At 39.9% G+C, this 72,089-nt stretch overlaps 1 protein-coding gene across 1 annotated transcript; it reads left to right on the top strand.

The window, feature by feature from the left end:
• The first annotated feature begins 43,513 nt into the window (after positions 1–43,513).
• On the top strand, positions 43,514–65,861 carry LOC110540686 (chitinase-like protein 3). The gene is made up of 12 exons (XM_060392923.1): positions 43,514–43,608; positions 44,976–45,005; positions 50,527–50,556; positions 51,102–51,300; positions 57,929–57,976; positions 58,877–59,030; positions 62,762–62,886; positions 63,064–63,181; positions 63,441–63,626; positions 64,434–64,553; positions 64,637–64,778; positions 65,529–65,861. The coding sequence occupies exons 1-12, from the start codon at positions 43,584–43,586 to the stop codon at positions 65,645–65,647; spliced, it is 1,296 nt and encodes a 431-aa protein (XP_060248906.1). The 5' UTR covers positions 43,514–43,583; the 3' UTR covers positions 65,648–65,861.
• The last annotated feature ends 6,228 nt before the right edge of the window (positions 65,862–72,089 follow it).

The following is a 72,089-nucleotide window of genomic DNA, read 5'->3' as shown; positions in this document are numbered from 1 at the left end:
AAAAGCTACAAACCAAGTAATCCAATTAAAAAATGGAGAACAGAGCTAAAAAGAGACTTCTCGATAGAGGAATATCGAATGGCAGAGAAACACTTAAAGAAATGCTCAACCTCATTAGCCATTAGGGAAATGCAAATCAAAACAACCCTGAGATTTTACCTTACACCCATCAGAAAGGCCAAGAAGAAAAACTCAAGTGACAACACATGCTGGAGAGTTTGTGGAGAAAGGGGAACCCTTCTCCACTGCTGGTGGGAATGTAAACTTGTACAACCACTTTGGAAGTCAATCTGGCACTTACTCAGACAATTAGGAATAATGCTTCCTCAAGATCCAGCTATAACACTGCTAGGTATATACCCAAAATTTGTTCAAGTACACAACAAGGACATTTGCTGAACCATGTTTGTAGCAGCTTTATTTGTAATAAGCCAGAACCTGGAAACAACCAAGATGTCCATCAACAGAGGAATGGATACAGAAATTGTGGTATTTTTACACAATGGAATACTACTCAGCAATCAAAAACAAGGAAATCATGAAATTTGCAGGCAATGGGTGGGATCTAGAAAGCTTATTCTGAGTGAAGTGTCCCAGAAGGAGAAAGACAAACATCGTATATACTTGTTTATATATACCTACAAGATATGATAAACATAAGAATTCTATACACCTAAAGAAGATAAACAAGAAAGCAGACACGAGGTAAGTTGACCAATCCTCACTTAGAAAGACAAATGGGATGCGCATTGGACATATGACAGGAGTCTACCACAGAAGGAGTCTGAAAGACTCTAAGTTACCTAGCAGCATTTCAAAACAGATACTAAGACCCATAACCAAACCTTCAGCAGAAGGGGAGTTAGTATGATGTGGAAAGGATAGGAACTCCACAAGGACCAAATATATCTGGCACAGGGGGTTTTTCTGACACTGTTTCTCCAACAAAGGACCATGTATGGATATAACCTAGAATATTTGCTCAGATGAAGCTAGTGGTAGCTCAGTAACCAATGGATTTCCCATAGTAAGGGGAACAGGGACTATTTCTGACAGGAACTCAATGGCAGGCTCTTTGACCTCCCCACCCCCCAAGGGAGGAGCAGTCCTGCTAGGCCACAGAGGAGGACTTTGCAGCCAGTCCTGAAGATACCTGATAAAACAGGGTCAGATGAAAGGGGAGGAGGTCCCCCCGTATGAGTGGACTTGGAAAGGGGCAGGGAGGAGATGAGGGAGGGAGGGTCGGGTTGGTAGGGAATAAAGGAACAGGATACAGCTGGGATACAGAATTAATAAAATTTAACTAATAACAATATTATTAACAATAATAAAGAAAAGAAAAAAAAGACATGCTGGAGAGATTGTGGAGAAAGGGGAACCCTCCTCCATTGCTGGTGGGAATGTGCGCTTGTACAACCACTCTGGAAATCAGTCTGGTGCTTTCTCAGACAACTAGGAATAGTCCTTCCTCAAAATCCAGCCATACCACTCCTAGGCATATATCCAAAAGAGGCTCAAGTACACAATAAGGACATTTTCTCAAACATGTTTGTAGCAGCTTTGTTTGTAATAGCCAGAAGCTGGAAACAGCCCAGATGCCCCTCAACTGAAGAATGGATGCAGAAATTGTGGTACATCTACACCATGGAATATTACTCAGCAATGAAAAATAAGGAAATCATGAAATTTGCAGGTAAATGGTGGGAACTGGAAAGGATCATCCTGAGTGAGCTGTCCCAGAAGCAGAAAGACACACACAGTATATACTCACTCATATAGACATATAACATAGGATAAACCTAATAAACTCTGTACATCTAAAGAAACTAATCAAGGAGAGGACCCTGACTAAAATGCTCAATCCCCATCCTGAGAGGCAAAGAGGATGGACATCAGAAGAAGAAGAAAACAGGAAACAACCTAGGAACCTGCCACAGAGGGCCTCTGAAAGATTCTGCCCTACAGACACTGAGACTTATGACCAACTGTTGGGCAGAGTGCATGGAATCTTATGTAAGAAGTGGGAAATCATAAGATCTGGATAGGACAGGAACTCCACAAGGAGAGCAACAGAACCAGAAAATTTGCACACAGAGGTCTTTCCAGAGACTCATACTCCAACCAAGTACCATGCATGGAGATAACCTAGAACCCCTGCACAGATGTAGCCCATGACAGTTTAGTGTCCAAGTGGGTTCCATAGTAATGGGAAGAGGGACTACCTCTGACATAAACTGATTGGCTTGCTCTTTAATCACCTCCCTCCAAGGGGGGAGCAGCCTTACCAGGCCACAGAAGATGACAATGCAGCCATTCCTGATGTGATCTGATAGATGAAGATCAGAAGGAAGGAGAGGAGGACCTCCCCTATCAGTGGACTTGGGGAGGGGCATTCGTGAAGAAGGGGAAGGGAGGGTGGGTCCAGGAGGGGAGGAGAGAGGTGCTTATGTGGGGATACAATGTGAATAAAGTGTAATTAATAAAATAAAATAAAATTTAAAAAATAAATAAAAAATAAAGACATTAATTGAGAATATTTTTAACCAGAAGTCAACTGTCTTCTAGTGAAATGCACTGAAATTTACACAAATTTATTTTTCTTGGTGGGATTCAACATTTAGGACTACCTAGCCTTCCAGAGCCAGGATGATCCCAGACTTCCAATACTAAAGGCAAACTGCAAAAACTAATACTGTATATAGATGGTTTTGGAGGCATTGTTGAAGATTCTTTTTCACAGATAATATGATGTGAGGTGCCACATACCTGTTCTGTCTGTGTGTGTTTTAATAGATTTTATCTATCTATCTGTCTATCTATCTATCTATCTATCTATCTATCTATCTATCTATCTATCTATTTCTCTCTGTGTGTCTGTCTGTTTGTCTGTCTATCTATCTAATCTATCATTGTTGCTGGTCAATATAGCAATCTCACTATGTGGCCCAGACTGACCTTCAACTGTGAACCTCCTAACTGTGCCTCCTGACAGATGAAATGGTAGGCCCCCACCATTACCAGGCTAATTGATCACATGTGCTCTAGCTCTAAATTACCTACAGGTACACTTATACTTTGAGCTTAGGGTCATTCTACTATAATCCGCATTTTGCCAAATTTGGTAATCATATGTTTAGAGCAACTGGCAGATTTTTAAGGACACGGCTTAAACAACTGCTGACTCAACCTCATTGAATGACTCAGTCCATTAGAGTGGCACTTTGATGTCACCAATGCCACAAAACAGTCAAGGACAAATGAGAAAAAAAATCTGCAAATTAAGTGGAAAGGAACATTTGAAAAGTTCTAGCTTTTCCCAATTATTTTCATGTCTGCACAGCTCTAGCTTCAAGACACTAACAGACACATAAACACAGTTCCAATTTCAGGCAGGAGGTAAACAAAGAGGAGCTGAGAGGATAGGTCGCTGCACAAAGTAGGAAAGAGTACAACAAGCATTGTGCATGAATGAGACTTTTCTCTAGGGCCACTGCTGGGACATCAAAGGACCAGAAGTACAACAACACATGGTGAAAAAAACATGAGAAATCAAGATTAAACGAGAAGAGAAAAGTTAATTCATTGAGGCAGAATGGAGCTGTAATCTGAAATCTGTTCCATGGTTGTCAGATCATGAGACAAAACAAAACCAAGCAAGACTGGGGCTTTACTTTATGTCTGATTACCAACTCACCTGTCGCAAGAATAAGCTTGTCCATGATGCCTTCAGGACTGCTTCTGAAGAGCAGAGCCCCACTGCCTTTTTATACATCTGAGACTCTGGTTATCATGAGGATTTCCAGACAGAAAGTAAACACTAAGGGGTTTCTATGTGGCTAATCAAAATATCCACAGAAGTATGTACAATATGACTCAGCTCTTTTAGTTCTGTGTTACCATCACCACCTTTCCACCTTTTATGGAAAAACAATGCCATATCTCCTAGCATTATGGTGACTACAACAGCCCTAAGATAACATTCATTCAACCAAAATCTTTAGGGCAGTGGTAAGCTTGTCCATGATGCCTTCAGGACTGCTTCTGAAGAGCAGAGCCTCCACTGCCTTTTTATACATCTGAGACTCTGGTTATCATAAGGATTTCCAGTCAGAAAGTAAAAACGTTGGGGATTTCTATGTGGCTAATGAGTATATCCACAGAAGTATGTACAATGTGACTCAGCTCCTTTAGTTCTGTTACCATCACCATCTTTTCTGCCTTTTTTGGAAAAACAATGCCATATCTCCTAGCATTATGCTATTTAAAAGCCCAGTATCCTTGGGGCGGCAGTCTGCCACGTAACACCTGCTTATGTTTTGTTGTGCAGATATTTCCTATCTGGCATCAAATAGCATTTGTATTGAAAAGCATACAAAACAATTCTGTGGAAGTTATCAGCTGTTTTCAACAATTTCTCTTCCTGGAACAATATCCATGGAATGCTTAAGTGTTTACTTTTCATAGCAGCAGACACTGTGGAACTCCTGAGAATCATAAGGACATACTTTAAAACACCAGCTCTCCACTAGGTTAGAAAATCTGAAAGATGTGGATAATTTTTTTGATAGACAGAACTTACCAATGTTAAATTAAGATCAGATACACATTTTAAACAAACCTATAACCCCTAGTGAAATTAAAGCAGTCATTAAATTTTTCTATTTATTTATTTATTTATTTATTTATTATTAGTTACATTTTATTAACTCTGAATCCCAGCTGTATCCCGTTCCCTCATTTCCTCCCAAACCCTCCCTATCGCCCTCATCTCCTCGCTTCCCCTTTCCAAGTCCACTGATAGGGGAAGACCTCCTCCCCTTTCATCTGACCCTGTTTTATCAGGTATCTTCAGGAACGAATGCAAAGTCCTCCTCTATGGCCTAGCAGGACTGCTCCTCCCTTGGGGGGTGGGGAGGTCAAAGAGCCAGCCATTGAGTTCCTGTTAGAAATAGTCCCTGTTCCCCTTGCTATGGGAAACCAATTGGTTACTGAGCTACCACAGGCTACATCTGAGTGGAGGTTTTAGGTTATATCCATACATGGTCCTTGGTGTCCTATCAGGCTCAGAAAAGACCCCTGTGCCCAGATATATTTGGTCCTTGTGGAGCTCCTATTCTTTCCATGTCATACAAACTCCCCATTTTTTCATATGGTTCCCTGCACTCTGCCGAAGGTTTGGTTATGAGTCTTAGTATCTGCTTTTATATACTGCTAGGTTGAGTCTTTCAGGGGCCCTCTGCTGTAGGCTCCTGTCATGCTACTTGTTTTCTCCTATGTCCAATGCACATCCCATTTTGTCTTTCTAAGTGAGGATTGATCATCTTAGCTTGGGTCCTCTTTCTTGTTTATCTTCTTTAGGTGTATAGATTTCATTATCTTTATCATACCTTATAGGACTATATGAGTGAGTATATACCATGTGTGTCTTTCTCCTTCTGGGATACCTCATTCAGAATGATCTTTTCTAGATCCCACCATTTGCCTGCAATTTTCATGATTTCCTTGTTTTTTATTCCATTGTGTAAAAATACCACAATTTCTGTATCCATTCCTTCGTTGATGGACATCTGGGTTGTTTCCAGGTTCTGGCTATTACAAATAAAGCTGCTACAAACATGGTTGAGCAAATGTCCTTGTTGTGTACTTGAGCAACTTTTGGATATATGCCTAGAAGTGGTATAGCTGGGTCTTGAGGAAGCACTATTCCTAATTGTCTGAGAAAGCACCAGATTGACTTCCAAAGTGGTTGTACCAGTTTACATTCCCACCAGCAATGGCAGAGGGTTCCCCTTTCTCCACAAACTCTCCAGCATGTGTTGTCACTTGAGTTATTCATCTTAGCCATTCTGATGGGTGTAAGGTGAAATCTCCGGATTGTTTTGATTTGCATCTCCCTGATGGCTAAGGATGTTGAGCATCTCTTTAAGTGTTTCTCTGCCATTCTATATTCCTCTACAGAGAATTCTCTGTTTAACTCCACACCCCATTTTTAATTGGATTACTTGATTTACTGCTATTTAACTTCTTTAGTTCTTTTTATATTCTTGATATCAGCCCTATGTCAGATATAGGGTTGGTGATGATCCTCTCCCAGTCTGTAGGCTGTTGTTCTGTTCTGTTCTGACCACAGTGTCTTTTGCTTTACAGAAGCTTTTTAGTTTCATGAGGTCCCATTTATTGATTGTTGCTCTTAGAGTCTGTGCTGTTGGTGTTCTGTTTAGGAAGTTATCTCCTGTGCCAATATGTTCTAGGATCTTCCCCCACTTTTTCTTCTAAACAATTAAGAGTATCTGGTTTTATGTTGAGGTCTTTGATTCACTTGGACTTTAGTTTTTTGCAGTGTGATAAATATGGATCTATTTTCATTTTGTGCATGTAGACATCCAGTTGGACTAGCACCATTTCTTGAATATGTTGTCTTTTTTCCATTGAATGGTTTTGGCTTTTTTGTCAAAGGTCAAATAAAACCATAAGTGTGGGTTTATTTCTGGGTCTTCTGTTCGGTTCCATTGATCTACCATTATGTTTCTATGCCAGTACCATGCAGTTTTTATTACTTCTGCACTATAGTAAAGCTTAAGATCAGGGATGGAGATGGTAGTAACAATGGTGGCTGTAGTTCCAAGATCCCTTTTCTGTCTGAAGAGAGTCATAGCGTGAGGGGCATCAATGGGCATAGGCACCCAGTGAGGCATGCGAGTAACCAGGGCATACCTAACTTTACTAGCATTGGGGTTTAAAAAAAAGCGAGTATCATTACCACAATTACTTGGCTCTATCTGGCTAATAATGAATAAAAATGGGGGATATAGACAAACAGGTGTGGGCTTATAGGAAATATTATGAGAAGCCTTAACCCCTCGTTGGAACATCCTGCGTCAGTTCTAGAACTAGCAGTGGTGGTGTCCGAGGTCTGAGTAGGTTCAGGAGACCATTGCCCCCAGGGGCGAGACGTGCTCCATGCCAATTGACTAACTCCATGTTTTCCTCCAATTTTGAAAGTCATTTAAGGTTCTTAAATTATTTTTTCCCTTTTTTTCTTAAATTTTTCATCAATTACACTTTATTCATTCTGCATCCCCCTATAAGCCCCTCCCTCCTCCCATCCCAATCCCACCCTCCCTCCTCCCTCTGCTTGCATGCCACTTACCACCAGGGCATTAGCCATGAGTCATACTGGGCAGACTGCTCAGACCCTGAATAATCATTTAGCCAATGTAGCTCATGCCTTAGTTGTACATAAAGGAATTAATGCTCAACTAAAAGGAAGCTTGATGGTGTTCAATCAGAGGATTGACCTCTTGCAGGAGCAAATTGATACCCTATGGCAAATCGCTCAACCTGGCTGTCAATGAAAGTATGCTGGACTTTGTGTCACTAGCATACAACATGAGAATTTTTCCTGCGCTGCAAATCTGTCTAAACAATTGTCGAGCTATATTTTAGGTAATTGGACTGGAGAATTCGATACTACGATGGAGCAGCTGAGAGTGGCCATTGTCACAGTAAATTCTACCGGAGTGGACGCAGGACTAGCCACAGGATTATCAACATGGATTGCTGCAGCCATGAATCATCTGAAGGAATGGGCGGGCATGGGAGTGTTAGCAGGCCTTCTGGTGTTGGTCTCCTTGGTTTGCCTGTGGTATATATGCAAGATTAGAGTCTCACAACAGTGTGATGCAGCCATGATCATTCAGGCCTTTACAGCCATTGAAGCAAGACATTCTCCCCAAGCATGGTTGGATACCATAAAAAGCTAAAATGATACGCTCAGGATGCGAGGCTAAGCACTGCACTCAGGGTCAGCCGCTTTGGACCCAGAGAAGAGCATGTCTGATTGCATGCGGGTTGATGCCCCAGGTCCCGCCTCTGAGAAAAAGGTATCGGACGGGTCCGATGCTCTTTGGGTGGATGACACCTAAATGAACATCTGTACAAAGTCCCAATTTATTTCTAATATCAGAGATCAGACTTCTACTCTTGCCTGATGCGTCTAAAACAAAAAGGGGGAACTGTAGAGAGCTGCAGAATGCTATGCCTTAAAGATGGAGCTGGTTTCCGCCCTCCACCTTCCCGATGGTGAGTGCTCTCTGTCAGGAACAACTCCACATTTGGCTAAGGCCGAGGATCTGGCTTGCTTCCATGTATGTGGACCTATCTGCATTGCCCCCGTGGCACGCCTGGGTTGGCTACCCAGAGGCTATTTAAGCTGTGGGCTGGCTTTCCCCGGGGTCCGAGGATTGTTCAATGTTCCTGAATAAACTGCATTGAAAAAAAAAAAAAAGTAATTGAATGGAGTTTGGTAGATATTTGGTAAAATTTAGGGAGTAAAAACAATAAGTAATTATTTCTCAAATAAACTCATGAAATTTAAAAAAAAAAAAAAAAAAAAAAAAAGATCAGGGATGGAGATACCTCCAGATGATCTGTTGTACGGGATCCTTTTGCAGATTCTGGGTTTTTGTTTCTGAAGCTGAAAAATCTTTCTTTCAAGGTCTGTAAAGAATTATTTTGGTATTTTGATTGGAATTGCATTGAATCTGTAGATTGCTTTTGGCAGGATGGCCATTTTCACTATGCTAATCCTACTGATCCATGAGCACAGAAGATCTTTCCATCTTCTGATATCTTCTTCAATTTCTTTCTTCAGAAACTTAAAGTTTTTTTTTTCAAACAGTTCTTTCACTTGCTTGGTTAGAGTCAGCCCAAGGTATTTTATATTATTAGTGGTTATTGTGAAGGGTGTAGTTTTCCTGATTTAGTTCTCAGTCCTTTTGTCTTTGGTATACAGGAGGGCTTCTGATTTTTTTTTTTTTTTGAGTTGATTTTGTATCCTGCCACTTTGCTGAATGTGTTTATCAGCTGAAGGAGTTCTCTGTTTGAATTTTTGGGGTCGCTTATGTATACTATCATATCATCTGCAAATAGTGATACTTTGACCTCTTCCTTTCCAATTTGTATCCCCTTGATCTCCTTTAGTTGTCTTATTGCTTTAGCTAGGACTTCAAGTACTATGTTGAAGAGATATGGAGAGAGTGGGCAGCCTTGCCTTATCCCTGATTTCAGTGGGATTGATTTAAGTTTTTCTCCATTGAATTTTATGTTGGCTATAGGCTTGCTGTATATTGCCCTTACTTTGTTTATGTATGTGCCTTGTATCCTTGATCTCTCTAAGACATTAAACATGAATGGGTGTTGGACTTTGTCAAATGATTTTTTGGCATCTAAGGAAATGATCATGTGGTTTTTCTCCTTTAGTTTGTTCATGTGGTGGGTTACATTGATGGATTTCTATATGTTGAACCACCCTTGCATGCCTGGGATGAAGCCTACTTGGTCATGTTGGATGATATCTTTTATGTGTTCTTGGATTCAGTTTGCAAGGATTTTCTTGAGTATTTTTGCATCAATATTCATAAGAGAGATAGGCCTGAAGTTCTGTTCTTTTGTTGGGTCTTTGTGTGGTTTAGGTATCAAGGTGACTGTGGCTCCATAGAATGAGTGTGGGAATGTTCTTTCTGTTTCTATTTTGCAGAATAGTTTGGAGAGAATTGTAGTTAGCACTTCTTTGAAGGTCTGGTAGGATTTTGCACTGAACCCATCTGGCCCAGGGCTTTTTTTATTTTTATTTTTTCTTTTTGGAAGGGAAACTGTTGATGACTACTTCTATTTTCTTGGGGGATATTGGACTATTCAATCTTTCTACCTGATCTTTACTTAATTTTGGTATATGGAATATATCAAGAAAGTTGTCCATTTCTTTTAGACTTTCGAATTTTGGGGCATATAGGCTTTTGTAGTATGACCTAATGATTGATTGGATTTCCTCAGTGTCTGTAGTTATGTCCCCCTTTTCATTTCTGATTTTGCTGATTTGGATAGTTTCTCGCTGCCTTTTAGTTGGTTTGGCCAAAGGTTTGTCTATCTTGTTGATTTTCACAGAGAATCAGATTTTGGTTTCATTGATTCTTTGAATAGTTTTATTTGTTTCTAATTGATTGATTTCTGCCCTGAGTTTCATTATTTTCAGCTGTCTGCTCCTCTTGGGTGTATTTGCTTCTTTTTTTATCTAGGGCTTTCAGTTGGGCCATTAAGTTGCTTGTATGAGATGTCACAAATTTCTTCTTGACCGCACTTAGTGCCATGAATTTTCCTCTGAGCACTGCTTTCATTGTGTCCCACAAATTAGGGTATGTTGCGCCTTCATTTTCATTTAACTCTAGGAAGTCTCTCATTTCTTTCTTTATTTCTTCCTTAACCCAGCTGTCATTGAGCAGCAAGTTGTTCAGGTTCCATGTGCTTTTAGGCTTTTTTCTAATTCCTTTGTTGTAGAGGTCCAGCTTTAGTCCATGGTGGTCAGATAGAATACAGATGATAATTTCAATCTTCTTGTACCTGTTGAGGCTTGCTTTGTGACCAACTGTATGGTCTATTTTGGAGAAGGTTCCATGAGGTGCTGAAAAGAAGGAATACTCCTTTGAGTTTGGTTGGAAAGTTCTGTAGACATCTGTTAGATCCATTTGATTTAGGTGCCCCTGTAACTGCCTTTATTTCCCTATTTAGCTTCTGTCTAGATGATATGTCCCTTGGTGATAGTGGGGTGTTGAAGTTTCCCACTATTAAGGTGTTGGGGTCAATGTGTAATTTCAGTTTTAATAATGTTTCATTTATGAATGTAGGCACTCTTGTATTTGAGGCATAGATGTTCAGAATTGTGATGTCCTCCTGGTGGATTTTTCCTTTGATGAGAATATAGTGTCCCTCCTCATCTTTTTTGATTAATTTTGGTTGAAAGTTTATTTTATTAGATAATAGGATAGCTACCCCAGCTTTTTTTCCTGGGTCCGTTTGTTTGTAAGACATTCTTCCAGCCCTTTACTCTGAGGTATTGTTTATCTTTGTTGCAGAGGTGCATTTCTTGGATGCAGCAGAATGTTGGATCCTGTTTCTGCACCCATTCTGTTAGTCTTTGTCTTTTTATTGCAGAGTTGAGGCCATTGATGTTGATAGATAATAGTGACCAATGAACGTTGGTTCCTTTTATTGTGGAGTTGGTGGTCTTACTGTGTTTCATTGCTTGTTTTCTTTTAATTTTTGTTGGAATATTATCTGTATGCTATGTTTTCTTGGGTGAAGTTGTTTTCATTGGATTGGAGTTTACCTTCTAGTATCTTCTGTAGGGCTGGTTTCCTGTGTAGATATTGCATAAATTTAGTTTTGTCATGGAATATTTTGTTTTCTCCATCTATGTTGATTGAAAGCTTTGCAGGGTATAGTAGTCTCGGTTGGCATCTGTGGTCTCTTAAAGTCTGCATGACACCTGCCCAGACCCTTCTGGCTTTCATAGTTTCTGATGAGAAGTACAGTGTGATTCTGATAGGTTTACTTTTACATGTTAGTTGGCCTTTTTCCCTTGCTGCTTTTAATATCTTTTTTTTCTGTAGATTTTGTGTTTTGACTGTGATATGATGTGATGTGTTTCTTTTATGGTCTAGTCTATTTGGTGTTCTGTAGGCCTCTTGTATATTTATGGACATCTCTTTCTTTAAATTGGGAAAATTTATTCTATGATTTTCTTGAAAATGTTTTCTGGACCTTGGAGCCTGGAATCTTCTTTTTCATTGATTCCTATTATTCTTACATTTCATCTTTTCATGGCATCCTTGATTTCTTGGATATTTTGTGTTTGGGACTTTTCTGATTTTACTTTTTCTTTGAGAGAATTATCAATTTCTGCAAGTATATCTTCAGCACCAGAGATTCTCTCTTCCATCTCTGCATTCTGTTGGTGATGCTTACCTTTGTGATTCCTTCTTTTTTCTCTAAGTTCTCCAGCTCCAACGTTTTCTCAGTTTGTGTTTTCTTTATTGATTCTAATTCTTTTTTCATGCCTTGCACCATTTCCTTCATTTGTTTGAATGTGGATTCCTGTCTCTCTACGATGGTTTCTATTTTTTGTTGTTGTTGTTGTTGTTCATTTCTTCTCTAAATGCCACTAATTGTATCCCCACTTGTGCCTCTATTTGTTTGGCTATATTTGCCTGTGTTTCTTTTATAATTTTGTTCATTTCCTCTTTCTTTGCCTCCAATTGACTGGCCAAATCTTTGACATATTTGTTCATTTCCTCTTTAACTCTCTGATTTTGCATGGCTATTACTCTGAGAGATTTGTTTGTTTCCTCTTTATCAGCCTCAAGTAATTGGTTAAGCATAGCTTTAAAGTAATTTTCCTGTGCATCCAATGAGTTGGAGTACCCATCAGTTTTGGGGATTGGTTGTGAAGCAAAGATGTCCTGAACTATGTTTGTTGTGTTCTTTTGCCTACCCCTGGCCATTGGCTTATCTGAAACCTTCCTTGTTTGTTTCTGGATTCTGCGGTTCAAACTGGTACTGCTTCTCTCCTGCATCTAGAAAGTTCTTCAGGAAGCTGAGAGTGGTCTGGTGGTCTCAGTGTGTGTGTGTGTGTGTGTGTGTGTGTGTGTGTGTGTGTAAGTGTGCCTCAAGGGACAGAGTGATAGAGAATATTGAATCCTTGAGTGTGTTGGAGGGACTCTGCCTTTCAGGCTTCTAGGGGGTTACTTGTGCATGCACTGTAGATGTAGCAGGTGCTGGTGATAGTCACAGCACAATTTCTGGCCTTATCCACCTCAACTCCTCAGTTGGACCTGCAGAGCAGGGGCTTCAATGTCTCAAGAGACCCTCTGTGTACCACAGTGGGTATGTGGGTGGGAGGGGTCTGATGCCTGGCTTCTAGTTTAGAAGAACCCTGGATCTGGGGCTCTGCAGACACTCAAGCATCCACTCACTGTCAAGCAGGGCACATTGGCAAGGATTGGGGTATCTGGGCTCTCTACTCTCAGGTTTAGCCCTGCTTGGTCTTATGCAGGAGGACTAGCCACCAGGTTAGGAAGTCCAGCTGCAGCTGGAGACTGGGACACTGATCAAGATGCCTTCTGGGAAGTCCTCGGGGCCCTCCACTGTGCTCTCCAGGCCTGGAGGCCTAGAGTCTGGTGTGCCTAGCTTGTATGGCGGGTCTGCTGGGCTTTGGTGGGTAAATAGCCTATTATCTGTCCCCGAGGGTTTGGGCAGGCCATACAGTCAGTGGCTGAGAGACCCTGTGGAGTCAATATGGCCACTAACAGACCTAGGACCCTGGGAGGATGGTGCTGTGGATATGGAACTCCAAGGCAGGTACAGCTGGCAGCTGCAGCTAAGGGGCTAGGAGCCCTGCTTCAGCCACTGCATTGAGCCACAGCCCAGGCAGTGAGCTCTGAGCTGAGAATCTTGGTGAGCCAGCTGTGCCGAGGAGGAGGGAGGTCCAAGAAAGGGGAGTGCTGGGAGATCAAAGGATTGATTCTCTCCTTCCCCAAACAAGTCCACGGGTGACCAAAGTTCTCACCTCATACAATGTTCCCTGCCATTTAGAAAGCCTCACTGTCATTTCCCTGGCTTCAGAACTTCTTCCACTCACCAACTCAGGTGTTCAGCTCCTCTACAACTCAGAAACTGTGCGTGCTAGTCGCCTGAATGTGGATTTTTTTAAACAAATTCTTTCTTTGTGTGTTTGTTAATTTTATGTATTAGGGTTACTAATTTTTTGAGCTAATTTGTATCCAGCTTCTATGCTGAAAGTCTTATCAACTATAGGAGATCCCCCTTGGAACACTTAGGGTCACTTGTGTATACTATTATATACCCCTTAAATAAAGATTAAATAAATAAAGATAAATAAAGATTCTTTGACTTCTTTTGCATTTAATAACCTGCTTGATCTTCTTTAGTTGTTTTATTGCTCTAGATTTCAAACGTTAAAAAGAATTGGCATTGAGAGAGTTGACAAACGTGTCTTATTCCTGATTTTAGTGGAATTGTTTCGAGTTTTTCTCCATGTATGTTGATGTTCACTATTGGCTTACTGTAAACTTCCTTTCTTATATTTAGCTATGCCTTTTTTATGTGCCTTATTCATCCAATACATTTATCGTTTAAGGGAGATGGATTTTGTAAAAGGCATATTCTGCATCTAAGGAGATGATCATGTGCTATTTATTTCTTTCATGATTTCCTGCAAATTTCATGATTGCCTAGGATCAGAGGGAAGGAGAAGAGAACCTCCCCTATCAGTGGACTGGGGAAGGGGCACAGGTGGGAAAGAGGGAGGGATAGTAGGATTGGGAGGGGAGGAGGTAGGGAGCTACAGGAGGGATACAAAGTGAATAAACTGTAATTAATAAAAATAAAAAATAAATTTAAGAATAAAAAAATAATTCTTCCAGCTCTTTATCAAAAGCACAAATGGCAGTTCCACATGTATGACAGAATATACCAAGTTAACATTCAAAGACACACATATTTTGGCAGCTCGTTATATTCTACAAGGTCGTATAGGATTAAGTTTTCCTTGGAGGTGAACACTAGAGACCCACAAGAGGCCTGGGAAATGGGTCAGGTTACGTTCAGCTGCTCAATCACATCTTGCATTGCACACAATTTCTTAGTCACAGTTCTTCTGGAATGTGATTCCTGTTACATAATGCCAAGAAGCCACTGCTGTCACTTATTGTGGGGGTAACACAGAATCAGCTGTCCCAGAGTAACAGTTCCAACTCATGAAGTCTGCTCTTAGAGCAGTAGCTACTGACGATACATCAGAACAAAGGCCCCGCAACCGGCAGACACACCACCATGAGCAGAGAAGTGAGCTTCTCGTGCCGGCAGCTTCTCTAGAGGTAAAGCAAGTGTGGTTGTGTTGTCCAAACGAGAAGCATTAGCTGCTCCTGGAAGAGTCCTTCAGATTAATGACTTCAGCTCTGAAGGTAACCCTCTTTTGGGTAGGCAGGAAGAAGTCAGAATAACATTACAATTCAGTAGATTTTTCAGTTAGGGCTAGTGTATTCCTCTTGGCATGAAATTCACACAGCACTGAGCATGCCGCCAGCCCACTGAAATCTAGGTGCGCAGAGGGCTCACACTTTATAGTGTAGAAGTTTCAACATTAAAAAAAAAAAAAAAACAACAACAAAATACCAAGTAGGAATGCAACACACAGAATGTGAGAAGATATCTTTTTAAAAATATTATTTATTATTTATTACAATTCGTTCACTTTGTATCCTGGTTGTGGCCCCTCCCTTGTCACCTCCCAATCCCACTTCCCCTCTCTCTTCTCCCCCTATGCCCCTCCCCTAGTCCACCGATAGGAGTGGTCCTACTCCCCTTCTATCTGATCCTCTCCTATCAGGAGTGAGAAGATATCTTAAACTCAGTTAACCTGGATAGGGATATAAATCCAGAATTTGTGAAAGCCTATAAAACAAAATGATATAACCAAAACAAGTGGGGCGAAGAAAATGAGAGAGGAATAAGAGTTTGGTAAAGGGGGGATAATACCAAAATCATGGGAGGTGATGAAAAGGCTCTGAGAGTTTAAAAGAGATGAAAAAAAAAAAAAACAAACCGGGTTTCACTGCTCAGCCAGACACGCAGCTTTCCATGTCTTGTTGTCTTGTAGTCACTGTGATGCCTGCCGGAGTGTGGTCTGAAACTAACAGATATGAACTCTTCAAATCACCTTTCCTTTCTGCACCAGCATCAACCATTTTCTCCCCACAGTCTCAACTATTATGCACATGGAGGTTGTGAGGTTCATGGCTCCACAATTTCTTAGCACATTGCCTTCTAATATTACAAAAAATAGAGACACAAAACTGCTATTTTTACTTGAACAAAATTTTTCCCCAACTCATACATGCACACATACACTCAAACCATGTATACACACTCACACAAACATACACACATACACACACACAGGGAGACTCATGTTTTGAATGCTGATTTTATTTTTAGTAATTTAGAGATGAACAGGGTAGCTTACAAGGAACAAGGGAGACTGTTCTGTTCACAGCTGTGAGAAAAGCTGAAAGATCAAGGTCTTTCCAAGTCCTCTCATCTCAAGGTCCACGTGGGGTTTGTGCAGGGATTAGATTGTATTCAGGCAATACAAGAAGGCATTTTTATTACTCTGTTGGCACAGGTGACAGATAATCCACTGTCACAGAATTGTTCTTCCACCTCCACTCAATCCCACTGTGTAGTGAAGGATTTATTTGATGAAGCTCTGAAACAGAGGATGCAAACTGAAAGACAAAGCACAAAGTTATGAGCACATCATGAGAAAAAAGGCCTTTCCTAGAAATCAAGTGTGGACATAGTAGCATGCATTGGAGAGAAGAGGGGCAATTATTTTCAGACATCCCTCAATTAGATCAGAAGATATATCCATACCCAGAAGTCAAACAAGGATGTCATATAGACATATGTTCTCAAATAATTGTTTTTCTTCTTTGTGACACTCTTTCAATTTAATATGCCTTGTCATATAGACCATTTTTTTTAGATTTTTTAATTTTTTTATTTAACTTTTATTAATTACACTTTATTCATTTTGTATCCCCCATGAGCTCCTCCCCCCCTTTCTGCATGCATGCCCCTCCCCAAGTTCACTGATAGGGGAGGTGCTCCTCTCCTTCTTTCTGATCTTAGTCTATCAGTTCTCATCAGAAGTGGCTGCATTGTCAGGGTTCTAGCTTATCTTCATGAATAGTCCTTGGTTGGGGTATGAGGCACTGGGAAGTTCCCTGTGTTCAAATTTTCTGGTTCTGTTGCTCTCTTTGTGGAGTGCCTGTCCTCTCCAGCTCTTACTATTTCCCACTTCTTACATAAACTCTACCTAGTGATGAAAGCCAAGTGTGTAAAAGCTTCCTATCCAAAAGTTCTTGTTATAAACAAAAAAGAAAGACATTTTGATAAAGGAACTGAGAGTATTAACTTATTCCTGTTGTGTTTTCTTAGGGAGACAGTGAGTCTGTAAGGATCTCATTTGTGGGAAGCAAATACCTACAGTGAAAGCCAGTGTAGTTTCTGAATGCTGTTACATACACATCCTGAATATAAGGAAACTGTGCATGCTCCCTTGTGCACTAAGGTCGTCCTGATTTTCTTTAGGAGCCCTTAATCTTAGCATGGAAGAAGTTCATGCACTGGAGAGAGTCAGTGTCTTTCTCCCACTTGGGGAAGAGCAATGGATTGAAATGGGAATATTCTCCCTGTGCAACAGTGATGGGCAAGTTAAGGGGACCTATGAGTCAGGGAAGGGACATTTATGTGCTACTCTAGACACAACCCTGGTGTCACTTACTTGCATTGACCCCTCCTAGGGATTTCTTTAGCCTAGAGGTCAGAGGAAACTTGCCCTGGTTACAGAAAGATCCAGTGAAGTCAACCATGCCAACCAAGGCCACAGATCCTGGTATCTCTGCCAGGAGGCTTGGTTAAGGAGGGAGGGCAGGATCATTTGGATTCCTGCCCCTCAGATGTGGTGCCTAAGTACATCTAAGTACATCTAAGTGACTGTACTCGTCATACCAAAACCATATGCATAGGGAACTTCCTGAGGACCATCCCAGACCTGATTAGCTCCATTTGCCAGGAAAGCACAAAACTTTAAAATGACAAAAGATCAACTTCTTAAACTATTAAGCCAGAAACAAAAAAATAGTGTTTTTATTTGATAATATATGTGCTTCATTTTAATGGATATTTGTTATTAAAAGACTTTGAGTTACATGTTTTAGTGGGGTTGAGCAAGAGTTCTCTGTTAAAAAAATCTCTACAAATAAAAAGTATTAAAGGTCAATTTCTTTCCTTTCTGTTGTTTTGCATTTGGTTTTTATCCCATTGTTTTGTTGTTTGTTTTTGGCAAGTCTAGGTGTAAACAGAATAAGTTTACCCTATTGTCTTTTCTGCATATGTGGACTGAAAGTTCTCTACAGGTATAAGGCATCATAGTTGCCCAAACTATTCAATCTTGATTTTCCCCAGGCCCTATTAGAGATTGGACCCACAGTCATTTTCATTAAGAAAAGAGCTGGGGCTCAGATGATGAATACCCAGCTATTGGTATTTTCATGTTTATCTAATTCCAGATCTCAACACTGGATTAACAGAATCCACAGCACTGTGATACTTTCTACCAATTTATTTTTCTATAGCAGGGAAAGAATATGATCAAATATATTATATGAAAAAAATTTTGCTTTGAAAACACTGCTAGTTAGAGTCTTTCAGATGCGCTCAGTAGACTCCTGTCATACGTTCAATGCACATGCCATCTGTCTTTCTAAACGAGGATTGATCATCTTACCCCATGTCCGCTCAATTGATTATCTTTTTTAGGTGTATAGATTTCATTATGTTTATCATATCTTATAGGTCTATATAAGTGAGTATATCCCATGTTTGTCTTTCTCCTTCTGGGATATTTCACTCAGAATGATCTTTTCTAGATCCCACCATTTGCCTGCAAATTTCATGTTTTCCTCCTTTTTGATTCATGACCAAACCTTTGGCAGAGTACAGGGAATCATAAGAAAGAAGGGGAGTTAGTCTGATGGGGAAAGGATAGGAGCTCCACAAGGACCAAATATATCTGGGCACAGGGTCTTTTCTCAGACTGACATTCAACCAAGGACCATGTATGGATATAACCTAGAACCTCTGCTCAGATGTAGCCTGTGGTAGCTCAGTAACCAATTGGTTTCCCAAAGTGAGGGGAACAAGGACTATTTCTAACAGGATCTCAATGACTGGCTCTTTGGTCTCCCCACCCCTGAAGGGAGGAGCAGTCCTGTTAGGCCACAGAGGAGGGCTTTGCAGCCAGTCCTGAAGATACCTGATAAAACAGGATCAGATGAATGGGGAGGAGGTCCCCCATATCAGTGGACTTGGAAAGGGGCACGGTGGAGATGAGGGAGTGAGGGAGGGACTGGGAGGAAATGAGGGAGCGGGACACGGCTGGGATACAGAGTTAATAAAATGTAACTGATAAAAAAATAATAATAAAATAAAAAAATAAATAAATAAATGCAAATATATTTGAAAGCAAAAAAATAAACAAATTTAAGATTCAAAAAAACCAAAAAAAGAAAAAAAATTTAATAAAAACATCAGCATAAAGAAACACATACCCCCAAGCAAGATATGCAATGCCTTGTTTTCTTGAAATATATTAGTATCACCAATGTACCAGGGATAAGAAAATTGTACTCATTCTGATGTATTTCATGACAATCATCGGACTGACAAAGAAAATCTTGCTCTAAATGTTCTGAAGGAACAAAATATAGGAACTTTTGTTCTTGAAACATTTTTTATGTTTAAGGACAGTCAATGGGATGTAGAAAGACATCTTATATAATTAGTACACCAGGATCTTGTTCTAAAACCCAGAGATGGCACATGCCAGTTTAGAACATAGGAAAGGTTACTATCATCTATATTGGAAACCTGATCCCAGAAAGGGAATGATAAAATAGATATTAGATGAAAACCTTTTCTTAGAAGATTTTGAATGAATATTAAAAAGGAAGTTTCATCACTTTACTTTTTTCTTAGGAAGCACAGGATAACAAAGAACTTGCCTAGTTACAATCAAAAGGCAGTATGAAGTTTAATTCGAGAACTTAGATACAATAAGCATTTCAGTAGTACTTTGGCTTTAAAGATCTGCTTTCCTCTATGAGGAAAAAAAAGTAATATAAGAAAGGAAACTGGAAGAACCATTGTATATGGTTGAAATTTATCCATCAGGTTGATAAACTGGTTTTGATGTGGTTCAGTGAACCATCAGTGCTAATCTGCACAGCTCTCAGTGCTCACATAGTACATCACTTCCAAGCTTTATTCTAGCCATCAAAACTTACCCACATTTTATTAGGCTGGTAGTCTTTTTTTTCATGGCCTTACCAAGCAGGGAACTGAAATGGAAGGAATTATGATATAAGGCTATTTATTACCTGCAGCTGTGTCTTTTGCCCGCAGAAAGCAGGAAGCATAGAACGACCACTTACATAGGTTTTATTGTGCAACTCATATTTGTCTTAGATAGTTGTTTGTGATTGTGTTTGATATAAAACTTTACTAATATCTAAGATGGAAATATTGTTAAAAATCAACAAGGCGGGACTGTCTCTGACATGAACTCAGTGGCTGGCTCTTTGACCTCCCCACCCCCGAAGAGCAGCCTTTCTAAGCCACAGAGGAGGACATTTCAGCTAGTCCTGAAGAGACTTGATAAGCTAAGGTCATATGGAAGGGGAGGAGGACCTCCCCTATCAGTGGACTTAAAGAGGGGCAGGGAGGACATGAGGGAGGGAGAGTGTGATAGGGAGGGAATGAGGGAGGAAACTACAGCTGGGATACAAAGTAAATAAACTGTTATTAATATAAAAAATAAATATTTAATGGAAAATTGAATTAGAAAAAAATCAGTAAGACAGGATACTCAGGCATACTTATACACAGCACGGGACACCATGATGCTCTGCTTTTCTTTTTTGAAGTGGTGTTATGCATGCCAAGTTGGCAACGAACTCAACATGTAACCAAAGATGGGCTTGAGTGTTTATACTCCTACCCCTATGTTCCAAGTCTTTCTATTTCTTCATTGATCATTAGAAGATAGCACCAATTTTGAAGGATATAATGTTGTTGCTTCCAGACTTAAGAGTTTTAGCTGAGTTGTCTCAGCTTTCAAAATTGAAAGTTTACAGCTTAGAATAAGGTAATTGATGCATTTGTTTAAAGTAAAACTACACAGGGCTATGCTAAGTTTTCAAATTGTAGAGACATAAAACAAATCTGCCTTAGAAGCACACACCTGTCTACTCCCATTTAAACAACACTGAGTTTTGAAGAAAAGTGAGTCTATAAGGCATTAGGAGAGCTACTATCCAGAGGTGAGTTTTGTCTCCAAACTTTTGTCAGAAGCTTTAATCCCAAACTCTATATTTTGGACTTGAAAATGAACAAAACTGCTCAAGAGGTAGGAAAAAAAAGATAGCATAACTCAATTGACTAATGATTTGAAAGAGGTTGGTCTCTTATCTCATTGGAGAGCTGCTCTGCTCTCATCTCCCTTGCTCATATTCATACTCTGCTTCCTCTCCCATGCCTGATCAGATTCTCTCTTAATTTGATTGCTTCAAAATGTTGATCTTGATGGCTCTTAGAAAGGTCCAGACTCCATGAGAAGTCAATATTGACAGAGAAATAATATTTTCTTTATTTGACAAGAAGAGATGCCTGGGGTCTAACCCACGAACCACACTGATAAATGCTTTCATAGACTAGCTTATAAACATAAAAGCATAGTGTCCTCCTGGAACCGCCACATGGCAGCTCAGTGTCTAACATGGTTCCCCAGTAATAGGAACAGGGACTGTCTCTGACATGAACTCATGGGCTGGCTCTTTGATCACCTCCACCTGAGGGGGGAGCAACCTTACGGGGCCACAGAAGTAGACAATGAAGCCAGTCCTAATGTGACCTGATAGACTAGGGTCAGATGGAAATGGAGGAGGATCTCCCGTGTCATTGGACTGGGTGAGGGGCATAGGATAAGAAGAAAGAGGGAGGGTGGTATTGGGAAGGTATGGGGAGGGAGCTACAGCTGGAATACAAAGTGAATAATCTGTAATTGATAAAAATGAAATAAAAAATTTAAAAGAGAAGTAAAGGCTGAAAGTTACTGACAATTTTATTATTACATGTACTTTTTATATAATTGACTGAGAAAGTCATCTTTCTTTAATTAAAGCCAATTCTGTGTTGATTAAAAAAAATTAAAGGCAACTTGTAAAGAGTGGACAGTCAGGTAGTGAATCAACAAACTGGTGATTTTTCTCCCTTGTTGTCACTCAGAAACAGTGAATGTCTTCACATTGATTCATTATTTTTGAAAACACTTATTTGCCCATTGTCAGAACCAAGTCCTTCCTTGACAGGCTCTCTATATCTCAAATTTTTATTTCCCCCTTTCTTTGATTAATTTTCCTACACCTTTTCTCCATTCTAGACTGTCCCCTTGCCAATTGTTCTACTTATTTCTTCACTCACTTGATGTTTTGGTATAATATATTCATGTTTGATGCTGGCCTCAGCATCAAACATAACACAAGTAGCTATCAGACTCAGAGCACATGAGAGCATTTGGAGTAGGAAGTATTTTCCTATAAATCACCCCTTCTTTCTCATATCCATGTCTCTCTTGATGACTTCACAGTCTTCTTGATGTTGAAAAGCTTCACCACAAATTTCTTCTAGACTCCTTTTCCTCCTGTCATCTCCACAACACATAATTCTCTGGTGTTACAGTGTTACTTTTATTCCAGGCTCTTCCAATAAAACATGTAGTGGTGCATGAATCTGATGACTGTATTAATAAAAGTCTGACAATTCTGAGGAGAGGCCATAGCCCTGAAACTGAGGGAGACACATAGAAGGCAGAATAGAGACTGTGATGTGAGTATAGTGAAAAAATGCCCTTCCCCATGCCCTCTGCTTCTCCCCTAGGTTACCTTTGCACCCACACCACCTGTCAGCCATGCTTAATCAGCATCCCTTTATTTTGTCAGTACCACTCAACTATTAACAAGTTGTCCATGGTTCTTTAATTGATGACCACCTTGGCTATAATATTCTGTCTTCAAACACACTTGAATTTAATATTTGCTCAAAGGAAATATCTTATGTATGAAGAGCCATTTTTCTATGTTTTGAAAAAATAGGCAGAAGCAATATATGACATTCCTCTGGCCTAGAAGACTTGAAATACTTCAAATAAAAACTCTTTGCAATCAGTAACTACACTTAGAGAATGGCAACCCGGAATACCAGACCAAATATGAACCACTAAAGCCACACCTGTACTTGCATGAAATAAATTCTGGTGAATGTGATTTTCTACTGAAATGATTTAGGCATTGACTTATTTATTCAACGGCTAGTGAAAATACTCTTTGTAAAGGAAGTAATGAGACCTGGATTGTGTTGGCCTAATCTACATATAATAGCAAAGATCAATAGGATCTTTGTTCAGAGGTTATAGGGCAGATCCAAAGTTACAGCCTCCAAATGGAAATGAGAGTTTTCAGCTCAATGTCCCTTTAAAATAAGAGAAAAAGAGAAATATCAAAATCCTTGGCCTCCTCCCCCCTTTTTTTTTTTCTTGAAAGAGCAGAGTGATTGATTTGTAATACTGTAAATCCCAGGACCACTAAGATTTCTACCAAATCTTCAAAGAAAAACCAATCCATATTAACCAAATAATTCCAGATAGTTTTCAAGGCATGCTTATAAACTTTTTTTAATGACTGTAGCATTACCCAGATTCTAAAACCTGGCAGAGTAAAAAAAGGAAAGACCACACAGGAGCACATAATTTATATGCCTATCTGGCACATTTTGCTTTACTACATCACGTTAATGTTATCCAGAAAGTTTTAACTATTCTGATTCATCACAAGACAAAAATCTTATTCTAATTGTTCTGAATCAATCAAGGATCTGAACTGTAGATTTTCCATCACTTTGTTGTAAGTTTTATTCACTCGATTGTTTGTGGGGAGTCAGGTAATATACTTAGTGACTCAGGTTCTTGTTGTGGAAATAAACAGTTTATTACATAGGAAATGAATAGTGTCATCAAGATTGAATACTTAGTCTAGTAAATGGGATAATAAAGTGGGATTTAGAAAGAAACTGTTCCTCAGAAATGAGTGAGTCAATCATGCAAAGTTCCTCTCTGGTCACTGATTTTATTTTTATTAAGCCCAAGTGTCCAAAATCTTGCCAGGTCACAAGCCAAAGGGCAGGGCAAGTGGTGTCTTCAGAGCAATAGGTATTTCAACATACTTAAAACTGGGAGGTACTTGGTTTTTAAAATTTGCTTAGTCATATTGTCCTTCTAAAGGAAAAAAAGAGAGAGAAAATTAATTTGATTAGTAGCCGTAATTAAATTATGAAGCTAGTACCATGATCTCTTGTGTTACAGTATCCATCCATGCTAATAGACACAGTTCCCAGTGCTCAACATGGTGTATCAGCACCAACCTTTCTTCTGAGAAACTAACGTGTCTCCACACCATGTTTTCCCACGTCATGAAAGGTAGGCTCTCCTGTTTTCCTCTCTTTACCTACTAGAAAACAGACATAGAAGGAAATGATGATGGAAGGATATTAAATCTGGAGTCCATTAATTTTATATTCAGAGAGAAATGAACTGCTCACTAAAAAGCCATGGCATCAATCTCTTTCATACGCTGTGTTCTGATGCTGGTTTTTTGACTTGAATTGCTGTTTCTGAATTGTGACTGACATGCAACCTCTGTCAATACTCAGAATGGTCTTTCTTTCTAAAAATCAGTAAGATGGTGGACTCAGGAATTCTTCTGCAGACCACAGGGCAACAAGTTAATGTTTCACCATGATTCTACTTTAAATTTTTTTTTCCTTTGGAAGCATATCATGTAGTCCAAGCTGGTAGCAAACCCAGCACAGACCCAAGAATGGTCTTCTTGAGCATCCATATTGTTTTAATTATTTTTATTTTTATTTTTATTAATTACAGTTCATTCACTTTGTATCCCCCTGTACCTTCCACCCTCCTCCCCTCACAATCCCACCCTCCCTCTTCCCCACTCGTGTCCTTCTCCCAGTCCACTGATAAGGGAGGTCCTCCTCCCCTTTACTCTGATCCTAGTTTATCAGGTCTCATTGTCATCTTCTGTGTCCTGGTAAGGCTGCTCCCCCCTCAGGGGGAGGTTATCAAAAAGCAGGCCAATCAGTTCCTGTCAGAGACAGTCCCTGTCCCCATTACTATGGAGGCCACTTGGATACTGAACTGCCATAGGCTACCTTTGTGCAGTGGTTCCAGGCCATCTCCATGAGTGGTCCTTGGCTGAAGTATCATTCTCAGAAAAGACCCCTGTGCTCAGACTTTTTGGATCTGTTTCTCTCCTTGTGGAGCTCCTGTCCTCTCAAAGTCTTATGATCTCCCACTTCTTTCATAAGATTCCCAGAACTCTGCCCAAAGTTTGGTTATGAGTTTCAGCATCTTCCTCAAAACCCTGCAGGGTAGAGCCTTTCAGAGGCCCTCTATGGTAAGCTCCTTTCCTGTTCTCTGATTTCTCCCTCCTCAGATGTCCATCCTCTTTGCCCTTCTGAATGGGGATTGAGCATCTTCGCCAGAGTCCTTCTTCCTGAATAGCTTCCTTAGGTGTACAGATTTTAATATGTTTATCCTATATTATATGTCTAATATCTACGTATGAGTGACTACATACCCTGTGTGTCTTTCTGGGTTTCTTGCTGTAAATTTAGTGAGCTACTACTGTAGTCTGGGTGCCCTATGGTTTAGTCAGTTTAGTTATGGATAACTGATTGCCCATTGGAGCAGTATCTGGGCGTTGATCTCAGGAATCCCAGGCTTCTAGAGGTCTGAGGTTGGAGCTCTGTGCCCAAGTACCCTTGTGGTAATCAGTGGCAGGTGAGCACAGCTCTCATGCATGTCACAGTGGGCTGGAGTCTGGAGCCTGTGGATAACCAGAAACTTTTCTAGAGCTAGGTGTCCAGAGGTAGGGCCAGATGTTTCCCCCACCCTGGGTTTTCCTCCCAACAGGAAGACCCATCTTTGATATTTGGGGTGGTGTGCTAGAATATGCAGGCGCTGGCAGGTGGTGGCTCCAAGCTGGTGACTGGGCAGGACCCTTAGAATTTTTCCCCTAGAACTTTCCCATGTGTGGTGGCAGTGGCGGGGGTGGGGGTGGGGGAAGGGGTAGGGAGGCAGAGTCCTCTGAGTGCTCTAAGCTGGAACCTGCTGTTTCCCTCCCTGTGGGATTTTCTCTGACTGGGAAACCTAGTCTCTGGTGCCCTGGGCCTCACAGCTCTATTTGTGATGGAGAGTCAGGTGTGCAGCAGGTCTCTGGGCTGGCAGCTGTCCACTGGTCTGTGGGATATTGTCAAGGGATAGACTGGGTGACCTGACGTCAGTCCTGTTTGCTTCCTTTCCTGTGGGGTTTTCTCCCGACAGGGAAACCCAGTCTCTGGTGCCCTGGGACGCACTGTTCTGTCTGTGACAGAGAGTCAGAATCACAGCAGGTCACTGTGCTCACAGCTGGAGCCCCACTCAGGGTGGTGCTGTGTGGCTCCCAGCCTGTGGGACATTTTCCAGGGATAAACTAGGTGACCTGAGGTCAGTCCTGTCTCCTTCCTTCCCTGCGTGGTTTTCTAGGAACTGGGACTCCCATTCTCTGGTGTTTTGGTGCCCACAGTTCAGCCTGGAAAGGTGATCAGGACACACATGCATGTGGCTCTGATCTGGCAACCAAGTGCCTGCTTGACTTGGGATCTCTTCCGGGTTCTGGCTGGGCGACCTGAGAGTGGACCCAACTGATTCTCACACCATGGAGTTTCCTCTCACCTGGGAAACATGGTTGCTGGTGTTTTAGGGCCCAGAGTTCAGTCTCTTGGTCGCTGTTCCTACATTGGTGTCTTGATCCTCAGACACAGTGTCCTCCCAGCACCGCCATCTTGGAATCCCCTGAGCTTCCATATTCTTACCTGTATATTCCAAGTGCACTTCACCTTATGATATCAAAATAGACAGCATATACATCATAGTAAGCCATGTCATAGTTTTTAGCAGTTGAGGTTTTAGCTCAGAGGTTCCAGCTTTTGAACTTAAATGCTTACAATATTAAAAACAATGAATAATATAATTTTTTGAAGTGGAAACATACACGGCTATGTTAAGATTTTCACTTATGGAAAAATATAATTGGACTGTCTTATAAAAACCCTTCTTTCCCCTCCCATTTACACACTACTGAGGTTTGGTAAAGAGTGAAGCTGCAAGGCAATAGAAGACCTGTGACTAAAAATTAGTACTGTCTCCAGGTTAAGTTAAAAGTTGTTATATCAGACTCTTGAGCTCATATTTGGTGAGCAACACAACTATTTCAGGGACAGAAAAAAATGGGGACTAGGTCTGATAATCAAATAATAAGATGGATATTAGGCAGTGATCAGGCAGAGCTTTGCCACTTGCTTTGACAGAGCTATTGTCCCCTTGTCTACATTCATACACTATCCCTCCTCTCCTCTCCCTGTGGGGATATTCCTCTTCCATAATTGCTCTGAAATGTTTACCTTCTAATTGTTCATAAGGATCCAGACACTTGGATACGTCAGTATTGACAGTGAAATGATCTTGTCTTGATTTAATATTCTTGGAAGGAAAATTAGGCCAAAGACAGAGAATCACACAGATAAACAATACTGTTTATATGGGCTTATAAATTAAAGGTACCACACAAACAGTGGCCAGTCAGAAAGTGAATCAACAAATTGACTGTTTTTCAGTCTTCATAACTCATGAACAGCAATCCTATTCACACTTATTCCTTCTCTGATGTCAGTTGTTAGAACACATTATAAGAAATGGGTCTTTCTTGCATGTTTTTCTTGATACCAAAATCTTTCTCCCTTTTCTTTGACTATTTTTCATATTTTTCTTGTCTGTTATAGATCATCACATTATACATGCTTTCCATGTTACCTCCATGCTCAGTGGACTATTCACCATAATATTTCTCAGAGTGATTCCTACCTCATCATTGAGCACCATACAAGCAGCCATCAGATCATGACCTCAACATTGAACATTGAACACTGTTAGCAATTAGACTCTAAGCATAGGGGGATGTGCAATGCAGGTTGGATATCTCTTTATGCTATACCCTCTTCCTCATTCCCACATCCTTTGAATTGCTCTAAACTCCACCTTCTCATTCAAGGTTTTTACCAGCATTTCTTCTGAACTCTTTTCTTTTCCATGATCTTCACAACATAGAAATCACTGGATTTGTACTCCCCATTCACTGATAATAGAATATGCCAGTCCTAACAGTCTTCTCTATTTTCTTGCCCATCACCACAGCTCTGAGAGTTAACAATGAGAGAGTTTGCTCCTGTTGCACCTTCAACTTCAAAATCTATTCTGTGTGTGGACAAAATGCCAAGAATGCAGATACATGTTTTTGTTTGTTTGTTTTGGGTTTTTTTTGTTTTGTTTTGTTTGTTTTTTTTTCATCACCTAATTTGGGGACTCCACAGTCTTCATTAGGCTTAAATATATGATTTCTCTGCTTTTGATCCATGGGTAGACTCTATGTAACAAGTAATATTCTATTAGCTGTGCCCAAGTCACTCTCTACTTTTTACTTCTATTGTGCTCATTTGCAATATAAACTATTCTCTTCCAAAGGGGCTTTCAGTCTACTGCTTAATTTCTTTCTCTTCTTCCCTTCCTAATATTGACAGGGGTCAAATTGAGACCCCTTTTCCCATTTCTTCTTCCCTGGCACTTTGTTAGTGCTTTTCAGATATCACAGAGTTTTATTTTGTGTAGTGGTGGAAACAATAGAGTGTATAGGGAATGGAAAGTTTAATACAGATAAAAACAAAACTTATTTCTACAAATAGAGTCAAAATTCAGTCCAACAGCAGTTAGGGTATGGAATGAAGAAAGTTTCATGGCCTTTACCCCCAACATTGTAAAATTAATATATAAATGCTACCATGGACTTGGTTCTGAGTATTTAGCAAAACCTGTCTGCTATCTTTAATATATATTTTTTATTTTTTCTGTGTGAATGACAGGTCTTTTAGAACTTTGCATAATTTCTCATGCTTATAATTCTATACCAATAGAGGCAGAAGAAGTAGGATTGACAAAAGTTCTAATTACACAAGTTAATAAGTAACAGATCTTCTAGGTATAGTTTAAAGCCCCTGTGTCTAAAAGAATATAATAATACACCCAGACCACATATATCAAGCAGGGAAAGAAATACATTACATGAAAAAATTTTAATAAAATTTACAGCATCAAGAAACATAAACCCTCATTCAAGATATGCAATGCCTTGTTTTCTTGAAATATGTTAGCATCACCCAAGTACCAGGGAGACAAAAATTGTACTTGTTCTGATGTAGTCCATGACTATCATCAGACTGACAAAGAAAATCTTGCTCTAAATGTTCTGAAGGAACAAAATATAGGAACTTTTTCCTTGCAACACTTGTGATATTTTAGGACACCCAGTGGGATGCAGAGAGCCATGTTATATAATTACTTTGCCAGAATCTTGTTCTAAAACACAGACATGGCAAATACCAGGGTTACTATCATCTAAATTGGAAACTACGTCCCAGAAAAGGAATGATAAAATAGATATTAAATGAAAACCTTCTCTTAGAAGATTTTTGAATGAATATTAAAAAGGAAGTTTCATCATTTTACTTTTTTCTAAGGAAGCACAAGATACCAAAAACTTGCCTAGTTACAACCAAAAGGCACTCTGAAGTTTAATTTGAGAACTTTATTGTTGTAATATAATAAACATTTCTTTTTCCCTTTTTGTTATTTATTTATTATTAATTACAGTTTATTCACTTTGTATACCTGCTGCAGCCCTCTCCCTTTTCTCCTTCCAATCCCTCTCTCCCTCCCTCACCTCCTCCCATGCCCCTACCCAAGTCTAATGATAGAGGAGGTCCTCTTCCTCTTCCCTCTGACCCTAGCCTATCAAGTCTCATCAGGACTGGCTGCATTGTTTTCCTGTGTCCTAGTAAGGCTGGACCACTGTCAGAGTGAGATGATTAAAGACCCAGTCTCTGAGTTCATGTAAGAGACAGTCCCCTGTTCCCCTTACTAGGGTACCTATGTACAGACTGAGCTGTAATGGGCTACATCTGTGCAGGGGTTCTAGAGTATTTCCATGCATATTCCTGGGTTGAAATATCAGTCTCAAAAAAGACCCCTGGGTCCATATTGTTTGGTTCTGTTGCTTTCCTTGTGCAGCTGCTGTCCCCTCTAGGTCTTTCTCTCTCACCCTTCTTTCATTAGATTTCCTGCACTCTGCCCAAAGTTTGGCTATGAGTCTCGGATTCTGCTTTGATACACTGCTGGGTAGAGTCTTTCAGAGGCCCTCTGTGGTATGCTCCTTTCCTTTTCCCTGTTTTCTCCCTCCTCTGATGTCCTTCCTGTTTGCCTTTCTGAGTGAGGATAGATCATCTTACTGAGGATCTTCCTTTCTGCTTAGCTTCTTTAGGTATACAGATTTTAGTATGTTTATCCTATATTACATATACAATGTCCATTTTAAGTGTGTGCCTTTCTGTTTCTGGGACATCTCACTCAGAATTGTCTTTTCTAGTTCCTACCATTTGCCTGCAAATTTCATGATTTCCTTGTTTTTAATTGCTGAGTAATATTCCATTGTGTAAAGGTACAACAATTTCTGTATCCATTCCTCAGTTCAGGGACATCTGGGTTGTTTCCATGTTCTGGTTATTACAAATAAAGCTGCTACGAACATGGTTGAGCAAATGTTCTTGATGTATACTTGAGTATATTTTGGATATATGCTTAGGCATATTTTGCATATGCCTGGATCTTGAAGTAGCACTATTCTTAGTTGTCTGAGAAAGCACCAGATTGATTTCCAAAGTGGTTGTACAAGTTTATGTTCCCACTAGGAATGGAAGAGTGTTCCCCTTTCTCCACACCCTCCAGCATGTGTTGTCACTTGAGTTTTGGATCTTAGCCATTATGGTGTGTGAGGAGAAATCTCAGGAGGCAAATCAATACAAAAAGTATTATATTGAGACTTTGGCTTTAAAGATCTTCTCGTTTCTTTACAAGAAACAAAAAACAAGGAAAAAAAACATTGAATATAAGAAAGGAAACTTTAAAAATCATCGTACAGGGCTGAAATTTGTCTATCAGTTTGATAAAATGTGGTTTTGATGTGGTTCAGTGAACCATCCATGCTAATCTGCACAGCCCTTAGTGTTTAAATAGTATATCATAACCAAACTTTATTCCAACCATCCAAATTTACCCACATCTTATTAAGTTGCTATTCTTCTTTTCATTGTCTTACTAACCAGGGAAAGGACTTGGAGTGAATTATGATATTTAGCTACTTAGTACCTGCAGCTATGTCTTTTACCCTCTGAAATGAGAAAGCAAAAAAAAAAAAAAAAAAAAACCCTACATTTGTTTTATTGTACAATTCATATTGGTCTTAGATAGCTGTTTCTGGTTGTGTTTGATATAAAACTTTACTAATATATAAGATGGAAATAATGTTAAAAATCAGTAAGATGGGATACTAAGGCATACTTATACACAGCACAGGACACCATAATGCTGTGCTTTTCTTTTTTGAAATGGTGTTATGCATGCCAAGTTCACAACAAACTTAACATGTAACCAAAGATGGACTTGAGTATCTATATTCCTACCCCAAGTCTTTCCACTTCTTCATTTATCACCATTAGAAGATAGCACCCATTTTTAAGGATATAATGTTGTTGCTTCCAGACTGAAGAGTTTTAAATGAGTTTGTCTCACCTTTCAAAGTTGAAAATGTACAGCAGGCACTTACCTACTTTGTGCTTGATGATGAATGGCAGGGATTTAGAGATTAATATCTTTCTTTCAGACTTATTTTCTGTTAAATGAAGATGTAGACACTATTATTTGAGTTTGACTAGAATGGAAAATATCTTTTCAGGGTTTATTAGCCTTCCAGCTGTGAATGTAATAAAACAACAGTTTGCAAATTAAAAAAAAAGAAAATGTACAGCTTAGAAAACAGTAGTTAATGCATTTGTTTAAAGTGAAAATACACAGGGCTATGCTAAGTTTTCAAATTATAGAGACATAAAACAAATCTGCCTTAGAAACACATTTCTACTCCTGTTTAAATACCACTGAGGTTTGATGAAAAGTGAGCCTATAAGGCTTCAGGAGACCTATTATCCAGAGTTAAGATTTGTCTCTAAACTTTTGTCAAAAGCTGTAATCCCAGACTCTATAGTTTGGACCTGAAAATGAAAAAGAAAAAAATGTAACAAGATAGGAGCCTACAACAGAGTACCTCTAAAAGACTCTACCCAGCAGTGTATTAAACCACATGTTGAGACTCATAACCAAACTTTGGGCAGAGTGCAGGGAATCTTATGAAAGAAGGGGGAGATAGGAATGCCTGGCGAGGACAGGAGCTCCTCAGGAGAGCAACAGAACCAAAATATCTGTGTTTAGGGGGTTTTTCTGAGACTGATACTCCAACCAACGACCATTCATGGATATGACCTAGAACCTCTGTTCAGATGTAGCCTATAGCATCTCAGTGTCCAAGTGGATTCCCTAGTAATAGGAACAGGGACTGTCCCTGACATGAACTCAGTGGCTAGCTCTTTGATTACCTTCCTCTGAAGGGGGAGCAGCCTTACCAGGCCACAGAGGAAGACAATGCACCAGTCCTGATGAGACCTGATAGGCCATGTTAAGATAGAAGGGGAGGAGGACCTCCCCTGTTAGTGAAATGGAGAGGGTCATGGGAGGAAATGAGGAAAGGAGGGTGGGCTCTGGAGGGAATGAGGAAGTGTGCTAAACTTGTGATACAAAGTGAATAAACTGTAATTAATATAAAAATAAAATTAAAAAAAGAAAATGAACAAAATTGTTCAAGGGACAGAAAAAATAGCATTACTCAATTGACTAGTGATTTGGAAGAGGTTGGTCTCTTGTCTCATTAAAGAGCTGCTCTGCTCTCCTCTCCCCTGCTCATATTCACACTCTGCTTCCTCTCCTATGCCTGATCAGATTCTCTCTTAATTTGATTGCTCTAAAATGTTGATCTTGATGGTTCTTAGAAAGGTCCAGACTCCTTGAGAAGGCAACATTGACAGGGAAATAATATTTTCTTTATTTGACAAGAAGGGAAGGCTGGGCTCCAACCCAGGAACAACACTGATAACTACTTTCATAGACCAGCTTACAAACATAAAGGTAAATTGTAAAGAGTAGACAGTCAAGTAGTGAATCAACAAACTTGTGATTTTTCCCCCTTGTCATCACTCAGGAACAGTGAATGTCTTCACATTGATTCATATTTTTAATTTAACTTTTTATTGATTCTTATTTAATTTGACATCACCCTAATCCCACTCATCTCCTCCTACCTTTGTACCTGCCCTCCACCCTTGTAGCTTTCTCCTGAAAAGGGCAATTTCATTATGGAATTTAAATATATGGCAGAGTGTCCACACATCTTTACTTGTAAATGTTAGTTACAATGAGTCATTGGTCTAGTTCAAGGATTCTGGCTCTTGCTACCCTAACAAAACTGAATCCCCATCAGGTCCCCTCTGGATTATCTTGTTTTTTGCCCTGTGTCACAGAGATCATGCAATTTTGGATATGTGGAGCCAGCAGTTCATAGGTTGGAAAGATGTTGGGTAGGCCAATCCCAACCCTGGATTTGGGTCTGGATAGTAGCTGAGTTGATCACCCCACCAGCTTTCACACACACACATACACACACACACACACACACACCACTAGGGAGTGCTCTCCAGCACTGCCCCTGGTAGTTGAACCAGCTACAGCCAGGAAGAGGCAGAGCCAGCTCTCCTGCTCTCATGACCCTGGAGCCAGCTCTTTCACCTGCCACAAGCTGTACAGGCTGTGCCCATGCCTCAGCTCAGCACACAAGTGGCAGGACCAGTTCTCTCATGCCTCCAGGATCAGCTTCACTGTGCAACCCAGGCAAGTCCAGGACATGCTTGCCTGCCTGCTGAAGGCAATAACAGGGAAGAGACAGTGGGGGCATTGGGGCATCTACATGGCAGACAAGTGGCAAGGCCAGCTCCCCAACACTCACTTGCAAACCTGCTTCCTAGGGCAGCTTTGCTGTGCTGGCCAGTGGAGGCCTGCTCTCCTGAGTGCGGCAGGCACCGGGGGGGGGGGGGGACACCATTCTGCAGCAACTGGCCAATAGAAAGATGAAATGGCCTGAAGACAGAGGTATAGTCCCAATTAGGTGGCAGCATGATGGAGGGCCAGGTCAGAGTACTTCACAAGGAGGTATATATTTTGAATCAACATCCAGTATATGTTATGATGCATTTTTTGAAGACTCTCATTTACTCATTGCCAGAACCTAGTCCTTTCTTGACATGCTCTCTAAATCTCAAAATTTTATTTTCCTTTTCTTTGATTATATTTCCTATAGCTCTTCGTCATTCTCCCCTGTTCCCTTGCCAATTGTTCTAATTTCATCTACACTCAGTTGATGCTTTGCTATGATATATCCATGTTTGTTGCTGGCCTCAACATTAAACATAACACAAGTAGCTATCAGAGTCTGAGCACATGGGGGCATTCAGAGTGTAGTATTTTCTTGTAGATCACACCTTCTTTCTCATATCCATGTCTCTCTTAACGACTTCAAAGTCTTCGTGATGTTTAAAAGCTTCACCACAGATTTCTTCTAGATGCCTTTTCCTCCTGTGATCCCCACAACACATAAATATCAGATGTTACAGTGTTTGTTCATTGATCTAGGTGTCTCTTCTCTTCTCAAGTTCCTATGTTGTATTTTACATCACTATGGCTCTATGAGTTAATCATTCAGGCTGGTTTTTCCTAGGCTCCTTCTTTTTTTCCAAATTTCCCCTTATATGCCCCAATTCCATATAAACTTAGTACAAGGATTAACTGCTTTTCATTGCCTCTTGAATAGAATTTGTTCTCATTTTCTGTCATCAGATCTACAGTTTCTTTTCAGCTCATCATTTTGACCTAACTTCCACTTAATCTTTCAGTAAAATGCTACAAATATTATTTTATTTCAGTGTTCCAAAGTACTTTCAGTCTTGCTTTTTTCCTCTACTTGTTTATAGTACAGAGTATTTCTGTTCTATATATTTATTCAAATGATTTTTACAAACTCTTCCTCATATGCTTCCATCACTAATCATGTCATTTGGAAGCACTCACCATTCTCATATTTGCTTCTCTGGCCTTTGGTTAGAATTTTCAGAAATCTAATTTATTTTTTTTATGTAACAATTGAGTTTGTATACAGTAGAAAATTCCAGAAGACTAGAGAGTCAACTCTTTCTTATCAATAATGTGTAAAACTTTACAGTCCACTATTAGATATGAGAAATAACTAGCATAAAAAAATTTGAGAACAGGGGTCTTCCCTGAGACTGATAATCCAAACAAGTAGCATTCATGGAGATAACCTAGAACTCCTGGATAGATGTAGCTGATGGCAGTTCAGTATCCAAGTGGGTTCCATAGTAATGGGAACAGGGACTGTCTTTGGCATGATCTGATTGGCCTGCTCTTTGATCACCTACCCCTGAAGGAGGGGGGGAAGAGACTCAACAGGCCTCAGAGGAAGACAATGAAGCCAGTCCTGATGAGACCTAATAGACTAGCATCAGAAGGAAGGAAAATAAGACCTCCCCTATCAGTGGACTTGGAGAGGAGGAAGAGAAGGATTGGGAGGGGAGGAGGAAGGGAGCTACAGAGGGGATAAAAAGTGAATAAAGTATGTTTAAAATATTGGAGAGATCAGGGATACAAGGCGTATATGTAAACATAGTAAAGGCATTATACATCAAGCCTATAGCCAACATCAAACTAAACAGAGAGAAACTAAAAGCAATCCCACTGAAATCAGGGACAAGGCAAGGCTACCCACTCTCTCCATATCTCTTCAACATAGTTCTGGAAGTCCTTGTTAGAGCAATAAGACTATTGAAGGAAATCAAGGGAATACAAATCAGAATGGAAAAAGTCAAAGTATCACTATTTGCAGATGATATGATAGTATACATGAGTGACCCCAAAAACTCTACCAGGGAACTCCTACAGCTGATAAACACCTTCAGCAAAGTAGCTGGATACAAAGTTAACTAAAAAAAATCAGTAGCCTTCCTGTACATAAAAAACAAATGGGCTGAAAAAGAAATTAGGGAAACAACACCCTTCACAATAGCCACGAAAGACATAAAGTACTTTGTTTTGACCCTAACCAAGCAAGTCAAAGACTTGTCAATAACAAAATTTCAAGTCTCTGAAGAAAGAATTAGAAGAAGATATCAGAAGATATAAATATCTCCCATGCACATGGCTTGGCAGGAATAACAATAAAAATGGCCATCTTACCAAAAGCAATCTACAGATGCAATGCAATTTCCATCAAATTACCAACACAATTCTTTACAGAACTTGAAAGAAAAATTCTCAACTTCATATGGAATAACAAGAAACCCAGAATTGCTAAAACAATCCTCTACAATAAAAGATTGTCTGGAGGTATCTTCATCCCTGATCTCAAGCTGTACTGTAGAGCAGCAGTAATAAAAACTGCATGATACTGGCATAAACAGAATGGTGGCTCAATGGTGGAAAATAATAGAAGACCCAGAAATAAACGCACACACTCATGGACACCTGATCTTTGACAAAGATGCCAAAAACATACAATGGAAAAAAGATAGCATTTTCAAGGAATGGTGCTGGTCTAACTGATATCTACACGTAGAAAAATGCAAATAGATCTATACTTATCACACTGCACAAAACTAAATTCCAAGTGGATCAAAGAGCTCTACATAAAACCAGAAAAATTAAATCGGTTAGAAGAAAAAATGGGCATTAATTCCTTTTTGTACATCTAAGGCATGCAGAGGACTGACCTCCTGCAGGAGCAAATTGATACCCTATGGCAAACCGCTCAACTTGGCTGTCAATGAAAGTATGCTGGACTTTGAGTCACTAGCATACAACGTGAGAATTTTTCCTGTGCTGCAAATCTATCTAAACAATTGTCTAGCTATATTTTAGGTAATTGGACTGGAGAATTCGATACTACGATGGAGCAGCTGAGAGTGGCCATTGTCATGGTAAATTCTACCAGAGTGGACGCAGGACTAGCCACAGGATTATCATCATGGATTACTGCAGCCATGAATTATCTGAAGGAATGGGTGGGCATGGGAGCGTTAGCAGGCCTTCTGGTGTTGGTCTCCTTGGTTTGCCTGTGGTATATATGCAAGATTAGAGTCTCATAACAGCGTAATGCAGCCATGACCATTCAGGCCTTTACAGCAGGACAGTCTCCCCAAGCATGGTTGGCTACCATCAAAAGCTAAAATGTTATGCTCAGGATGCAGGCTAAGCACTGCACTCAGGGTCAGCTGCTTTCGACCCAGAGAAGAGCATGTCTGATTGCATGCGGGTTGATGCCCCAGGTCCCGCCTCTGAGAAAAAGGTATCAGATGGGTCTGATGCTCTTTGGGTGGATGACACCTAAATGAACATCAGTACAAAGTCCCAATTTATTTCTAATATCAGAGATCAGACCTCTACTCTTGCCTGATGCGTCTAAAACAAAAAGGGGGAACTGTAGAGAGCTGCGTAATGCCGCGCCTTAAAGATGGAGCTGGTTTCCTCCTTCCACCTTCCCGATGGTGAGTGCTCTCTGTCACGAACAACTCCACATTTGGCTAAGGCCGAGGATCTGGCTTGCTTCCATGTATGTGGACCTATCTGCATTGCCCACGTGGCATGCTGGGGTTGGCTACCCAGAGGCTATTTAAGCTGTGGGCTGGCTTTCCCCAGGGTCAGATGATTGTTCAAAGTTCCTGAATAAACTGCATTGAAAAAAAAAAAAAAAAAAAGAAGCTGTTAGCCAGCACTGGGCTCATTGGCTCCTGCCTTTCTCCACACTCCTGCAACCAGTACTAGAAGCCTTTAGAATAAAAGGGAGAGAATCAAATAACAGTCAAGCTGCCAGAGTATGAGAAGCAGTTTATATGTTTAAGGAAATATATCTTACTTAACTGTTTCCTGTTATTTGAGATTTTAATGCAATCGTTTATCTCTGCAGAAATAAATAAATAAATAAATAAGAAAAAAAGAAGAAGAAGAAAAAATGGGGAAAAGCTTTGAACTCATTGACACAGCAGACAACTTTCTGAACAGAACACTAACAGCACAGGCTCTAAGAGCAACAATCAATAAATGGGAACTCATGAAACTGAAAAGCTTCTGTAAAGCAAAGGACACTGTTGTCAGAACAAAACAACAGGCTACAGACTGAGAAAGGATCTTCACCAACCCTATATCTGACAGATGACTAATATACAGAATATATAAAGAATTCAAGAAGTTAAACAGCAACAAATCAAAAGTAATCCAATTAAAAAAATGGGGTACAGAGCTAAACAGAGAATTCTCATTAGAGGAATATTGAATGGCAGAGAAACAAAGAAATGTTCAACGTCCTTAGTCATCAGGGAAATGCATATCAAATAACCCTGAGATTTCACCTTACACCCAGCAGAATGGTAAGATGAATAACTCAAGTGACAACACACGATGGAGAGGTTGTGGAGAAAGGGGAACCCTACTACAGTGCTGGTCGGAATGTAAACTTTTACAACCACTTTGGAAATCAATCTGGCACTTTCTCAAAGAGTTGGGAATAACACGTCCTCAAGATTCAGCTATACCACTGCTAAGCATATATCCAAAAGACGTTATCTCAACCATGTTTGTAGCAGCTTTATTTCTAAGAGCCAGAAGTTGGAAACATCCCAGATGCCCCTCGTTTGAGGAATGGATACAGAAATTGTGGTAAATCTGCACAACTGAATACTACTCAACAATCAAAAATGAGGAAATCATGAAATTTGCAGGCAAATGGTGAGAACTGGAAAAGATCATCCTGAGTGAAGTATCCCAGAAGCAGAAAAACACACAGGGTATATACTCACGCATAAGTGGATACTAAACATATATTATAGGGTAAACACACTAAAATATGTGCACTTAAAGAAGCTAATCAGGAAGGAGGACTCTGGCTAAGATGCTCAATCCCCAATCACAGAGGCAAAGAGGATGGACATTAGAGGAGGGAGAAAACGGAACAGGGCAGGAGCCTACCACAGAGGACCACTGAAAGGTTCTACCCTGCAAGGTATCGAAGCAGATGCTAAGACTCAGCCAAACGTTGGGCAGAGTACACGGAATCTTATGAAAGAAGTGGGAGATAGTAAGACTTGGAGAGAACAGGAGCTCCACAAGGACAGTGACAGGTCCTAAAGTTTGGGCAAAGGGGTCTTTTCTGAAAAATGATACTCCAGCCAAGGACCACTCATGGAGATGGCCTGGAATCACTGCACAGAGGTAGCCTATGGCAGTTCAGTATCCAAGTGGCCTCCATAGTAATTGGGACAGGGACTGTCTCTGACAGGAACTGATTGGCCTGCTCTTTGATCACCAGGCACGAGAAGAAGACAATGCAGGTACTCCTGATGACACCTGATAGACGAAGATCAGAGGGAAGGGGAGGAGGACCTCCCTTATCAGTAGACTGGGAAAGGGACAGGGGTGGGGAAGAGGGAGGGTGGGATTGTGAGGGGAGGAGGAAGGGAGCTACAGAGGGTGATACAAAGTGGATTAAGATTAAGTAATAAAAATAAAAATAATGATAAAAAAAGATTAAGTTGTCTTTGGAGTTGAAAACTAGAGGACCACAAAAAGCCAGGGAAGCATCTCAGGTCAAGTTCAGGCCCACCCTGACCTCCACCTGTTATTCTGTGGAAGTTATTAGCTGTTTTCAAACATTTCTCTTCCTGGGACCATTTCCATGGAAAGCTTAAGTGTTCACTTGACACAATAACATACACTGAGGAACTCCTGAGAATCATAAGGACATACTTGAAAAAAAAAAAAAACACAGCATTCCACCAGGTTAGAAAATATAAAAGAAGTGGATAACTTTCTTGACAGGTACAACTTACCAAAGTTAAATCAAGATCAGACATACATTTTAAACAAACCTATATAACCCCTAGTGAAATTAAAGCAGTCATTAAATTTTTCTCAACCAAAACCCACCCAGAGCAAAATGGATTTGGTGCAGAATTCTATGAGACTCTCAAAGGCAAGTTAATGGCAATACTCTTCAAATCATTACAGAAAACAGAATGAACATTGCCCAGTTCATTCAATGAGTCCACAGTTGCCCTGATACCCCAACCACATAAAGTCCCAGTAGGTAAAGATTACAAGCTAATAGATAAGGAATTACAGGCTAATTCCTCTTATGAAGATAAACGCAATAAATCAATAAAATAATTGCAAATTGAATCCAAGAATTCATCAAAAGTATCATCAGTCTTGCAAAGTAAGATTCATCCTAGAGATACAGGGATGGTTCAATATATGAAATCAATAAATATAACTCAACAAGTAAACAAACTGAAAGACAAAACACCACATGATCATCTCATTAGATGCAGAAAAAGCCTTTGACAAAATCTATTTTTCCTAAATGATAAAAGTTTTGGAGTGATAAGGTACATATAAGCAACACAGCTTAACATAATAAACAAAGTTTGCAGCAAGCCCATAGCCAACATCAAATTAAACAGGTGGAAAAGAGGGAGAGTGGATGGGAATGGGAGGAGACAAGGGGGCAGGGGCGGCAGTGGGGATACAGAGTGAATAAGTTGTAATAAATATTTAATTAAATAAAAAAAACAAAAAAATAAACATTAAGTTTTCATAGGTCTGTGTATATGTCTTTAATTCTATTTCATTGATCAATACCTGTGTTTTTTAAATCACAATATCATTGTGTTTACTACTATAAATTTGTAGTGCAACAGGAAATCAGGACATTAAAAGGCGAGACCTCCACCTGTTATTGTTCAGGATTATTTAGATATCCGCGTTTGTGTGTGTGTGTGTGTGTGTGTTTCTATATGAAGCTGAGAATTTTCCTTTAAAGATCTGTGAAAAAAATGTGTTAGAATTTTGATAGGGCTTGCATTGAAACTCTAGATTGCCTTTGATAAGGTGATTATTTTTATTATGTTAATCCTACTTATAAATAAGCATGGGAGATCTTTCTGTCTGCAGATATTTTCTTCAGTTTCTTTCTTCAATGTCATAAAATTTTTATTATGCCTATCTTTCACTTGCCTGGTAAGAGTTACCTCAAGATGTTTTATATACTTTGTGGCTATTGAGGAAGGTGATTTTTTAAATTAATTATTTTTTGTCTTGATTTTTTTGTTTGTTTTTATTATTATTAATTACACTTTATTCATTTTGTATCCCCCCATAAGCCCCTCCCTCCTCCCCTCCCGGTCCCACCCTTCCTCCCCTTTCTGCATGCATGCCCCTCCCCAAGTCCACTGATAGGGGAGGTCTTCCTCTCCTTCTTTATTAATTACAGTTTATTCACTTTGTATCCCAACTGTAGCCCTCTTCCTCATCCCCTCCTAATCCTCCATCATCTTACTGAGGGACCTCCTTCGTGTTTAGCTTCTTTAGGTGTACAGATTTTAGCATGTTTATCCTATATTATGTTTCTAGTATCCACTTATAAGTATGTATATACTATGTGTGTCTTTCTGCTCCTGAAAACCTCACTCAGGATGAGCTTTTCCAGTTTCCAGTATTTGACTGCAAATTTCATGATCTCCTTGTTTTTAATTGCTGATTAATATTCCATTGTTTAAATGAACCACAATTTCTGTCCTTTGCTTTACAGAAGCTTTTCAGTTTCATGAGGTCCCATTTATTTATTGTTGATCTTAGACCCTGTGCTGTTGGTGTTCTGTTCAGGAAGTTGTGAGTTGAAGGATCTTTCCAACTTTTTCTTCTAGCAGGGTTAGTATATCTGGTTTTATATTGAGGTCTTTGATCCACTTGGAATGGATATAGAAATTGTGGTTCCCTGGGTAAGATGATCAGTCCTCACTCTGAAAGGCAAACAGATTGACATCATTAGAAGAAGAAAACAGGGAACAGGACAGGTGCCTACCACAGAGGGACTCTGAAAGACTCTACCCTGCACTGTATCAAAGCAGATTCGAGACTCATATCTAGATTTTGGGCACAGTGCAGTGAATCTTATGAAAGAAAGGAGGGATAGAAAGACCTGGAGGGGACTGGAGCTCCACAAGGAGAAAAACAGAATCAAAAAATGCTGGCCCAGTGGTCTTTTCTGAGACTGATACTCCAACCAAGGACCATGCATGATGATAACCTAGAACCCCTGCAAAGATGTAGCCCATGGCAGCACAATTTCCAGGTGGGTTACATAGTAATGGGAAGAGGGACTGCCTCTGACACAATCTGATTGGCCTGCTCTTTGATCACCTCCGCCTGAAGGGGGGAGCAGCCTTATCAGGCCAAAGAAAATGACAATGCAGCCACTTCTGATGAGAACTGATAGTCTAAGATCAGAAAGAAGGAGAGGAAGACCTCCCCTATCAGTGGACTTGGGGAGGGGCATGCATGCGGAAAGGGGAGGAAGAGTGGGATCGGAGGGGAGGAGAGAGGGGCTTATGGGGGGATACAAAATGAATAAAGTGTAAATAATAATAATAATAATAATAATAATAATAAAAGAAAAAACACTGATCAATGAAATAGAATTAAAGACATATATCCACAGACCTATGAAAACTTAGTGTTTATTTTTTTTTGTTTTTTTATTTAATTAAATATTTATTACAACTTATTCACTCTGTATTCCCACTGCCGCCCCTGCCCCCTTGTCTCCTCCCATTCCCATCCACTCTCCCTCTTTTCCACCTGTTTAATTTGATGTTGGCTATGGGCTTGCTGCAAACTTTGTTTATTATGTTAAGCTGTGTTGCTTATATGTACCTTATCACTCCAAAACTTTTATCATTTAGGAAAAATAGATTTTGTCAAAGGCTTTTTCTGCATCTAATGAGATGATCATGTGGTGTTTTGTCTTTCAGTTTGTTTACTTGTTGAGTTATATTTATTGATTTCATATATTGAACCATCCCTGTATCTCTAGGATGAATCTTACTTTGCAAGACTGATGATACTTTTGATGAATTCTTGGATTCAATTTGCAATTATTTTATTGATTTATTGCGTTTATCTTCATAAGAGGAATTAGCCTGTAATTCCTTATCTATTAGCTTGTAATCTTTACCTACTGGGACTTTATGTGGTTGGGGTATCAGGGCAACTGTGGACTCATTGAATGAACTGGGCAATGTTCATTCTGTTTTCTGTAATGATTTGAAGAGTATTGAAAGTCTCATAGAATTCTGCACCAAATCCATTTTGCCCTGGGTGGGTTTTGGTTGAGAAAAATTTAATGACTGCTTTAATTTCACTAGGGGTTATATAGGTTTGTTTAAAATGTATGTCTGATCTTGATTTAACTTTGGTAAGTTGTACCTGTCAAGAAAATTATCCACTTCTTTTATATTTTCTAACCTGGTGGAATGCTGGGTTTTTTTTTTGTTTGTTTGTTTTTGTTTTCAAGTATGTCCTTATGATTCTCAGGAGTTCCTCAGTGTATGTTATTGTGTCAAGTGAACACTTAAGCTTTCCATGGAAATGGTCCCAGGAAGAGAAATATTTGAAAACAGCTAATAACTTCCACAGAATTGTTTATTTTTTGTCTTTCAATACAAATGCTATCAGATAAGCAGGTGTTATGTGGCAAACCACTGCCTTAAACATTTTGGTTGAATGAATGTTATCTTAGGGCTGTTGTAGTCACCATAATGCTAGGAGATATGGCATTGTTTTTCCATAAAAGGTGGAAAGGTGGTGATGGTAACACAGAACTAAAAGAGCTGAGTCATATTGTACATACTTCTGTGGATATTTTGATTAGCCACATAGAAACCCCTTAGTGTTTACTTTCTGTCTGGAAATCCTCATGATAACCAGAGTCTCAGATGTATAAAAAGGCAGTGGGGCTCTGCTCTTCAGAAGCAGTCCTGAAGGCATCATGGACAAGCTTATTCTTGCGACAGGTGAGTTGGTAATCAGTAAAGCCCCAGTCTCGCTTGGTTTTGTTTTGTCTCATGATCTGACAACCATGGAACAGATTTCAGATTACAGCTCCATTCTGCCTCAATGAATTAACTTTTCTCTTCTCGTTTAATCTTGATTTCTCATATTTTTTTCACCATGTGTTGTTGTACTTCTGGTCCTTTGATGTCCCAGCAGTGGCCCTAGAGAAAAGTCTCACTCATGCACAATGCGTGTTGTACTCTTTCCTACTTTGTGCAGCGACCTATCCTCTCAGCTCCTCTTTGTTTACCTCCTGCCTGAAATTGGAACTGTGTTTATGTGTCTGTTAGTGTCTTGAAGCTAGAGCTGTGCAGACATGAAAATAATTGGGAAAAGCTAGAACTTTTCAAATATTCCTTTCCACTTAATTTGCAGATTTTTTTTTCTCATTTGTCCTTGACTGTTTTGTGGCATTGGTGACATCAAAGTGCCACTCTAATGGACTGAGTCATTCAACGAGTTTGAGTCAGCAGTTGTTTAAGCCGTGTCCTTAAAAATCTGCCAGTTGCTCTAAACATATGATTACCAAATTTGGCAAAATGCGGATTATAGTAGAATGACCCTAAGTTCAAAGTGTAAGTGTACCTGTAGGTAATTTAGAGCTAGAGCACATGTGATCAATTAGCCTGGTAATGGTGGGGGCCTACCATTTCATCTGTCAGGAGGCACAGTTAGGAGGTTCTCAGTTGAAGGTCAGTCTGGGCCACATAGTGAGATTGCTGTATTGACCAGCAACAATGATAGATTAGATAGATAGACAGACAGACAGACAGACAGACAGACTAAAAAACAGAACAGTTTTTTTGAAGCCCAGAAGAGGTATGTGGCACCTCAGATCATATTATCTGTGAAAAAGAAACTTCAAAGATGCCTCCAAAACCATCATCTCTAAGTAGTATTGCTTTATGCTTCAGTTTGCCTCTAGTGTTGGAATCTGGGATCATCCTAGCTCTGGAAGGCTGGGTAGTCCTAAATGTTGAGCCCACAGAGAAATACAAATTTGTGTAAATTGCACTGCATGTTGCTAGCAGACCGTTGGTTTCTGGTTTTATAAAAAATCCGCAATTATAACACAGAAGGAAGCTCAGGAGCTGCCTTAAATGTTTTCTGAATATATAAAGAACAGAGAGAAACCTATGTATGTTAATTAGAAAAAGGCCGCCATTTGTACAGATGTGAAGTCTCATCTGTACTGTAGCAATCTACTGCTAGTAGGATTGCCCAGATTTCTCAGAATTCCTGAGGATGCCAGCATTCCTCAGAATTCCTGAGGATCTCAGATTCCCTGAGAATTGCCTCAGAGTAAATGTTTGTTCTCTGTCTCTAGGTCTGGCACTTCTGTTGAATGTTCAGCTGGGTAAGTTACTGATGTCACCTTATTTTGCTGACAAAACCTTCGCCTATGATAAGCCTGAGGTAACCAAATTTATCTTCACAACAGATGTCTGCTTATTGTGTCTACTTTCAAAATTATACCATCATATTAGTACACTTGTAAAACAATATGATGAGCTAAACCAACCAGGGAAACAGATTGGTTATCATAATTGAATGACTCTTAGTTCAGCTCTTTGTGCTGTCTTCTGTAGTGTGCCCATAGTTGTGCTAAGAAACTGGTAACTGTAGAGCTTCACAGGAAAGGTGGGCATGTTTTTTTTTCCTGAGATCCCATGTTCATGCAAGCTCTGAACATGGATCTCCCCAGCTCTAAAAACAAGACCAAGTCAGAATCTGGTGCCTGAGTTGAAATATCTAGATTCATGTCCAACAGTGTTCATACAGTCTGCTTCCCTGGGATAAAAGATGTCTGAGACAGAGAAAGGGAAAGAGGACAGGTCAAAATGTCAGCAGATTTCACTGTTATCTACATCACACTGCTGATTTTACTCTTCACATTGCACAGGTTCTTCCTACCAGTTGATGTGCTACTACAACAAAGTAGCCCAGCAAAGGCCAGGAGGTGGCAGGTTCACTCCTGCCGATATTGACCCATGCTTGTGTACTCACCTCATTTATGCCTTTGCGGGGATGCAGAACAACAGTATCATTGCAGGAAGCACGGGTGACTTGACTATGAGACTTTCAATACCCTGAAAAACAGGTCAGAGAAGGGCAGGGCTATCTGATTTGGTGTCTATGGTTTTGATCATTGTCACACATCAATTTTTCTTCTTTTTCTTTCTTTCCTTATTTATTTTTTAATTTATTTCAATTTTTTCACTTTCTCTCCCAGCTGTAGCCCCCTACTTTGTCCCCTTTCAATCCTGCCATCCAACCCTATTCTCCTCCCCTTCTAGTACCACAATTCACTGATAGGGGGGATCCTCTTCCCCTTTCATCTCACCCTAGCCTATCAGGTCTCATCAGAACTGGCTGCATTGTCCTTCACTGTGGCCTGGTAAGGCTGCCACCACCTCTACTCAGGGGAAGGTGATCAGAGAGCCAGGCACTGAGTTCATGTCAGAGAAAGCCCCTGTTCCCCTTACTAGTCAACCCACTTGGAGACTGTGCTACCATGGGCTACATCTATAGAAATCTTCTCAAAATGTGTTTTCAAAGCAAAGACTCATGACCAAACCTTTGGCAGAGTACAGGAAATCATAAGAAAGAAGGGGAGTTAGTCTGATGGGGAAAGGATAGGAGTTCCACAAGGACCAAATATATCTGGGCACAGGGTCTTTTCTCAGACTGACATTCAACCAAGGACCATGTACGGATATAACCTAGAACCTCTGCTCAGATGTAGCCAGTGGTAGCTCAGTAACCAATTGGTTTCCCAAAATGAGGGGATCAAGGACTATTTCTAACAGGAACTCAGTGACTGGCTCTTTGGCCTCCCCACCCCCCAAGGGAGGAGCAGTCCTGTTAGGCCACAGAGGAGGGCTTTGCAACCAGTCCTGAAGATACCTGATAAAACAGGATCAGATGAATGAGGAGGAGGTCCCCCCTATCAGTGGATTCTGAAGGGAGCACGGTGGAGATGAGGGAGGGAGGGAGGGAGGGAGGGACTGGGAGGGAATGAGGGATCGGGACACGGCTGGGATACAGAGTTAATAAAATGTAACTGATAAAAAAAATAATAATATTAAAAAATAAATTTAAAAAATGTGGCTTAGAAGCCTTTTTCTTTTTATGTGTGGACCTAGCGAGTGCCTTCATCTTTATATTGTAATTGACTGAGGCTGTGCATTTTTACCACACATAACCAACCTTTGCATCCTGTCTATGTCCTAGAATGGTTCATAACATAACTGGCATGGGTCCTTACACACTCATTTTCTTTTCATTGAGAAATTCTTTGATATGGTATTCTAGAACCTCTCCTCATCTCATTGTGATTTTGTTTTCTGATCACAACTTTCTAACCTTTCATTTGCTATTCACTCTTATGGTCTCATCATACAGTTAAGAACTTGTACTTTTTGGCCGTCTCTGTGAGAGTTCTCATCAGGGTTTCTTGTAGAGGGGTCCTCACACTTGGAGTGAGTTTTTGTTTAATGACTCACTGCTTGTAGCTCTGCACTGTTTCCTCTTGGAGGTTTTCTGTCTTCACACACTCCTTCAGTTCACTGTGTTTCCCAGTAGTAGATTGCACAGTGGCTCTGTCATCAGCACTTTATTTTCCTTGATGTTTTCTTCTGTTTTCCCTTTTTTCCTCAACCTACACCAATCTCCCTGTTGGAAACTTACAGCACGAGTGAGCATACTTTTCTTTGTAGACGCTTAAACTCTGTGGTACTGTGTCTTTTGCTTTGGCTCTCCTATCCATTCCATTCCCTTTCTCTTCGGTCCTAAGGTATTAAAAGTAAACATCGGGAAGCTAAAGTCAAATTAGTATGTAAGATAAAATATGTTACATTTGTCTTTGTCTGCCTCAGTTACTTCTCTCAGTATATTTATATTTTTTGGGACTTTTATTTCCTTAAGGAAAATTTCCTAGTTTTCTTTTTCTATATAGCTGGCTAATATATATCACATTTTCCTTATACATTTGTCACTTGCTGGGAATGTGATGTGATCATTTTAGGCAGCTCATGAGTGTAGAGTTGTAAAGAAAGGAGAGGCGCAAGGGCCTCTGCAGCGAGATCTCAGTTGCTCTGCACACATTCCTAAAAGTGTTGTTGCTCCTGGTTAGACTGGCTGCACTAATTTACATACACAACAGAGGTATTTCTTTGCTTTACTTTGGCATAAAAAACCAAAATAATTTGTTTTGATTATTTAAAAATAGCCATTCTGAATTTGATGACACAGTCTCTTTTTATTAAATTTTTAAAATTGAAACTACACCCATTATTTTTTATACAATGTATTCTGAGTATGGTTTCCTCTACTTCAAGTTCCTTCCTACTTACCTCCTCATCTGAATCCATACCCTTCCTGTCTCTGGTTTAAAAGAAAACAGACATCTAAGGAAAAAAAAAGTAAAATAAGATATATATATATAAAAGCAACCAAGAAAAGGAAGAAAAGGATCCAAAGAGAAAGGTCTACAGTCACATACAGACACAGAGACACATGTGTTTTTACACATAAGGACCCTGTAAAAACACAAAACCAGATGCCACATGTAACAAGAACCTCTAAGGGAAAAGAAAAAAAAATGCTTTGGCAAAACATTATGAGATAGAGTGCATTCAAAACTGTTACTGAATTCATGATGTGTTGACTGTAGTCTACTGGTATAGTCGTGGCCTGCCTTTAAGAGCAGCTTTGAGACTCCTTTGGAGAAAACTACTTTTTCATTTGTGATTAGTTATTAACTGAAGATAGCTTCCAAGATAGGGAACAGAGACTGTGTCCACCTCTCCTCTCAGCTCTGAGACCCCATCTAGTGCATACCTGTGAAGGCCCTAAAAACCCTGCTACAGTCTCCATCGATCCTTCTGAGGTTTGAGGCCCCTTTTCCTTGGTGTTCTCCATCCATCCTGTCTCTTTGAATATTTCTACCTCTTCTTCTGCAAGTATCCCTGAGCCCTGAGGGGAGGGAGATGATGAAGATCTCCCATTTAGAATCAAGTCTTGAAATATCTCTTACTGTTTACACAGTGTCCAGCTGTGTGACTCTGCATTTTTTCCATCTAATACAGAGAATGAAACTTCTCTCACGATGGCTGTTCAGTGTACTGGTCTATGACCACAGCAGAATGTTGTTAGTTGTCTTATGGCTATGTTCCTTTAGCAGAACAGCAGTATTTGGTTTGTCCCAAGGTCCCAGGCTGGTCTCAGGTTCTCGGCCACATGAGCAGTGTTGCCTATGGCTTTGCTCTCATGTAGTGGGCGTTAAACAAAATAGAGTATGTGTTATTTATTCCCGCCAGCTTTGCACCTCTACTTCACCAGCTTAGAGCAGTTTTCACCTACATATCTTGATGGTTAAGGATCTTGATCATGTTTTTAAGTGTTTCTTAGCTGTTTGTATTTGTTTTTCTGAGACCTCTTCATTTACTTCCATATTCATGCTTTAATTAGCTCATTTGATTTTCTTCAAATTTAGGTTCAGTTCTTTGTTCCCTTGCCTTCTCTGGTCACTACCTACTAGCTGAAAGAGGGTTTCTCTCATTCTGTGGGAGTTGAAGCACACATGTGGTTTGGGGAGAAAGCCACTGGTAGTGGCTTGGCATGGTATGGAGTGTCTTTCTGCTCCGGATTGAGAGGGATCACTAGTGTAGGATCACTAGTGTTATTGAGGGACACCCTTTGATACTTGATTTTTGACCAAGAAGCAAAAACCATATAAAGGATAAAGACAGAATCTTCAACAAATGGTGCTGGTCCAACTGGATATCTACATGCAGAAAAATGAAAATAGATCCATATTTATCACCCTGCACAAAACTAAAGTCCAAGTGGATCAAAGACCTCAACATAAAACCAGACACACTAAATCAGTTAGAAGAAAAAATGGGGAAGACCCTAGAACTCATTGGCATAGGTGACAACTTCCTGAACAGAACACCAACAGCACAGGCTCTAAGATCAATAAACGGGATCTCACGAAACTGAAAAGCTTCTGTAAAGCAAAGGACACTGTCCTCAGAACAAAACAACAGCCTACAGACTGGGAAAAGATCTTTACCAACCCTATATCTGACAGAGGGCTGATGAAATAATCTTAAGCTCAATGAGTAAGTGTTAACACGAACATAAGTGTAAGTGTAAGCAATTAAGAGTGTGTGTGATCAGTTAGCATGGTAATGATAGGTAACTACCTTTTCGTCTGTCAGGAGGCACAGTTGGGAGGTTCTCAGTTGAACGCCAGTCTGGGCTACATAGTGAGATTTCTGATTTACAACCAAAATAAATAAAATAAATAAAAATAAACAAAGTAAAAAATAAAATCTATTAAAAAATAAAATAAAATGAAACCACGCCTGTTTCTGAAACCCAGAATAGTTATGTGGCTCCTCGCATCATATTATACATGGAAAAGAATCTTGAAATATGTCCTCAAAAACATCATTTATGTAGTATTGCTTTGCTTTGTGCTTGAGTATGCCTTGAGTGTGGTAGTCTGCAATCATCCCGGCTCTGGCAGTCTAGGTAGTTCTTAATGTTGAGGCACAGGAGAAAACCAATTTGTTATAAATTTCAGTGCATGCTTCCAGTGTAGACAATTTATTTCTGGTTTGAAGAAATCCTCAATTATGACACAAAAAGAGGAACGGGAGCTTCTTTGCATTCTTCTCTGAATGTACAAAGGGTAGTGGGAAATGTCTGTATGTTAATAGAAAAAGCCAACCTTTGTACAGATGTAAAGGAAGTTTCATCTGTATTGTAGCAGTCTACTGTAGCAGTCTACTGCCAATTCAGATTTCTCAGAATTCCTAAGGACCCCAACAGATGTCTCAGAGTGAATGTTTGTGCTCTGTCCTTAGGTCTGGCACGTGCACTGAATGCCCAGCTGGGTAAGTTAGTGATGTAACCTTATTTTGTTGACAAAGCTTCTGCCTATGAGCCTCAATTGACTGAATTTATTTTTACAACAAATGTCTGCTTACTGTGTGTGCTTTTAAAGTTATGCCATCACTTTAGTACACTTGTAAAAGAATATGAAGAGTTAAAACAAGTAGGTAAATAGGTTGGTTATCATTATGGAATGACTCTTAGGTCATCTGTCTGTGCTGTCTTCTGTAGTGTGCCCATCTGAGAATGTTAAGAAAATGGCAACTGTAGATCTTCACAGGAAAGTTGAGTGTGATTTCTTACTGAGCTCCTATGTTCCTGCAAGTTCTGAACATGGACCTCTAACAACTCTATATAACAAGACCAAGCCAGAACCCAGTACTTGAGTTGAAATCTCTGGTTTCATGTTCAAGAGTGTTCACACAATCTGGTTCCCTGGGATAAAGGGTGTGTGAGACATAGGATGGGAAAGAGGAAAGGCCAAAATGTCGACAGATTTCACTGTCATCTACATCACACTGTTGTTTTTACTCTTCTCCTTACACAGGTTCTTCCTACAAGTTAATGTGCTGGTACAACAATGTGGCCAAGGACAGGCCAGAAGGTGGCAGGGTCAGTCCTGCCGATATTGACCCATGCTTGTGTACTCACCTCATCTACGCCTTTGCACATATACAGAACAACAGGATCGTTCCAGGAACAGAGGACTTGACTGACTATGAAACTTTAAATAACCTGAAAAACAGGTCAGAGAAGGACAGAGCTGTCTGATTCGGTGTCTATGGTATTGACAGTTGCCACTCATCAATTCTTCTTAAAATGTGGCTCAGAATTGTGTTGGCATTTTGATGGGACATACATTGAATCTGTAGAGTGCTTTTGGTAGGATGGCCATTTTTACTATGTTAATCCTACCAAGCCTTGAACATGATACATCTTTCCATCTTCTGATATCTCCTTCAATTTCTTTTTTCAGAGACTTGAAGTTTTTCACACAGTCTTTCTCTTGCTTGGTTAGAGTTACACGAAGATACTTTATGATTTCTTTTGTGGCTACTGTGAAAGGTGTGATTTTGTTTTCTGATCACCTTTCATTTTCTATTCATTCTTATGGTCTCATCATATAGTTTCAGAAGTAAAACCAAGAGCATTGTCAAGAACTTGTACTGTTTGGCAGCCTCTGTGGTCACTCTCATCTGTGCCTCTTGTAAAGGGGTCCTCACAGCTGGTCAGGTTTTTGTTTAATGACTCATTGCTTGTAGCTGTGTACTGTTTCTTCTTTTAGATTTTCTGTCTTCATACTTTCCCTCAGTTCCCTGTGTTTCCCAGTAGTGGCTTGCACAGTGGCTCTGTCATCAGCACTTTGTTTTTCTTGCTGCTCTTTCCTCTATTTCTCCTTCTTTCCTCAACCTACACATCTGCCTGTGGAAGACTTTCACTGCCGGTATGTTCCTTTTTATAGCCAATTAACCTTTGTGACACTGTGTCTCCTGCTTTGACTTACCTAGCCAAACCTCTCTCTTTCTCTTCTCTTTGGTCCCTAACGCATTAAAAGTTAACACCAGTAAACAAAAGAGTTACATCAGTATATAAGAGAAAATGTGTTACGTTTGTCTTTCTCTGCCTTGGTTACTTCTCTCAGTACATGTCTGTATTTTTTCCAATTTTATTCCCTCTCTGAAAATTTAATAATTTTCTTTTTCTGTATAGCTGTTTAAATTTTACCATATTTTCCTTATACATTTGTCACTTGATGGGAATGTGAAGTGATTCTTTTATGTCCTATTGAGTGTAGAGCTGTAAGGAACAGTTATGTGCCAATGTCTTTGCAATGGGATCTACATCACTTAGGGTGATTCCTAGAAGTGCTGCACCTAACTCATCAGACTGATTTTCAGACTGGCTGCACTAATTTACATACACACTCATGGTGTTTACTTGCTATGCCACATAAACGCAGTATTTGTGGTCTTTTGATTATTTAATGATAGTCATTCTGAATTTGGCAAGACAGGCTTTTTTTATTCAATTTTCTACTATTAGAAATAGATTTTTCCACTGGCCTGGCAAGGCATTCCTGCCAGGGTACAGGGAAAGAGGACATGCTTAGACCTGATGCAAATGATTGCTGGGGTACATGGGAAAGGCAGCTCCCCTTTTCTGTGGAATAGGCAAGGAGGGATGGGGAAAGAAGGAAGGCGGAACTGGGAAGGGAGGAGGGATGGGGTTACAACCAGGATGTAAAGTGAATAAAAAAATAAGAAATTTAAAAATTGATTTTTCATACAATGTATTTTAAGTATGGTTTCCCTTTTTCAAATCTTATGAGATCTTCCTTACTTCCCCTCTAATCTGAATTAACACCCTTTCTGTCTCTGGTTAAAAATCAAATAGGCCACGTGCACACGTGGCACGCTGGGGTTGGCTACCCAGAGGCTATTTAAGCTGTGGGCTGGCTTTCCCCAGGGTCAGATGATTGTTCAAGGTTCCTGAATAAACTGCATTGAAAAAACAACAAAAAAAAAATCAAATAGGCATATAAAAAGTAATACATCCATTAAATAAGATAAAACAAAAACAGAAATAAATAAAGAGAAAGAGAAAGAAAGAAAGAAAGAAAGAAAGAAAGAAAGAAAGAAAGAAAGAAAGAAAGAAAGAAAGGAGGCAAAGAGAAAACTTCAAAATCACATATGGACACAGAAATATATTCATTCTTACATGTAGGGCCCTGTAAAAACACAAAACCAGATGTCATATATGTGAAGGTATTGTAAAGTTTAAAAAAAAAGTCTTGATAAAACATTATATAAAAAATACACCCCAAAATGCCATTGAATTCACTGTTGGTTGGCTGTCTACTGCTATTCACCTGGCCTGCCTTTAAGAGTAACTTTTGAGATTCCTTTGCTGAAAACTAATTTTTCTTTTGTGATTAGTAACCAGTTAAAGACAGTTTCTTGGATAGGGAAGGGAACTTGCATTTACCTCTCCTCTCAGGTCTGGGACCTGTGAAGGCCCTGAAAACACTGGTACAGTCTCTGTCCTACCGTGCTTAGAGGACCTCTTTCTTTGTGTCCTCCATCACCTCTGCATTTTTACAATCTTTCTGCCTCTTCTTCTGCAGGCCTCCAATTCCCTGAAGGGAAGGATTTGATGAAGTCATTCCATGGGGAGCCAAATATTCCAGTGTCTCTTACTCTTTAGACATTGTCCACCTGTGTTTCCCTGCTTTCGTTCCCATATAATACAGGACAGCACTCCTCTGATGAAAGCTGATCAAATTAGTTATCTCAGAGTTCAGAAGGATGTTGTTAGTTATTTTATGGCTATGTTCCTTTGGCAGAACAGCAGTATTTGGTTTGACCCAGGACCCAGACCTTTCGTGCTTTAGTTTTTTTTGCCCCATGAACAGTTTTGTGCATGGGTTCGTTCTCATGAACTGGGCCTTAAATAAAATCAAGTATGGATTGTTTATTCCAGTCACCTTTGCATCACTACTGCACTAGGTTACAGCAGTTTTCATACACATTTCCTGAAGGTTAAGAACCTTGATCATGTCTTTAAGTGTTTCTTGGCTCTTTTAATGGTCTTTCTGAGACATCTGCATTTACTTCCAAACCCATGGTTTAATCAGTTCCTTGATTTTCTTCAAATTTAGGTTTTGTTCCCTTTTTTCCTTGCCTTCTATAGTCACCAATTATCTAAAAGCTGGCAAATGGTTTCTCTTATTCTGTGGGAGTTGAAGCACACACGTTGTTGTAGGGGAAAGCCACCGGCAGTGGACATGGAATATCTTTCTGATCTGGGATGTGGGGGTCACTAGCAGGGTGTAATCTCTACCATTCTCCATCTTCTAGAGTTAAAGGGGGACTTAGAGATGTCAAGCTTGGAGGGATACTTACTCAGTATTTCATGGCTCTGAAACAGCAGTGCACGGGGAGAAAGGCATGTTTATAGGTATTGGGCGTAGAAGGACTGCCTGACAGTGTCTGTCATAATCTTTGATGAGTATTGTGGCTCCCACAGGCTCAAAATGATAAGAGGCTATAGAAGGTAGATGCAACAAAATTGTCTTTATTTTTTTAAGTTGTACCTTAAATGTTCCTTGCATCATTTTATTTTAATTCATTATTATATGTATGGCTTACAAATGCTATTTTCCATTCCAAACTTCATCTTTTATTATGTTGGTTTCTCATTTTCCTGTGCCTTACAGATTTTATCCCATTGTTTATTTTTTGTTACCTTTGTTTTGGTTGTTATTTTTTATAACCACTGTTACAGAGATTTCCATGTGCTTTAGTCTAATCAATATTTTTTACTCGATACATTTTATTTTCTCTTTAAGCTTTTTTATTTTTAAGCTTTATTGGATAAAGTCACCTCATATGTTTACACCTTTATTTCTATTTTAAATGATTTTTGCATGTGGGGTACCACAGAAGTGCAATTTCCTCATTTGCATTTGTACAAGACCTTATTTCAATCAAGATTCCAACATGTGATGTTCATGCCTGGGGTCCAGCAGCCAACTGTCAGATAACGAGAAATAAGATAACATTTCATATTACTGTGTTGCACACTATTTGAAAATTAAACAACTTAGTTGTGGAAGAGGATACCAGATAAGTTTACTTTTCCATTATATAAATACCTGTCAGTTACTACCTCCAGAAAATTACATTTGAAACTGGATCATATCATAGGGGACTTGGACCCTATTTATGGCAAAAAAAATTTTAAAAAAAGATCATTCATGCAGTACAGTTACCCTATAGTATATTGGGTTATGGTAAAGTAAATAACATGAGCCATATTCCAGATGACAGTACTGTTTTAAAAACAGAAGTCAAATTATCACTATTTGCAGATGATACGATAGTATATGTGAGTGACCCCAAAAACTCTACCAGGGAACTCCTACAGCTGATAAACACCTTTAGCAAAGTGGCCGGATACAAAATTAACTCAAAAAAAATCATTAGCCCTCCTGTATACAAAAGACAAAAGAGCTGAGAAAGAAATTAGGGAAACAACACCCTTCACAATAGCCACAAATGACATAAGATACCTCGGAGTAACCCTAACCAAGGAAGTCAAAGACTTGTATGAAAAAAATTTCAAGTCTCTGAAGAAAGAATTAGAAGAAGATATGAGAAGATGGAAAGATCTCCCATGCTCATGGCCTGGAAGGATTAGCAAAGTAAAAATGGCCATCTTACCAAAAGCAATCTACAGATTCAATGCAATGCCCATCAAATTACCAACACAATTCTTTACAGACCTGGAAAGAAAACTTCTCAACTTCATATGGAATAACAAGAAACCCAGAATTGCTAAAACAATCCTCTACAATAAAATATCTTCCGGAGGTATCTCCATCCCTGATCTTAAGTTGTACTATAGAGCAACAGTTTTAAAAACTGCATGGTACTGGCATAGAAACAGAATGGTGGATCAATGGAACCGAACAGAGGACCCAGAAATAAACCCACACACTTATGGACACCTGATCTTTGACAAAACCATACAATGGAAAAAAGATAGCATCTTCAACAAATGGTGCTGGTCTAACTGGATGTCTACATGTAGAAAAATGAAAATAGATCCATACTTGTCACCCTGCACAAAACTGAAGTCCAAGTGGATCAAAGACCTCAACATAAAACCAGACACATTAAATCGGCTTGAAAAAAAAGTGGGAAATACCCTAGAACTCATTGGTACAGGGGAAAACTTCCTGAACAGAACACCAACAGCACAGGCTCTAAGAGCAACAGTCAATAAATGGGACCTCATGAAACTGAAAAGCTTCTGTAAAGCAAAGGACACCGTCATCAAAACAAAGCGACCACCTACAGATTGGGAAAGAATCTTCACCAACCCTTTATCTGACAGAGGACTCATATCCAGTATATATAAAGAACTAAAGAAGCTGAAAAGCAGCAAACCAAGTAATCCACTTAAAAAATGGGGAACAGAGCTAAACAGAGAATTCTCTGTAGAGGAATACCAAATGGCAGAGAAGCACTTAAAGAAATGCTCAACCTCACTAGCCATTAGGGAAATGCAAATCAAAACAACCCTGAGATTTCACCTTACACCCATGAGAATGGCCAAGATCAAAAACTCAAGTGACAACACATGCTGGAGAGGTTGTGGAGAAAGGGGAACCCTTCTTCACTGCTGGTGGGAATGTAAACTGGTAAAACCACTCTAGAAATCAATCTGGCGCTTTCTCAGACAACTAGGAATAGCGCTTCCTCAAGATCCAGCCATACCACTACTGGGCATATATCCAAAAGTGGCTCAAGTACACAAAAAGGACATTTGCTCAACCATGTTTGTAGCAGCTTTATTTGTAATAGCCAGAAGCTGGAAACAACCCAGATGCCCCTCAACTGAAGAATGGATGCAGAAATTGTGGTAGATCTACACAATGGAATATTACTCAGAATGAAAAATAAGGAAATCATGAAATTTGCAGGTAAATTGTGGGATCTGGAAAGGATCATCCTGAGTGAGTTGTCCCAGAAACAAAAAGACACACATGGTATATACTCACTCATATAGACATACAACATAGGACAAACCCACTAAAACCTGTGCATCTAAAGAAACTAAGCAAGAGAGAGGACCCTAACTAAAATGTCCAATCCCCATCCGGAAAGGCAAAGAGGATGGACATCAGAAGAAGAAGAAAACAGGAAACAACCTAGGAACCTACCACAGAGGGCCTCTGAAAGCCTCTGCCCTTCAGACTATCAAAGCAGATGCTGAGCCTGATGGGCAACTGTTGGGCAGGTGAACAGAATTTTAGGTAAGAACTAGGAAATAGTAAGAGCTGGAGAGGACAGGGTCTCCACAAGGAGAGCAACAGAACAAGAAAATTTGAACACAGGGAACTTCCCAGAGACTCATACTCCAACCAAGGATTATTCATGGTGATAACCCAGAACCCCTGCATAGATGTAGCCCAGGGCAGTTCAGAGTCCAATTGGGTTACATAGTAATGTGAAGAGGGACTGCCTCTGACATAATCTGATTGGCCTGCTCTTTGATCACCTCCCTCTGGGGGGGAGCAGCCTTACCAGGCCATAGTAGAGGACAATGCAGCCACTTTTGATGTGAACTGACAGACTAAGATCAGAAAGGAGAGGAGAACCTCCCCTATTAGCGGACTTGGGGAGTGGCATGCAAGCAGAGGGGGGAGGGAGGGTGGGACTGGGAGAGGAGGAGGGGGGCTTATGGGGGGATGCAGAATGAATAAAGTGTAATTGATGAAAAATTTTAAAAAAAGGGAAAAAAATTTAAGAAAAAAAAACAGATATCCACAAAATTTGAAATTTCTTATTTTTACCTTTTACTTTACAGGAACACTGAGCTGAAAACTCTCCTGGCAGTTGGAGGTGAATATATCCTGTAAGTGCTATTCTCAGAGTTCCTGGACCATTTGCTTTGAAAGCCAGCTAGCCCAGGTCTATATGTATTCTGTTACTTCACAACAGGATGTTCATTCGTGGATGTCAGCACTCAAAAAAAAAAAAAAATCCCCTAGAGCCTTAATAGTACAATAGAGCAAACTGGAAAGACTACATATTTAAGTTTGGCATGGTATAAATTGAAAGAGTCCTCTGAGCTTTAAGTTAGTGCCACAAGAAGAGCAACAGAACCAAAAGATCTGAGCACAGGGGTCTTTCCTGAGACTCATATTCCAACCAATCACTATGCTTGGAGATAACCTAAGACCCCTGCACAGATGTAGCCCATGGCAATTCAGTATCCAAGTGGGTTCCATTGTAATAGGAACAGGGACTGTCTCTGACATGAACTGATTGGCCTGCTCTTTAATTACCTCCCGCTGAGCGGGAAGCAGCATTACCAGGCCACAGAAGAAGACAATGCAGCCACTCCTGATGAGACCTAATTGACTAGGATCAGAAGGAAGGAAAAGAAGTCCTTCCCTATCCATGGACTTGGGGAAGGGCATGCATGCAGAGAGTGGAGGAAGGGAGGGATTGGGACGGGAGGAGGGAGAGAACCATAGGGGGGATACAAAGTGAATAAAGTGTAATTAATAAAGAAAAAAGATTAAAAAAGAAGAAGAAGAAAATGCCACAGACGATTTGGGAATTGCTAGAGTAGAGACAAGAAAACCATGCCAAGGTACAATGTCTATTAAGAGACATAATTGTGGAAGGACACTGGGTGAAAACCAGGGAGGCCAGAAGAAGGGCTCAAAGGCAGAAATTGAGTTTTTCACAGGTTTAATTTTAATGTGGGTATCTTAAGGGCTTACACTGACATTTTGGTCTTCCTCAGTTTTTCACTCATGGCATCCACTCCTGAGTTACGTAAGGTTTTTATCAATTCAACTATTGACTTACTGTACAAGCATAACTTTGATGGGCTGAACTTGGACTGGCAGTTCCCTAGGTCTCCTGAGGAAAAGCAACACTTCACTCTCCTGCTGCAGGTGAGGAAATAGAGAATGTGTTTTAGCTACAGAAGGTACAAACTTTGTTCTTTCTAAGGAGTGCTGCATAGTGAAGTCTAAGAGGATTTTAGAGTTTGAGAATGTTAATGTCACCTAGATTCTTGTTGCTGTACTACGGCAACAAACATGTTAGGCATTAATCTGTGTGTTCTTTTTTTTTATAACCATGTTTCATCCTTACATTGCTTGTCATAGAGTTATCCTAAGTGTGTGTCTTTACTTAACGTATGACCAACTAGAATACAGAAAATTTGTAATTACTCAGCCAAGAGCACAAAGACACCAAATGTTAACTGTCAGTGCAGTCTGACTACACAGTTCAGTGAATGGATAACTATATGAGACTGTTTGTTTGTATTTGTTTCTTTATTTTATTTTATTTCTTAAATTACCCATCTGCTTTCATTATCATAGAAAAATATAAAGAATAACAAAATTCCATAAGAATACAATCGGACACTTTTCTAGTAAATTTTGTAATTTAGCATTCATTGTGAACAGAATATTACTGTAGGTAATCCTTCCTATTTTTAATCCTTTTTTACTTTTCAAAATTTATCTACTTATTCACTTTACATCCCAGTCATAGCCCACTCCCTCCTCTCCTTGGTTCTCACCTTCCCTCCCTCTTCCCCTCTTTCCCCTCCCCTATTCCTCAGAAGGGTGGGGGAGGCCCCCCTACACACCCATCACAGTTGATCAAGTTGCATCAGGACTGAGTGTATCCTCTTCCCCTTGTCCTGACGAGGCAGTCCTGCCAGGAGGGAGTGATGAAAAAGCAGGCAACAAAGTCCACATCAGAGTCATCCCCAGCTCTCCTTACTAGAGAACCCACACGAAGCCTGATCTACCCATCTGCTACATCTGTGTAAGGGGCTTAGGTACAGTCTATATATGCTCCTTTGTGGGTGCTGCAGTCTCCACAAGCCCCTCTGGACCCTGGTTACTTAGCTCTGTTGATCTTCTTGTAGGGCTCATGTCACTTCCAGGTCCTTCTATCCCACCCCCCACTTTCCCACAAGACTCCCTATGCTTTGGCCAATGTTTGTCTGTGAGTCTCAGCATCTGTTTCAGTCTACTCCCAGGTGGAGCCTTTCAGAGGACAGCTATGTTAGGCTCCTCTCTGTGAACATAGCTGAATATTATTAATAATGTCAGGGTTGGCTTTCTCCCATGGGATGTGCCTCACATTAGGCTAGGCATTAATTGGACATTCCCTCAATCTCTGCTCTGTCTTTACCCCTGAATATCTTATAGGTAATGTAAATTTGGGGTCAAAGATTTTGTGGGTTGGTTGGTGTTTCCCTCCCTCCACTAGAAGTCCTGTCCTGTCCTGGTGTTCATCCTCAAGTAGGTAGAAGGCTCTGGATGGGAAAATGTTGTGACAGTGTGTCCCTGGGACCCATAAGCTGTCCTCCGGTAGGCTAGAACCATGACTCCCTATTACTGAGATCCCTCCTCTCACTGGAAAAACACAGACACTGGCGTTTGGACTCAGCAGTATGGCCACTCATTTGCTCTTCAGTCTCTGAGCACTTGCAACTCAGATACCACGTGTGTTGGCCACCAACATCTTGGAGTCATTGAGAGTGTTTGTTTTTAATGAGTAAGGAATGGTTTATGAAAAATATTGGAACTAGGCTAAAACTGAGAAGACTGAGGATCATTAGATTTGAAGAATACATATCTGAGGTGGAATCCTGAAACCATACCAATAATAAAAGCTCATTTAAATAACTGGCATGATAAAGGTAACTAGAGTGCAAAATTTCCAACAGCTAGTTGTTACCAAGTCAGGTAACAACTAGTCAGGATGAGAAAGAACTTACCATGTTGGTGCTTGACCTCAGTCTTGAAAAGTCAGGATGAATGTGTTAGGAATAAGACAAAGGAAGTGAGTAAAGAGTGTGATAGAACCTGAGTTTTCAAAAACAATTAACCTCTGGTTAAGGGGATTTTTGTATGTATCCACATATTTGGACTTTTTTCCCCATACTTCAGAATTGTTTGAAAGATTACAGATAATAAAGAGGTGTTACAGCATGTGTATGTTTGGGTGATTATTCAGATATTAACCATAAACTATGGAAAAAGTAAGGAGGCAGAAAGCCACAGAAGTCAACAATAGAAAATAAAATTTGCAACAAAAAAAGGTTAGAAACTGAGATATAGTAGTGATGGTGTCACTAGGACCTGGGGAACATTTTGTGGAGAAATAGAGAACCCAGTATTTCTAATAGGACCATTTGAGTGTGAAGAAAGACGGTAAACAGACAGGTTTTGAATAAGAATTATTAAGTATCTGCAAACAGGCCAAGTGTAGAAGCACAGAGTGTCTTGGGTGCTTACTAACAAAGAGTGCATGAAAAAGAACTTGAGATAATCCACTTCACTTATGTTATCAGCAACAGTAGGTGATCATGAAGCAAAATGAGTAAAAAGTCAAAGACTACAGATGGTTTGTACATCTATCCCTTTGCAAGTCAGAACCTTTGCTTTCTAGATTTGCTTTCTTTTTTTTATGTATGCACAAAGGTGTTTTATTGGACCATAAGGAGCAAAATTATGGCTTTTTCAGGAAAATAAATGGAAGTTGGAGTGCCTCATATTAACAAAGTTGAACCATACCAAAAAGACAACTCTCTCTCCTCCCCTTCTCTTCCTCCTCCCCTTCTCTCTCTCTCTCTCTCTCTCTCTCTCTCTCTCTTTCTTTCTTTCTTTCTTTCTTTCTTTCTTTCTTTTTTCTTTCTTTCTTTCTCTCTTGTGTGTGAGTCCCCATAAACTCAGTTCTACATATGAAAGAATAGATTTGCTTTCTTATTATTTTCTGTTTTCTTCAGTTTGTTATACCACTGAGACATGCTTCCATTTTCAGATTCATTTTTATACCACTCATACACCAGGTCCTCCTCAGCCACTTTAAATAGTGTCAAATTAAGACACTAAGTGAACTCTAGTTCACTTTTGTTTAAAAGATCTAACCATCAGACACAATTCCTCTACTTTCAAGGGAAACAGCTTCTGCCTACAGTTATGATTCCTAGTCATTGCTCCTAGATCTGCCATCAGAATAACACAAAAGCAGACCACATATAATGTAACATATATGGGGTTAACACTGGACAACATGTGCTACAACACTTATCTGTCCATCCAGCGAAAACTCTCAGTCAATTGAGCACTGATCTATATGGTAATGTCTGTGAGCATTCTCTTAGAAAATTAATCGCATCGTACCAAAACAATTTTTTATTATGATGATTTCCTCCGAAACTGGTATTTGTCACCCATTCACTACCAATTTCATCTTTGGATTCCTCTAACTCTACACTTCATTCCATCAAATCTCAGTCTTATGACATACTTCATACTGAGGAAGTAGGAAAAGTTTTCTCCACCACGGAAAATTGGCCACAAGGAAATCCTGCAAGCAAAACTTCTCAGGGTGGAGATGGTTGGAGAATTTCTGACCAGAAACCTGGAATATAGATTTTTGCATGACAGTATAAGAAACTGAAGTGGGGAATAGTGACATTTTTTCTATCCATTTTTATTACACATCTGTCAAATTGTTTAATGAGTTTATTGGTAATGGTATCATAGTAAGAAAAATATAAAAAATGTATTAAAATATTATACAATTGTATATACATACATAATATAGTTTCAATAGGCAACATGAATGTGACTTAAACCTAAATGTTCTATAGGAAATGCATCAAGCTTTTCAGCAGGAATCTGAGAAGAGCAGCAAGCCAAAGCTGTTGGTCACTGCTACAGTAGCTGGTATCATTTCCACCATTCAGTCTGCCTATGAGATCCCCCAATTGTCTCGGTAAGTGGTCCCTCATACTCTCTATCGCCTCTTGAAATTCAGAGAAAGGACACTAATCTTGAGAGGGTCTTGTTACTCTAGTGCTTTGTGTACAGGTTTTTGGGAATTAGCTCTTTTTTTTTCTGAATAAATGTGGGAAATGCCCATGAAAAATAATATGAGTTTCTTTTTCTCAAGGTTCTTGGACAACATCCTGGTCATGACCTATAATCTTCATGACTATACAGAGAGACAAACTGGAGAAAACAGTCCACTCTACGAACTCTCTACTGAAACTGACACCTCCCGCAATGTGGTAAGACTCTGAAAAGATGCAATTCAGACCATACTAGAGATAATATAAATTATGGGAAATTAAGGCATAAAATAAATAGAACTTCAGCAGTTTTCTCAAGGTGCTGGCCAAAATCATCAACATTACATTTAGTGATTTGAAAAAAACCTTCTAATTAATCTGTCTTTACTCACAGAAACTGCTATTAGAACAGAAAGTTAACATATATAACCACAAGTCATCAGCTGTCTGAGTGCTCTAATTTCTGGCTGTGTTTCAGGATTACATCATGAAGTACTGGGAGAAAAATGGTGCTGCAGCTGATAAGCTGATTGTTGGCTTCCCAACATTTGGACAAACTTTCTCCTTGATGTACCCCTCTAAGCATGGAATTGGTGCTCCATCCACAGGCCCTGGCACTCCAGGCTCCTACACAAACCAACCTGGGATCCTGGCCTACTATGAGGTCAGTAAGTGGCTCTCCAGTGTTGTTTCAGTGTCAAGCCCAGAACTGTGCTCTAGCTTGGGTCAGAGGACAAGAGGGTGGAATCAGCTGAATAAGAACATTCATTTTTCTCCAATTCCTACTGGCTCCAATCATAAATTCACAAAGTGTTGTATTGTACACCATTGCATTAATACAAATGTAGAGTACGTAATATTAAACAGCATTTCTTCATGTAACTGACCACATCCTGATGAGTATGCATATTAGCACAGAGGAAAGGTAAACTCATTTAAAAAAGTATTACTCTACAGTATATTCTGTTAATCCAGTGCTCAGATCTGGACTTAGATGATCATCTGAAAATAACAGAAGCTGAATGTTTCTCTTCTTAGGACCAGTTCTTTTCTTAATGAAATTGACTGTGGGTATAATCATTAGTAGGATATGGGAAAAATCATGACAAAATAGTTCGGGCAACTGTGATGCCACACACCTGGAGATAACATTTAGTCCACATACACAGAAAATACAGTACTGTAACCTTAATCTATGCTATACACCTAGGCCGTACCTAAAATAAAATAAAATAATGGAATAAAACACAAAATGCAAACAAAAGAAAGGAAAAGTGACTTTTAATAGTTTATTTGTAGAGATTTTTCCTAACAGGAAGCTCTTGCTCAACCCCACTAAAAAGTGTAACTCATTGTCTTTACCAACAAATAACATTCATCAAAAATGAGGCACAAAGAATATCAAATAAAAACACAATTTTCTTTTTCATAGCATAGTAGTTTAAAATTTTGATCTCTTTTCATTTTAAAGGTTTGTGGCTTCCTGGAAAAAGGAGCCACTCAGCTCTGGGAAAATTCTCAGCAAGTTCCCTATGCATATGACAACAATGATTGGGTTGGGTATGACAATATCAAGAGCTTCTCTCTGAAGGTGAGTACAATCCTTTGAATCTACAGAAGCCCCATGCATGAGTGGCAGAAATCCAAGTGATCTTACCCTCTCTCCCTAACCAGGCAAACTGGCTTCAGCAGAATGGCTTTGCAGGTGCCATGATCTGGGACCTTGGCATGGATGACTTCAATGGCTTTTTCTGTAACCAGGGCAAGTTCCCTCTGACCTCTGAGCTGAAGAAAGCCCTAGGGGTGTCTAGTACAAGTAAGTGACAGCAGGACTACGTCAACAGTACATAAATGTCACTTCACTGACTCAAAGGCACCCTCAACATGCCCATCACCATTGCCTAAGAAAAATGTTCTGATTTCATCCCGTTGCTCTTCCCCAAGTGGGAGAAAGATACCGACTCTCTCCACTGCATTAACCTCTTCCATGCTAAGATTTTGGGCTTCTAAAGAAAACCAGGATGACCTTAGTGGAGAAGGGGGGCATGCACATTTTTCTTATTTTCAAGATATGTGAGAGCATTCAGAAAATGTACTGGCTTTCACTGTAGGTATCTGCTTCCCATGAGGACCATCCTCAAAGCTCCTCTCTGTCTCCCTGTGGAAATGTAACAGGAACGACTTAAGAGTACTCTTAGTTCTTTTGCCAAAATGACCCGTTTATTTTGTGTTTATAACAAGATTGTTTGGATAAGAAGCGTTAACATACTTGTCTTCTATCACTAGGTAGTGTTATAAATGATTTATATTACAAGTCATATTACATTAAAAGAGAATCCCTGAGAGAGGATAAAAAACAAAAGTCAATTATTTGAGAACATGGGTTGATAATGACATTCTTTAAATCTTGTGAGCATGGCGATATCCTCTTATCTAACCTGGGAATGTCTGGAGATAATTGCCCCTCTTCTCTCTAATGTATGTTACTCTGTCCACAATGCACTTCTAGGAAAAGTCTTTCTTCTCATGATGGTCGCCACTCATAACTCTGTGCTGTGTCTTTCAGGTTGCATGTCCTCTGTTTCCGGGCTTCATCAGGTAAATCCTCCACTAGACGATGGGTGTAGAAGTTGGAAGAAATCCTCTGAGGCAGTGGATTACCATTGTCCTGTGCCAAAAGAATAATCAAAATGCCTGCCTGTGATACCTGAATACATTCTAATCCCTGTAAAAATCCAAAGTAGACCTTGTCCTCAATCGATATGTGATGAGGTCATTAGGTATAACCCTGACCTTTCAGTCTCTCTCACTGTTCTGAACAGAACAATCTCCTTTTTTCTTGTAAAGCTGCCTTGCTCATCTCTAAATTGCTAAAATAAAATCAACATTCAAAACATGAGTTTGTGTGTGTGTGTGTGTGTGTGTGTGTGTGTGTGTGTATGTTTGGGGAAATAATTCATTTGGGTGAAAAAAAAATCAGTTCTGTGTATTATATTGGGTTGTAGTGTTAGAACACAGCATGCTAAGAAGTTGTGGAACCATGAAGCTCACAGTGTTTTTTATATCAACATCCATGTGCATAATGGTTGAGACTTTGGGAAAGAAATAATTAATGTTGGTGTAGAGATGGATGGTGACTTGAGAAGCTTGTATCAGACTGAGATCATACTCCTAAAGGAGTCAGAGTGACTACAAAAAAAAAAAAAAAAAAAAAAAAAAACAAGATATATGCAAAACTCTATATCTTGCAGAGCAGAGAAGTCTAGGTCATTTTTTTTTGTCTCACTTAAAGTCTCAGAGCCTTTTCATCACCACCAGTGATTTTGATATTATTCTCCCTTTACCAAACTCTTATTCCTCTCCCATTTTTCACCTAGCTCCTTGCCCCTCCCCTTTTTTGTTTTATCATTTTGTTTATAAGCTTTTACACATTCTTGGTATAAATCCCCTTTCAGATTATTTGAGTTTAAAAAATATTCTCCCATTCTGTGTTGCATTCCTAGTAGATGGGTTTTCACAAATAGTGAAACTACTACACTATGAAGTATGTGTTCTCAGCCCTATTAGATGTCGCTGGGCTGGGTGTATGTTCAGTGCTATGTGAATTTCATGCCAAGACATATACAATAGTCCTAAGTAGATAATCTACTGAATTGGAATCTTATTCTGACTTCTACCTGCCTACCCAAAAGGGTTACCTTCAGAGCTTAAGTCATTCATCCAAGGAACTCATCTGGGCATTGCTAAATCCTCTCTTCTGGAGAACACAATCAGCCCTCTAGAGAAGCTGCTGGCACAAGAATCTCACTTTTCTGATTATGGCGGGTTTTATTTCAGGTTTCAGGGCCTCTGTGCTGATGTTTTGTTAGTAGCTACTACTCTAAAAGTGGACCTCATGAGTAGGAACTCTTTCTCTGGGGCAGTTTATTCTGTATCACTCCCATAAAAAGTTATGGAAGTAGCTTCTTTGCATCATATTCCAGAAGACCTATGATGAAGAATTCGCCTGCAATACAAGCTGGTTGTGCAGCTGGTTCTGAACTTGACCTGTCCCTCTTGTGGTTCTTTAGTGTTCATCTCCACGGACAACTTAATCTTATCTAACATTGTAGAATATAATAAGATGTCAAAATCTGGTTTATAGACACCAGAAGCAATAGAAGACAGGCAACAGGACAGGAGCCTACCACAGATGTCCTCTAAGAGACTTCACCTAGCATCGAAGCAAAGAAGATGCAGAGACTCACAGCCAAACATTGGACAGAGAGCAGGAGTCTCATGGAAAAAAGTGGAGATAAAGGGACCTGGAGGGGACAGGAACCACACAAGGAGACAAACAAAGCCAAAAAAAACTAACCTGGGCTCAAGGGGTACTGCAGAGACTGATGAATCAACCAAGGACCATGCATGGAGAGGACCTAGACCCCTGCTCAGATGTAGCCCATAGACAGCTCAGACTCCATGTGGGTTTTCTAGTAAGGGGAGAAGAGACCGTCTCTGGCATGAACATGCCTGCTCATTGATCACTTCTCCCTGGTGGAGTGACATACCCATACCACAGAGGAACAGAATCCAGGTAGTCCTGATAAGCTAGGGCCAGACAGTAGGGAAGGAAGACTTCCCCTATCAGTAGACCAAGGAAGAGGGATAGGGGAAGAAGAGAGGGGGGGGATGTAAATGGGAGGAGATGAGGGAGGGAGCTACAACTGGGATATAAAAGCAAATAAATTGTAAATAATGATGATGATGATGATGATGATGATGAAAAATATGCATGGCTTTGATTTTTAACTTGGTATATTCTGTCATTGCTGTAGAAGTATTATTTGCACATTGGGTAGATAGTTGCAAGTGAGTGAATGAAGATGAACTGAACATCATCTGGACCTAGGCACCCTGCACACATGCAGCTGATGAGCAGTTTGGTCTTCATATGGGGTGCCTGAAGAATGTGGGGGGACAGTTTCCTTTTTTCTTTTTCTTCACAATTTATTCATTATATATCCCCATTAAAATCTTGTTCCTCAACTCCCCGAGTCCCACACTCCCTCTCTCTTCCCCTCATCCCCTTCCCCTAGTCCACTGAAAGGGGGAGTTCTCCACTATTGCCATCTGTCCATAGCTTCTTAAGTCTCATCAGGACTGCTTGGATCCTCTTGTTCCAGGGCCTCGCAAGGCTGCATCATCAAAAGCACGTTATCAGAGAGCAGTCAACTGAGTTCCTAATAGAGGCAGCCCCTCCTCCCCTCACTCAGAGATCCACATGGAGACTAAGCTGTTAATTCAGCCACATCTGAGCAGGGCTTCTAGGTCCTCTCCATGCATGGTCCTCCATTGGTGCATCAGTCTCTGCAGGACCCCCGAGGCTCTGATCTTTTAGTTTTGTTGGTCTCCTTGTGGGGCTCCTGTCCCTTCCATAGCTTCCTAATCTCACCCCTCTCTTCCTCCATAACACTCCCTGTGCTGGGACCAAAGTTTGGCCCTTAGTCTCAGCATCTGCTTTGATCCCCTGTTGGGTGAATCCTTTCAGAGGACACTTTATATAGTAGACTCCTATCCTATTTCCTCTCTTCCACTGCTTTTGATGTCTATCCTGTTTGCCATTCTGAATGAGATTTAAGAATATTCCCTAGGTTTCTCCTTGTTGCTTAGCTTTTTTTATTTCTGTAGATGGAAAAGATCATCCTGAGTGAGATAACCCAGAAACAGAAAGACAGGCATTGTATACATTCACTAATAAGCAGATATTAGCCAAAAAATAAAGAAGGGGCTGTTTCTAACATGGACTCTATTGACTGCTTTTGGACCATTTCCCTCACAGCAATATCTTGCCTGGATATTGCTTTGGGGATGAAAATATACTCAGTCCTGATGTGACATGATGTGCTGGGTAAGGTTAATATGGGGGGGGACTCCATTTTCTGAGGGGAAAGGGGGAAGGGAAGGGGAAAAAGGAAAAGTACTGGAGACTGGGAGGAGGAGAGGAAGAGAGCACCCTTGGGATGTAAAGTAAATAAACTAATATAAATTTTAAAAAACAGAAAAATAAAAAGACCAGTGTCAGTAACATATCATATATCATTTATAATACATATGTGCGTGTGTGTGTGTGTGTGTGTGCATAATATATAGTATAATTGAGGAATGGATACAGAAATTGTGGTATATTTACACAATGGAATACTACTCAGCAATTAAAAACAAAAAAATGATGAAATTTGCAGGTAAATTGTGGGAACTAGAAAAGATCATCCTGAGTGAGGTATCCCAGAAGCAGAGAAACACACATGGTATATACTCAGGTACAAGTGGATATTAGACATATAATATAGAATAATCATAATAAAATCTGTACAACTAAAGAAGCTAAGCAAGAAGAAGGACCCTGGGTAAGATGCTCAAACCTTGTTCAGAAGGGCAAAAGGGATAGACCTCAGAAGATGGATAAAACAGGGAACAGTACAGGAACATACCACAGAGGAACTCTGAAAGACTATCCAGCAGGGTATCAAAGCAGATGCTGAGACTCATAGCCATACTTTTGCAGAGTGCAGGGAATCTTCTGAAAGAAGTGGGAGATAGAAATACCTAGAGGAACAGAATTCACACAGAAATTGTGGCACATTTACACAACGTAATCCCACTAAGCTATTAAAAATCATGGAGTTTGCAGACAAATGGATGGAACTAGAAAAGTTCATCCTGAGTAAGTTAACCCAGAAACAGAAAGACAGGAATGGTATACATTCACTTATAAGCAGGTATTAATGGTATATTATCTAAAATCTATAGTCCTAAAGAATCTAAACAACAAGGATGCTTAATCCTCATTCAGGAAGGCAAACAGGATAGACACCAGAAGAAGTGAAAGAGGAAATAGGATTGGAGCCTACTACAGAGGGTCCTCTGAAAGGCTCCACCCAACAGGAGATTGAAGCAGATGCTGAGACTCATAACAAAACTTTGGCCAGAGCGCAGGGAGTCTTAGGGAAAAAAGGGGGATGTGGATAGAAGGACATGGAGTGGACAGGAGCCCCACAAGGACACCAACAAAGTTAAAAATTCTGAGCCCACGGGGTCTTACAAAGACTGATGTAGCAACCAAAGACCATATATGGAGATGACCTAAGCCCCTGCTCAGATGTAGCCAATTGGCAGCTCAGCATCCACGTGCATCCCTGAGTAAAAGGAGCAGGGGCTGCCTCTGTTGTGAACTCAGTTGCCTGCTCTTTGATCACTTGCCCCTGGTGGTGCAGCCTTACCAGGCCACAAAGGAAGAGGATCTAGGCAATCCTGATGAGACTAGATAAGCTATGAGCAGATGGCAAAGGAAAAGAACTACCCCTTTCAGTGGACTAGGGGAAGGGGAGGCGGGGGCAGAATGTGGGACTAGGAGGAGTTGAAGGAGGGGGCTTCAATTGGGATATACAATGAATAAATTGTAAAATAAAAATACATTAAAATTCAGTCTATTTAAAATTACCAGTCTTTTTAAAATTCAAAACTTTTAAAATTTGAAGTCTTTTAACTATGGGTTTCTATAAAATAAAAAAAATCAATATTTTCTTATTTCAAGAGGAAAGAACCAGGTACAGTCATGAACAAATCAAAAAAACAAATCAAAAAAGCAAAAACAGACCCCAAAGTTGTAAATAGTTCAACGTCCATTATCTGGGATTCAGTTATGATTTTCAAGGCTCCTCCAACGGGCTTGGATCACTTCTCTAGCTCTAGCCTATGCAACACACACAGTGTGTCTTCTAGGCTCTGGCTGCCTCCACTCCACAGCTGATAACTGTTTTGGGTGGTCATGCTATGATACTGTTATCTCCAAATATCTGGAGACTTCTGCTATAAGTGAGATGCAGTTTCACCAATAGCCTTGCTGTCTTCATGGTCCTCAATCTCTCTGCACGACCTTTTCTATCCTGGGACTTCAATTGCCCGTACAGGTGATTTTTACACTATCAAAGTCAGCTGCCAGCATGAGGTACAACTTTGGCCACCTCTGGAACACAGTTTCTGTGTGCTGACTCTAAGGAAACACTTCCTAGAAGATTTCTCCTCAAAAATTCTGGTCTCTTCTTATTCACCACTTATTTCTCAGCTCTAGCTGATCAGCTTGGAATATTCCAGCAAAGCAAAAGTTTCACTTTAGTAGTTCTAGTATATTGTTAACCACAGCTAATTCTTCAGTTACCAGAACCATAAAATCTTAATTCAAAATAACAAATGGCCTCCAACAGAGTATTTAACGCTTTCCTCTGAAACTTCACAAACCAGGCCTCCACTGTCAGGCATTGACTCGACATTTTTACCTTCCAAGCTCATACAGACAACCCACCAACGGCTCTTCCTGCACAAAGTTCTAAAGTCCTTCCACAAACACCATAATCAGGTCTGTCAAAACAATACCCTACAATCACGGTGCCAGTGTGTCTTCATTAGGGTTTCTATTGCTGCAATGAAACAAATGTAAATAAAAAGCAAGTTGGGGAGAAAAGGATTTATTTGACTTATGCTTCCATACTTCTGTTCATCATCAAAGTAAATCAGCACAGAAACTCAAACAGAATAGAAACTAATGCAGAGCCATGGAGGGGTGCTGCTTACTGGTTTGCTCCTCATGGCTTGCTCATCCTGATTTCTTACAGAACCCAGGATCACCAGTCCAAGGGTGGCCCCACCCACAGTGGGCTGGACCCTCCCACATCAATCACTAATTAAGAAAATGCCTTATAAGCTTGCCTGTGACTGGCTCAATGGAGGAATTTTCTTAAAGTTGGTTTTCTCTTCTCAGATGACTTAAACCTGTATCAAGTTGACATAAAACTATCCAGCACAGGGATTATGAATAGTGAGTAATGAATAGGGTGTATTTAATGAGAATTACTCCCTGAAGAATCCTCCATGACTAGTGAGTAATTAGTGTTAATTTTCTGGACTTGTTGGATAGTGTTCTGTATAAGGTCTTAAGCAGACCTGACTACCAACTCTATCTAGACTAGGCTGGCCTCAAATTTTTGATCCTTTTGCCTTTAGTTTCCAAGTACTGGCATCACAGGTTTTAACCAGCGTACCTGACTCAGAGTTCTTTGAAACAAATTCTTTTACTAATATATTACAC

Source organism: Meriones unguiculatus, chromosome 10 (assembly GCF_030254825.1).
Source record: "Meriones unguiculatus strain TT.TT164.6M chromosome 10, Bangor_MerUng_6.1, whole genome shotgun sequence".
NCBI lineage: Eukaryota > Metazoa > Chordata > Mammalia > Rodentia > Muridae > Meriones > Meriones unguiculatus.
The sequence above is the reverse complement of the archived record's forward strand: the minus strand, read 5'-3'. Positions and strand labels throughout refer to the sequence as shown.

Coding starts and splice junctions, on each gene's coding strand:
- LOC110540686 (XM_060392923.1), top strand. CDS start 43,584: ATGGACAAGCTTATTCTTGCGACAG. Junction 43,609..44,975: donor CAAGCTTATTCTTGCGACAG/GTGAGTTGGTAA, acceptor CTCTGTCTCTAG/GTCTGGCACTTCTGTTGAAT. Junction 64,779..65,528: donor CCTAGGGGTGTCTAGTACAA/GTAAGTGACAGC, acceptor TGTGTCTTTCAG/GTTGCATGTCCTCTGTTTCC.